Raw genomic sequence first — 72089 nt, forward strand, 5'->3', positions numbered from 1 at the left:
TAGACTGAAGTATTGGTAACATAGCATAAAATATCCATTCATATATCTTGCACACTTTTAGTAATACAACTCGAGAGTAGTTCATTAAGGTGTCTCCAAATGTAACATTCCTTACGATGGAATGACCCAATAGCAGACACATTTTTACTAAAACTCCCACAAAACCCAAGGTGTGAGGGCACTATCCCTCCAGCTCACCTCGTTTCCCAGCTCCCCCTTAGCAGCTCTTTCATTTGGTTGACATGACATAGGAATGGAAAACATTGCTAAATCTAACCTAACCTAACCTAACCTAACCCGAATAGTAACCTAACCTAGCTAGCATAGCCTAACCACGCTAAAGGTCAAAAGGGTTCTGAGGAGGATGCATCAGCAGTGTGTGTCACTTCAACTAAGTTATGTTAGCTAGGTTAGATTTAAGTTAGTGTTAGGTTAGGTTAGTTTTGGTTATCATATTTTCATTCCCACGTCAAGTCAACCAAGTGAAAGAGCTGAAAAGGGAATTGGCAAACGAGGTGAGCTGGAGGGATCACTATATTAGTACAGTGCCAGTGTGAAATAGTTTGTAGTGGTGTTGCAAAAACAGTCAATAAATGTGTTGCAGCTGACAAGAACATATCAGGAAAGTGAGAAAGAAAAGGTTGTATTGTCAAAGAAGAAAGCAGAAAGCTCAGGAAAAACAATATTTTCCCTTGTTTTCTCTATCATAACTTCAAAATTATGTCCAACAGAAATCTTGTCAATCAATTCACTACATCTCACCAAAAAAAAAAAGCCAAATCTGAAAATCATTGGTTGGGTGAAACTTTAAACTAACTATCCATCTCTGATAATGCCTTTTAAGGTCACCTCCATATTCTCCAGTTTACCTTATGCGGTGGGATGAGGAGAAGAATTGAGGCACTCTGAATAGGTAATAAAATATTAAGTCAGGTTAATTTACCTTACTGTGAGGTCCACTAAGTTAGTTGGGATCAAAGGAGAGAGTATTAGTTAAAATTGCAAATTTACTGCAGTCGCAAATGATATTTTACCAATAGAATAGCATAGCCAAGAAATAAATAGAATAACTGGATTCCAAAGCATTTATTGGTGACACAAACAGAAAAATCACATACACAATCAAGAAAAAATGAATACAATTTCGGGCACTGTCCTAATGTACATAGACATCCCTCAAGCTGTCCTCATTTCCCAGTCCCCCATTTGCAGCTCTTTCAATCAGCTGACGGGATGTGTGAATGAAAATTTCATAACCATGACGGTCAATTTTCAGTTTCACCCAACCAATGATTTTCTGATGTGGTTTGTGTGTTTCTGGTGAGATATAAATAGTGAACTGATTGATGTTTTACATCACTTCTGTCACAAATGCATAGTTTTCAAGTTATGACTTTTCAACCTATGCCTACCTCTCCTCCCTAATGATCTTGGGGGACCTGGGGAAGCATTAAATTGAGTAATGCATTGCAAAACAGGTCTAAAAACCCAAAAAATCTATGAAAATACTTAAACTACACCTTTGACGGAGGCAGTGGTGGTAGCTAAGGTGAGCATTGCTGTGTTACTCTTGAGCAGCATTGTCAACGATTCACTCTAGACTAGCAGGGCGGGCTGTGCCCCCCAGACCTGCCCCCTTACCAAGATTTCTTACCAAGATGAAGGTCTTGATCCCTCATCAGTCTCATCTGCATCTTCCAACCAAAAATATTAGTGTACCGCTGGAGGACTGCAGGATGGTTGGCTAATTTTAGATGCAGAACATAACTCACAAAAAGACCTAGCTAACAATACTCATAAAGACAATGACCCAGGAATTGTTCAAGCAAATGTTTGAAGGACTGGAAAGATTGAGCTGACACAACTATTTCAGGTAGAGAATTCCAGATGTTGATGACCCATAATGAGAAGAAAAGACTTCTAACGTCAGTGGAGTGATGAGGCATTAAGATCTTCAAACTGTGGCCCCTTGTTCTACTCAAAGTGGCTCTAGAAAATAGACCATTTAGTTGAGGACTCAAACCATTCAATCTTCCACATTTGAATCAAATCATCTCTCAGCAATCTACCCTTAATAGAAAACAATTTCAGTCTAGATAATCTTTCTGAGTTTGGTAGGTCACCAAAACCTTCAACTTTTTTAGTCCACCTTTTCTGAACAGATTCCAGTATGTGAACATCACCCAGGAAGCCAGTATTCCAAACAACACTACCAAAGTCATTAATTGGCCAAACATGTGTGACAAAAATCTGATACATGAAAGAAGGTGATCTGCATAAGGTGCCTCTAAGAATGTTGCTGGCAACACCATTAGCTTTGCAGCAAATTTCACGGATGTTAAGGTGGAATTTCAGTATTGGGTCGACTAGAATGCCAAGGTCTCGAACAGAATCTTTGTGAGGAATAGGGTGATTTCCTAGGAGGTAGACATGGTGAGAAGCTGGAATGTGTCTTGAGAAATATATACAAGCACATTTGTTGATGGAAAAAGAAAGACCCCAAGATAGACTTCTTTGGTATAGCAATGAGACATCATTTTGTAAGGGCATAATAGCATCACAAGCACTTGATTTCTTTGACAGAACGGCAAGATCGAGTTTGAGATCATCAGCAAACAAAACTGATTTGTAATTAAGATGAGCGGTGACATGGTTAATATAGATTAAAAACAATATGGGACCAAGGACTGAGCCCTGAGGAACACCACTACGAACATCAGATACATGACTAGAGGAGTGATGAACAACTTTCATTTTCTGACTAGTAAGAAAATCACAGATCCAGCCAAGCAGTAGATTTCTGATACCAATTTGAAATAATTTTGATAATAAGATTTGGTGGTTCACAACCTCAAAGGCCTTACTGTAGTCAAAAAGTAGAACATCCACATCCAAGCCTTGGTCAAGATGAAAACTAACTTTATCATAGGTAAGGAGAAGTTGATCAGAAACAGAAAATCCAGAACGGAAACCTAATTGAGATACAGAGAACAAGTTATTACTGTCCAGGTAACCATAAAGTTGAGAGGTAATGAGCCTTTCAAGAGTTTTAGAATAGACAGAGGTTAGACTTATAGGCCTGTTGTTTGAAGGACTGGAATGTGAGCCCCCTTTAACACACTAACCGCGTATCGGGCCACCCATGTACCAAGCAGACGTTTCAGTTGTTGCATATTGGTACATCTGAGGCCTGAATATCACTTTCCACAAACAATTACAAACATGACTATGTAAATAAATTGTGTACAAATTTGTATTTATTATGACTGCAGATGCATTGCTATGGCACTGGAAAATAAGATAAAAATGATAAGACAATAATTTTATTTGTTGAAAGAAAAAAATAGACTTCTGAAATACAAGTAATGTTTGGTGACATATTACTTCAAAAATATAATCAATGTAAGAAAATAATGGAATATTAGATCATCATAATGTTGATCACTAATTACACGAGTCATATTTTTCGTTGAAACATGAAATGCAAAGGTGTGGTTGACCCTCACATTCATTGCAATAGGTGGATATATCATCCTATGCCATAGCCTATGCCTGGCGCACTGGTGTACCAATATGCGATAAAAGGGAAAAAAAACTACTGGTCCGCGATTCGGTATATATTTGTACCATGGATTTTTACGCACTATACTACAGGGTACGCTCTCACAATGATAAATACCTCTTCTCTATGCAAAAGTCCAACGGACACTGGAGTGGTCGGGTAATGAAGGTTACATGGTGCGAGCAAGTGTGCTGAGTTGCCAAACGCGGTTAACATGTTAAAAGAGGCATAACACCAAATTTTCAGACAGAGGGAACCTTCATAGAAGAAACACTTTTGCAAAAGATTAGATACAAAGGATAGCATAAGGCAGGGGCACACTTTCTGAACACAATACAGGGGAGGCCATCAGGACCACAACTAGGAGATAATTTAATCTTATTTAAAGCCACCATAACATCACTGTGAATTCCTTGAAAACAAAAAGAGTCGGCTACTTGATCGGGGTGAGGATCTGGCAGTGAACCTCAGACAAACACCGATGAGAAACACCGTACCAAGCAATCTGTCATACTATTACAGTCCTCTATCCAAGACCCATCAACCAGGAGAGGGTTCACTGTACGGGGATTGATCTTCTTCCTTAACCCGTCAAGCCCCGCCAAAGTTGTGGGATGAGGTAACACCCAGACCCGCCAAATTTTTTGAAAAATAAAAAAATTCCGGAAATCTATTGGAAACCCAAAGTTATAACACCTGAAGTACATGAAACCACTCACTATAGCCATTTAGCACTCAGTAGAGAGGGTTATGCTCCGCGAGTCATCCAGCCCGTGGCAGGGAGGGAGGTGCAGCGTTGCCCGTCCTTCAGTATCACACATCAGGCAGTGGTTTACGCATATTATATATTATTGCTTTGTTAGAATGTTCCTGAATAGAGCATCAGTTGTTTTAGCAACATGTAGTTATGTTGATTCATGAAGGAAGTCATGATGTGTCATTTCTTGACTATAGAGACGGCGTCTAATCAATGTTGATACGGGCTTAGCTGCATACTATATCTCTTCATCATTACCATTTTCCTGCGAAGCTCTTTGTTCTTGGTAGATTTTGAAAGTGTTTTTCAAAGGAGAGACGGGAGGTAATGTTGGAGAAGGCAATCGAGGCATCGGCAATGTCTTAGCCTCATCACCACACACTTCACTGTCAAGTCCTCTCTTCTTCCCTCATTTCTGCAGCCCCAACAAATAAAGGAAGCTCATCATCTTCGTCATCGCCATCAGCCATCAGCATCATCATCTGAGGGTAGTTGTAATGATGGTGGAGGTGGTGATCAAGGGTATGAGCGTGCACTCACACCGGAACCACGTCGGGATGATGGTAAAATTGGAGGCTCAATTTCTTCTAGATCCTCTACTGTAGGGACATATTCCTCCCCAGAAGAGTCATCTGAGTTACTGTCGATGTACTCATCTGACTCTAACACCATAGCTATTGCCTCAGCAAGAGAAAGAATTCTCTTCTCCTGCCTCAGGCGGCGCGGGAAGTCAGCCATGTCTATTCGCATCCAATACAAAGCCTGAACAGTCAGCGCGCGAATATTTCCTGCTGTGAGTGACAAGTGAGGACTTGTAGGTAACTTGCCAAGAAGTGTAAACTTGCCCCGTATGTTGACTCATAACGTGTGTGAAGATTACAAACCTAAGACGATTATGTACAAAGATACAGGGTAGAGAACTTGCGACGGCTGAGAGCCGTCAATGGGACTGAGCGTTACACACATACGCGACAGCTCTCAGCCGTCAGCGGGGCTGGACGGGTTAAGTAACCGTGAAACCTCCGGGTATCACCAGAGGCAGCTAAGGAACGCTCATAATTAATAATTGCAAGGTTAACATCATTTTTATGTTGAATATTCAGATTCCTAAAAAGAAACCAGCTTTTCACAGTTAAAGGGAATGTCGACCATGAGAGCTTCTTAAAAGCTTGTAGTTGTGCCAAGCTACTCCCCGTCTCCTCTGGAGGTCTTTAGATATAGAACTGGCCCAAGGTGGTCTTCTAGATCTATCAAAATTTGACTGGACTGGAACAAACACAGTGAAGGCATTCATTAGAATCTCAGTAAACTTTGTGTAACACTGTTCTACATTGTGACCACTAAATAAGGAATCCCAGTCAATACCAGACAAATAATATTGCAACTGGGGAAAATTGCAGTGAAACCAGTCAAAACGATCAGAAGGGATAACAGAAGAGGAGGTAGATGAAAATGTTAGTGTAAAAAGAATACCTACATGGCCACAGCCTGGAGGCGGAGCGATGCTGTCAAGTCTAGATACACGATCATGCTCAGAAGTAAGAACAAAGTCAAGAATGTTACCAGAACTAAGAAAAGTAGGAAATTTAACCCATCGTGTGAGGCCAAGGGAAACAAAAAGTTTGACAAATAAATGACTTTTTAAGGAGCTAACTGGAACAGGACCAGACCAATTAATTGATTGTAAATTGAAGTCACCCATCAGCACCACATTTTTATCAGCACAAAAGGAGGATAAATAAGATACTAGTTCAAATGGGGGGTCTATAAACCACAATAACATAAGTAGAAACAAGTGGAAGAAAAACTGCTATGGTATTAGGATGGTCTTTAAAAACTTTACCCACTTTAATGTTGTCCCCATGCTTGGAGATTCCTGAGGGTGAATCATTTCTAAAAAAGTAATACCATGATATATTTACAACAAAAGACTGGTTACTAACTAAACCTAATTTTAAGCTATATACAATATGCAGCAAATTGTTGGCAACGCTGCTCAATAATAACAGTAACATTTGCCTCAGCTGCCACTAAAGGTGTAATTTATGTATTTTCATAAATTCTCTGTGATTTTCTACCTGTTTTGCAACACACGTTGCTTAGTTTTAATTTAATGATCCCTCCCCCAAAAACTCCGATTTCCCAGAGGTCCCCCAAGATCACTGGGGAAGAGATGTAGGCATCATAAGTTCAAAAATTATTACTTGAAAAGTATGCATTTACGACGGAGATGATGTAAACCATCAATCAGTACACTACATATCTCAACAGAAACACATAAGCCACATCAGAAACTCATTGGTTGGGTAAATCAGAAACTTGTTGGTTAGGTGAAACTGCAAATTGTCCACCAAGACTAACCAGCACTGTCCCCGAGAAACGGTCCTGCACACTCGCCTCGATTCCCGGCTCCCCTTTCGCAGCTCTTCCACCCAGCTGATTTAACGTCACATAAAATGAGAAATATATGATATCATTTTGTTTTTTATGCAGGGGTTCCTTAAGACGTCATGTATTTTAAGGGTTACGCAAGGGTAAAAGGTTGAGAAACACTGCCTTATTCATTACCATATTTCTCTCTTTCTCTCCTTATTTGTTATCTTATTCTCTCTCTCTCTCCTTATTAGTTTTCATATTCTCTCTCCTTATTCGGTTTTCATATTCTCTCTCTCTCCTTATTCGGTTTTCATATTTTCTCTCTCTCCTTGACCAATAGCGTGGCGTCATATATATTTGACGTCAAATCAGCTGGGTGGAGGAGCTGTGAAGTAGAAGCCGGGAATAAAGGCGAGCGCGCGGGACGGTTTCTTGGGGACAGTGCCGACTAACCTAACCATAACTTTAACCTAACTTAGTTGAGGCGACACGCACCGCTGATGCGTCTTCCTCTGAGTCCTTCTGACCAATAGCGTGTTTAGATTATGCTAGCTAGGTTAGGTAGTCAAAGTTAGGGTTGTCATATTTTCATTCCCAACATCGCAATTGCTGAGTGAAAGAGCTGCGAAGTAGGAGCCGGGAATCGAGGACAGCTGGAAGGACGTCTGTATTAGGACAGTGCCCAATTTTGATCAAATAAACGTCTCAACCAAGGAAATCTATAACATAATAAAAACGTTTTTACCAAAACGTTTATTGATGAAGAAAAAATCACTGAAGATCTATGACTATATATACCACAACAGTCATCCAGGTGGCATTATACGTTCTCCGTACCTTGATTACGTTCGGCAATAGGTCCTGCAGCCATGGTGCCTCAATGCTAGAAAAATACAGCCTATTAGTCCACCTCACGCCGCCAGCCGCCACAGGTCCATCACGCCGCTGTGTAAACACAACCCGGGCACCCGACCAACTGAGTTCTTGGTTCCTTATCATCATTACACTGTATCCTTCAAATAAATGTTGATATCGTCACTTCAACTCAAAAACATTACCAGAATTAAGAATGTAATACTAGTTTAACTAGCAGTGAAAGGAAACTTTCCAATAAAAGATGAAAGAAAAGTTATTAGTACATAGCAAGGAGATTTAATTGATTGAAGAAAACGGCAAGCGCCCTCTCCCGTGTTAAGCAATGGGAAATTGCCACTTTCTTTTTCATTACTAGAGGAAAACTAAGAAAGAATTGATGGCTTAACTAATGCAAGCCACATTATAGTTTCCTCAATATGTCATGTATATCTATTATTAATGGTGTTAATACGAAATAACTACAATATTGAAAGAAATACAGCAGGATGTTTCCTGGAGATATGGCAAAAAAGATGGCTTTTTCTCGTTTATTGGATGACAAGGAAGAAACAGTGAAGTAGAATTCCAGTGATTGATGCTTTTCCAACGCACAGTGACACGAAATCACTCATCATGCTAAATAAAACAGAGAGAGAGAGAGAGAGAGAGAGAGAGAGAGAGAGAGAGAGGAGAGTTTACTCACCTGCCAGTTTACTATGGCATAGTAAGGCAATATGAGGTAGGGTTCAACCAGAGATAGGGAAATACCACAAACCTGCTGGCACGCCAATTAATGTATATGAAATAGCAATTGAATACAGCAATTTGAAGAACTGATTTATGTGCCACTGCAAGATTTGAAATAATAACCTTGTTACAAAATCCGCCGCCCAAGCAGCAGGGACACCACTCCCAAGGTCCTTACGCAAAGCTTCCACAACCGCGATCGTAACTCACTCTATTGTTGGTGGCAGAATGAATATTACACTAGGTTTGATTCAACATTTCTCATGAAAAATTTTCCAACATTTCAGCAAATCTGCTATGAGAACTCTTCCTTTTACTGAATATAAGTCAAGAGATTTTAAATCAACATTATGCAGATCTAAAAAGTTTATGAAATCCCTTTTGGTGTGTCATCTTCGCCCTCTTCTTGAATTTGCTTCTCCTGTGTGGAACACCGGTTATATTGGGGATTTGCGTTCACTAGAATCTGTCCAAAGGAGATGGACTAAGCGGATTGATGGGCTGGCCGATGTTCCGTACTCACAGCGCTTAAGATGGTTGGAAGAGAGAGCTGCTGCTTTGTTCACTATCTGTCGATTGTGAATATGGAATTTAAAAGAGGTGTCAACCACCACACCCAGATCTTTATGACTGTTAACAAATTTGATAGGTTCCCCACTAATGTTGTACACACTAAAATGTCTAGCATCGTTCCAATCAACAGATACACGTTGAAACCTAAGGATGACACACTTGTCAGCATTAAGCTTCAGTCCCCATGAGGCAGCAATTGAACTGATCTTATTGATGTTATTTTGGCAAGATAATAAACTCCTGATCAAGTATGGCGAATTATCAGATGTTAACCTGAGATAAATCTTTAAGTCATCAGCAAATAATTTACAATTGTTAAGGATCGACACAGGTAAGTAATTTCCACAAATGAGAAACAACAAAGAACCCAAAACAGAACCCTGAGGTACCCCACTCAAAACAGGTCTAGCGGTACTGCGCTCACCTCCCACTGTAACCCACATGGTACTCTTGGCTAGAAAGTCAGAAATCCAGCCAATTACTCTGCCACCCAAACCAAATAGCCCATGCTTAGTAATAAGAATTTTATGGCATACTGTATAGAAAGCTATAGCAAAATCGAAAAGAACATCACCAACATTATTAGTATCTAGCCATGAGGTCACACTGTTGTAGATGAGCAGCAACTGATCGCCTACAGTACGCCCTTGTCTAAATCCAAATTGGTCTGGTGTCAGCAAATTGTTAGTTTCAAGGTAATGGAAAAGACTTATAATATAATCCGTTCTAAGGTTTTACAACATACTGAGGTAAGACTAACTGGTCTGTAATTTAGTGGAGTATAGAGTGATCCCTTTTTGAAAATTGGAACAATAGAGGAGTTTTTCCAAGTCTTGGGAAGAACACCTTTAGACAAGGAGAGGGTAAACAATATAAAGAAAGGTTCAGCAAGAGATGGACAAGAACGAAGTAGTAGTGGATGGACGTTGTCTGGGCCCATGCTTAAGTCCACCTTGAGATCTGAAAAATGTTTAACAACATTAGATAAGGATAGAGGAACATCATTAAAAGAACAATGAAATATTTGATGAGGTGCTGGTGATGCTGGATCTGTGTCAACGTAGACTGAAAAGTTAGCCAAAAGTTCAGACATAATGCTCTTGTCACACGTCACTGTACCATCAGTTTGTGTAAGTGGACCAATTGAAGGAGAAACTACTTTCTTTTGTCTAATATAAGAGTGAAAAACTTTGGGTGAATCTTTCATTGCATTTTACCAAAGACAACTCGTAATTTATTTGTGAAGTTATAAAGAAGTTTTTATATTCATGACTGATTGTATCAAATCCAGTGAGAGCCTCTCCAGCTAAGGGAGATCTTCTCCCATGTAAAGAGCGGAGGTCGATCTTTATATTGTTTCAAAGCCCTTGATCTTGCACACTTTAAACCAATTAGAAAACATCATCCCTCGCTTGACCTGGGAAATCCTCAGATGTAAACAAACACACGCCGCAGCGCAAGGTTTTAAACATGGCTTCTGTTGAAAAGTTCATTGTGTGGCCACAAGAGGCCATATATTATAGTCTCCTAGAGAAGCCATCTTGAGGTCTGATACGCTTTGTTTAGATCGGCGCACCAAGTATCAAGATCAAGAGCGCCCAGGACTGGGGCTGGGTTGTGTGTAACCACTACCTTGTAAACCCAGGCATAAGGCTGGCCTCCGTCCCAGGCCAGGCTGGGTCCAGGGGTAGCAGTGGCTAGTGTAACCGTAGCTTTACACCCAAAACAATGCCGACCACCTATTGAATATACATGGGAGCGCCCGAGTTACGCTCCTTATTTTCTGTCTCATGTCCATGTTTCGAGGCTACCTACCATATATATGACCTTAAAAGACTCTTAATAGCTATGGCATACTGTGGCACGAAGATTTAGACGATAAATCATACATACAAATGAGATAATACAGTGTTTTCCAGCTTTGGTGAACTTGGGTGAGAGGTGGGAAGCTGTTTTTGCGGCAAACGTATGAGTGCACAAGATCATGTAGGCTACACATGTAAACATACATGTGCATGTAGATATAAAACATGTACGTATACATGTGCATATAAATAAATTGTGTATCAGGTAAGAGTTGACTTGGAGGTTGATTTTTCTTGGTATAGCATTTTTTTTAATTAACACGTCCAATGCTCTCTCTCTCTCTCTCTCTCTCTCTCTCTCTCTCTTATTTAGAATGATGCGTGATTTCGTGTCACTGCATTGGAAGAACATCAATCACTGAAATTTTGCTTCACTATTTGTTCCTTGTCATGCAATAAACGAGAAAAAAGCACATTTTTTTGCCATAATTTCTCCCGGAAACGTCCTGCTGAATTTCTTTCAATACTGTAGTTATTTCTTATTGACACTGTTAATAATAGGTTTACATGTAGTTTACATAAGTTAAACCATTAGGTCTTTTTTAGTTTTCCTCCAGTAATGACAAAGAAAGTGGCAATTTCCCATTGCTTAACACAGGAGGGAGGGCAATGTTTTGGGTGCAAGTTGTGATCGTAAGCTCCGCCCACTGGCTTAATTTTTCTTTAGTACAGCGGAATAGGCACTTGCTGTCTTCATTCTAACCTCCTTGGTACTGTACATACCTTTTATGTACCTACCTAACAAGGGAAAGCACGAGCATGAAATAGATAACTATATGAATCCTTTCCCCACTTTTTACTCTGCGCCACTGTAAATGCACTCACTGACTATTATTAGCTATACGTAGGTAAACATTCAACAACGCTTCCAGTGCCACTTTGGCACTTTCTCTCTCTCTCTCTCTCTCTCTCTCTCTCTCTCTCTCTCTCTATATATATATATATATATATATATATATATATATATATGTGTATATATTGTTACGTAATCCCCCACCCCCTTCTTTTCCATACTGGCCCAGCTCCAAGGCACCTCCACAGTCCACACCAGAGGCCCTCACAGCACAGCTGGCGCCAGACACGGGGCTGTGCGTGTACCTCACTTACCAAGTGTGGGTTCGGTGGTTATACTTGATGTGCGGGAGGCAGGAGATTCAATGGGCATACTGAAAATACGGCAGTATAGACAGACACAGGCACACTGGCTGCAAAGGGACTTTATTAAGTCTAGACACGCACACGCAGGTGCCTCATGCACGCAGTCACCGGCGCCCAAGATAGCTACTTCACCCCACTACACCTGCACACGACGGCGGTAATACACTGTACACTACACTTACGAGTTTTCCACATCACTACTGGGACAGATAGGGCACTTTCTGGGCACGTATAGTACACCACACTGGTAAGGTGGGGACGAGTAACACTAACAGGACAGAATGGAGCATCTACCAGGCCTTCTCCAGAGCTCACACAGGTATCCAGAGCTCACTGCAGTCTTCTCAAAACTCAGTGGAGGCCTCCTTGCGGAATCCAGGCTTCTCAGCTCACTGCAGTCCTCTCAGAGCTCACCCATGCCTTCTCCAGAGTTCACTGCTTGCTGCCTCAGCTCACTACAGGCCTTCTCCGCCGCAGCCAGGCCTCCCTGCGAAGCTCACGTTCCTCTCTGTCCGGCTGTCTCTCCTTGTCTCATTGCTTGGCAGCTGCCGTGCAAACACCCCCGCGCGTCCCACTATCTTCGTGGCAAAATCTTTTGCCTACCAGTGGCGTCGCTTTAGGCCCGTACCCCCACTAACCTACGTCTCTCACTGAACCCCACCTTCTTCATAACACAGCCCCACACTCTCAAGACTAGACATCCCGTCAGTCTTACCCAAGGAATATACAAGAATCCTTGGTCTTACCCCTTATCAACATCTAAAATCCAAACTGAAAGGTGGCACGTTTTTCAGGAGCGTCATACGTCAGGCCCCAGCTGCTCTCCATTGGCCAACAGGACATGCGTCCTATGTCCCACTCGCCCTGACTGACCATGTCCACATACTGGCACAGCAGACGCCACATTGCCTTCATCTGGTCCTCCGTCAGCCTGCCCGCACTCCGGCACGCCAGATCCTCCAGGTGTAGGAGCAGCACCTCCCTAGACATCCTCCTGGCTACTGCTTGGCCGCGTCCCTCCGTCTTCACCGCTAGTCGTGCTTTATCGGGCACAAATGGGGCATCATCGTACTTGGAGCGTCCTCTCGTGGACTAGTGCAGCAACAAGCCATGACTCCACATAGGACACCTGCTCAGCGTCACCGCCTGGGAACAAAGTCACTTCTTCACCCTACACTCTCGGGGTCTGCCTACCGAGATCAAGGCTCGCCTCACACTGCATCAGGTACTAGTCCACCTCAAGCGGGCATGCTTCTAACTGTGGGTGACAAACACAAGCAACATCTTTGTATTTCCCACGCCGTCACCGGCCCACACCGGTCCCGTGAGAGGAAAACAGTGGCCCACCACATCACACAGTCGCTGGTCTGGTGTCTGAACTTTTGAAGTCCCGCTGCGTCTACGTAGTCACTCCCGGCAAATGTCTGTTCCACTTCCGCGTCCACCAAGAGACGGCAAGTTCCCATCTACCCTACCATCAAACTCGGACGGCTTCCTCTTCTTTATCACCATTATCACCACCACCTCACTCAGTGGCTGCCAGTTGCAGTTGAACTGCCCTAATGCCTCCCGCATGTCTTCACGTGCCTTTCGTGCGTCTTCAAGCATCACATATGCCTCTTCACGTGTCTTCCACATCTCTTCAAGTGTCTTCCGTGCGTCTTCACGTGACTCAAGCATTTCCTGCGCATGCCTGTCCATTTTCTCCATTATGTCTATCAAAAACGACCTGACGTCTGGCTGCCCATGTCCATGCTCACTCACATCCATCTTACCTGTATGACCACCACCATCTGCCCCTGCCATTCTGCCTTCAGTGACAAGCTAGCCACTATACCAGTCTTCTAACACCTGGCCACGATCCCACTCCTGACACCAATTGTTATATAACCCTTCCAACCCCCCCCCCTCTTCTTTCACACCGGTCCAGGTCCAAGGCACCTCCACCAGGCCCTCACAGCACAGCTGGCGCCAGACACGGGGCTGCACGACTCACAAAGAGGTAAAGGAGGTTGATGACAAGATGAATATCATAAGTGACAGAGTGAGGACCCTTGAAAACTTTTTTATTGAAAACAAGCAGCCAATCACTATACAAGAAAATTGTCCTCCAATCAAGTGTGTTAAGCATGCTGGGAGTAATTTGTGTCCAAATGCACCAGAGTTTAGCCTTACTGAAAGTGCCATCAGTGCCAGTGCCTGTGCCGTGGGGCATGTCGGATGGATGGATGGATTTTAGCTTACTGGCGCCGCAACATCAAAAGGTCATTTGGCGCCGCTACAATGCTTTAAAAAGACAGAATAGTAAAAAAAAAAAAAAGAACTAAAAGCAGTTAAAATACAATAGGTAAAAAAAAAATACAGTAAAACTAAATAAAACAAAAAAAACATCATAAAATAAAATTCACAGCTTTGGGAGAAGGCCAGCTTTTCCCAAAAAACGAAAAACATCATGGCCTTGGGCCAGGCACTCTGGTCCAAGGACCTTTGAGATATAATAGACACCGCTATCTCTACCGCGACAGCAGTAGAGATAGCGGTGTCTTAAGTCAGTCAAACTGGGGCACTCCACTAGTAGGTGCCGCACCATAAGCGCCACCAGGCAGTCATCACAGTAAGGTTGAGGGTCCCTGGTCAACAGGTACCTTTGTGTAAGGTACGTGTGGCCTATACGCAGTCGCGCCAATAAAGTCTGTAAACAGCGATCCCGGACATGGGTGTATGTCCATTGAGGGATAGAGGAAGTAGTGATCTCTCCCATTTTGTAGGTTGCGACCCCAGTTAGCCATCTCCTCTGGCAAATTGCTGCAACCGCCACACGAATTAGATGAAATACATCTCGAAACGGAACAGGGGCAGGAGATGGAGCGCGACTTGCTGCCTCTTTAGCGAGGCGGTCTGCGTGTTCATTCCCAGGAACACCAACGTGAACAGGGACCCAACAGAACCCAACACGATATCCTCTTCTGGTAAGTAGATATAGCCACTCTAGGGCTGATAAAACCAATGGGTGAAGGGAGATAGTGGAAGAGAGAGCAATAAAAGAACTGCAACAATCACTAAAAATTGTAAAAGACGAAACCGGAGGAGTAAAAATAATCTGTAAAGCTAGGACTATGGCAGACAGCTTCGCAGTAAAGACGGATGCCACTGAAGGAAGGCTGCCAGACTGATAAAAAGAAGGGAAAACCACGCTAAACCCAACGCCTGAGTCGGATTTGGAACCATCAGTAAAAAGAAGAAGCAGCAGTGTCCCTCTCTGCACCCCAAGTAATGTGACTTAAAACCCGAAGAAGGGATAGTGCCGTCCTGCAAGACGCTATAAGAGAACGGAGATGGGGAACCCAAGTAAGACGGTTGTCAAACAATAGGCCAAGATATCGAGTTGCCTCCACACATGAGAGGTGTCTATTGGCTAAATATAAATCAGGGTCTTGATGTACACCATGCTTGCGACAAAAATGTACGGCTACGGTCTTCGAAGTGGAAAACTAAAAACCGTTCATGTTGGCCCAACCCGACACCCTATTGATTGCCAGTTGGAGTTTGCACTCAATCAGAGACATCCTAGCAGCAGCAAAAGAGATGCACAAGTCGTCCACATATAAGGAACTGTGAACACCATCTGGGAGAGTATCAATAACACCATTTATGGCGACTGTGAATAAGGTAACACTAAGAATACTTCCCTGTGGGATGTCATCATTTAGAGCAGTAGCCTTGGAGAGAACTCCCCACTCGAACCCGTAAAAGACGTCTGGATAAAAACTTCTGAATAAAAATAGGAAGGTGGCCACGAAGGCCAAAATTAAACAAGGACTGTAAAATGCCATGACACCAAGCCATGTCGTAGGCCTTCTCCAGGTCAAAAAAGACTGTTACTTGATGGTGGTGATTAGCAAAGGCCTCACAAATAGAAGACTCTAGGGATAAAAGAGCACCAGTAGTAGACCTCATCTTTCGGAAGCCGTACTGTACCGATGACAAGTACTTCCCCCTCTCCAAGTACCACATGAGTCTTACATTTACCATCTTTTCTAACACTTTACAAATGCAGGATATCAAAGATATAGGACGCTAGTTCGTAGCTTGAAGATTATCTTTCCCAGGCTTCGGAAATGGAAGAACCACTGCCCAAGAAGATGGAAAGTCACCGGTATGCCAAATCATATTATAAAGATTTAATAAAAAGTTAAAAGCACTGTCAGACATGTGGTGCAAGAAGGCATAAGGAATATCATCTATGCCAGGAGAAGAGTCATGACACTGGGACAAAGCAGTCCGCAACTCGGAGGCAGAGAAGGGGACATTATAAGACTCCCCTCCAGTGGAAGAAAAATTTATGCCGAGAGATTCCATTCTCTGGCGGTGACGTGCGCCCGGGGCTGCAGGATGCCTCTGGGAAACACTGGCAAAGTGCTCCGCGAAGAGGTCGGCGACAGTCCTAGGGTCTGCCACCGTTCGCCCAGCAGACAACAAAACTGGTGGGGAAGGAGCAGAATACTTCCCAGCAATTCGGCGGACTTTGTTGAAGACATCCGTAAGAGGGGTGCGGGCATTAATGGAAGAGACATAGGCTTTCCAAGAGGCTCTTTGTGCCTCTTTCAAAACGCGGCGGGCCCGAGCTCGGCAGCGCCGAAAAGCTTCCAGGCACTGCGGGTCCCCACGATGTCGCCGGAGACGAGAAAGCTGCCCGTTTCTCTTTCACAGCGTTTGTGCATGCTGCGTTCCACCAAGGAACGGGACGCTTAGTAAAGCGACCGGACGTCCTAGGGATTGTCTGAAGCGCTACTGAATGTAAAAATCGGTAAAATAATCAACAGCCTCAGCACAAGTAGAAAAGTCAGCCAGCGGACGGATAAAAGAGCTAAGGTCTGTGAATCGAGGCCAATCTGCCTTGTCTAAAACCCAGCGTGGGGCCGGGACTGTGGCTCAGAGTTCACAGATTGTAATAAAATCGGAAAGTGGTCACTACCGTGTAAATCCGGTAGGACCCGCCAATTAAAATCAAGGAAAGAATTAGATGTACACAGAGAAAGATCGATAGCTGTAAAAGTCCCAGTAGGACTGTGGAAATGTGTAACATCCCAGAATTTAAAACCTCCAATCCCTCATCCTCAATAAAAGAACCGATTAAAACCCCACGAGGATTACTAGCACCTTCATCCCACAATGGGTGACGGCCGTTAAAATCTCCCAACAAGAGGAAAGGCGGAGTCAGCTGACGCACCAGGCCGTCAAGCTCACCCCTGGAGACAGGAACCCGAGGAAGGAGATATAAACTGCAAATAGTGTAGGATCGTCCCATAAAGACCTTAACAGCAACCACCTGAAGGGAGAGTTGAGTTGCAAGGGGACAACAGGTATGTCTTGACGGACTAGGATAGCTGTGCCACCGTGGTGGCCCTGGTCAGGGAAAGGAGTGCTAAAAAGGCACGATAGCCAGGAGGACTAGAATAAGTACTATCACCTAGCATAGTCTCTTGTAGAGCTACACAGGCTGGAGAGAACTCCGACAGTAAAGCTCGGAGTTCCCCACGAGGCGCGAAGGCCTCTACAGTTCCACTGTAGAAGCTTGAAGATGACTATTTAGGTGCAGTGGACGGGCGAGCCTTTTGAAGGCTGCCCGTGACTCACCTGACTAGAAATAATCAACGACGAGAAGACATTGGGAGTTGTGATGTGCCGGGTCGTTGGACCGCTGCCTTTCTGCCTACCGGTGAGTGATGCAAACCATCATCACTCCTACCGGTCATCAGAGGACGAGGGTCAGGCTGGACTGCACTTTTTGACAAAGTGGGTCCACGAGGGATGGCTGTGACAATATCATCGGACATCTCCATGCTAAGACTATCCTCGTCACAAGAAGCCCCTATCTGAGACGGAGGGCGTCACAGAAGACTGGACAGAAACTACTGGAGCTACCCTAGCAGAGCGGTCCCTGGAGGATTCACAATTATGTGCACCGGGAGAAACCTTAGACTGCTTAGGCTGAGCTAAATCTAACGACTCCGCAGAGCCGCGGTGCTGTTTGGTCATGCCCTTCAAAGGCTTAGGAGATGCAGGAGGCAAATGGACATCCACTACATGGGTTACTTTGGTCAAGTCCGTATTATTCTCGTCACTTCTAAGAGATGACTCAACCGAGTCATCGGACAAAAGGGTAAACCTATTGGCCAAATGAACAGGACCACCCGCCCCAACAGAGCGAGAGGTAGCAGAAGTTGTTGTCTTCGGTCCGGCAGACTCAGCTGAAGAGCGAGCAGCCAATGAAGAATATGATGTCGCACCAGTACCATTCTTCTGGCGGTACAGGAGTTCACGGCGGGCACTACCAAGGCTGATGAATTGACTGTTAGCAAGCTATAAAATGTCCTGCTCTAGGCGATACCTAGGGCATTGCCTGGAATGCACCTGGTGAGCATCACAACAATGGAAACAGTAAGCAGCAGCATTGCAATGCTCCTCAGAATGTGAGTCTAGTGCAGAGCAATTACCACATCGAGAGCTTCCTTACAGGAGCTTTTACCGTGACCGTACCCATAGCATGAGAAACACTGAAGAGGGCGAGAAACAAAACGCCTCACCCTAAGATTGATAGGACCGATATGAACACGGTCAGGAAGGGTGGAACCAAAAAGGTGAGAAGGACCATGTTGGAGGAATTCCTCATCTTAGTCACCTTTTGGACTGAGCTAGGACACATAGCCAGTATTTCCTCCTCAGGAAATTCATGAGATCCTGACTGTACACACAACCTTTACTATAATTAAAGGTGGGATGAGCCTTCACAGTCTCAAACATGCTGTCAGTAGGGCATGGGAGATGTTGTAACATCCTCGCCTGCGTAATATCTTTAGCTTGCATGAGCACCTCCTTCCCGTACTTCTTCAGATTCCCTTCAGGAATCGTGCCGATCTCTTTGGACAAGTACCGGGAGGCATGGATGAAATTCCACGCCCATTTCTATAGTACGCCACAAACCAACGTGGAGGCGGGATCTGGCGGACTTCAGGAACTGAATTCTCTGAATGGTGGTCAAAAGATTTGGGATGTAGTCCGTGTCACTGTCCGAAATATTGCGAGTGGAGAAGTTCTGTTTAAAGCCAGAGCCAGCAAGGGGCAGGGATGCTACATGTTCTACAGCCAAACGGGCTTCATCGCATGACAGAAACATTACATAGCAGCGATTAGATGGAAAGTCCTTATCATAAACAAGTCGAATACGGAAAACCGTGCCATACACCTTGAGAAGGGAGTACAAGGCGTGATAAGAAAATGATGGATTAACATTTACCATCAAAAGGAGTCATATGCAGCAGAGATATGTCCTCAGAAGAACTCCCAGAACAGGAAACTGCTGTGGGAGGCACTTGTGGAGGGGAATCCTCCTACCTACTCAGACCTGAAGATGATGTCTCGCGGGCCAGGTCAGTCACCTCACGAGAACCTGATATTTTTTGTGTTTAACCATATGTATAAAGTTACACAAAAAATTAGCTCCAGGGGCAAGGGAAACCACCTACTGGGACTACAATGGGAGCGAGCGCTGGCTGTCGTGGACGTGGTACCTCGTCCCCATGCAGACCAGTCGTTTTAAAAAAGGCCCCACATGATACAAATGTTTGCCCATGACAGAGCTGAGACCCCCCTCCCAAAGCATCCCAGTCTGGACACCCAACCATCCAGCACAGGACGGCCCCTATTGAGCAATCTCTCCAGCGGGTGGCTCTGCTGGTCCACTGGCAGCCTACGTAGGAACCATTTAGTTTGGCCCCTCACTGGCGACCTTACTAGCATGGGTAGCCCTCTCCCCCTCTAAAGGGCAGAGTAGGGGCCTAAGCCCCCTCTAGCCTAGCTCACCAGGTCACAGGGGCATGCAAGCCACGACAAGGCGGTTCCCATCTGGGGGGATGGGGCATGTCGGGATTAGGAGGAAGACCCAGGTGTTTGATGATAAGCTTTCCTGAGAAACTGATAGAGCATAGTTTGAGATGTTGGCAAGATGGAATGGATGGGATGACGAAGAGTGTAGTTCACTAGGTAAGCAATTTTAAGGGTGCAGCATTGGAGGTTCTCATGCAGCTTGACAGTACTACAGGATGGCACAAGCATTGGAGAAGTTGGCTCAGGATCTGGAAGGCAGGGTACACAAGGCATGAAAGGGCACAGTTTGTGAGACATATTAATTCAAAGGGGCATGCTGATACTGCAAGATAGTGGGACACGAGAAGAATGACTGTGACCAGAGGAAGAGGGAACAAGAGGATTATACAAGAAAGAAGTCCAGAGTGCTGGAACTGTGAGAAGAAGGGGCAGTTGCCAAAGTTACAGAGCCCTTGTGAAGGACATTATACTGTGGCATAAGGCCTCTCAGATGTGAACTACAGAATTAGGAAAAGTTGGGGAGCAGCAACTGAAGCAGCAGTGGGAGATGCCATGACCAATCAAGTTGAGAGCAACAGCAATGACCAGGACATCTCTGCCAAGGATGACACAGAAGGCAATGATTCAGTGCCGGCAAATGTTATGGGACCACAAATGATGAAGAGGCAACAATTAACAGGTGCAGCAATCCTGGATGGAGGAAGTGCAGACAACCAGGGAATTTCTAAGACTATTATGTTTTTAAGAAGTTTTATCTTTGTACATAACTGTATGAAGGGGGAGATAAATGCTGGAAGGATCTCAAAAACTCTCAAGAAAACTTGATGGGAATTGCATCACCCAGGAGGAGGGGTGCGGGCAAAGTGTGTCCTGTCTTGCTCCCTGCAACAGGTGGGCAGAGCCTAGTATAACATTGTTCTGTATGGTTTAATCTTATATGTATTTTGTATTGTAGTACTGTGACTCTTATGTGATGTGATCAAGAATGATGAATGGGTTCTGTAATGTAGTATAATTATCTAGATGTAACAGATATTGTATAAAAGGAAGTACAGTGGAGACTCAATACTCGAACATCTTAATACTTTTCAATACTTGAATGCAAAAAGTTCAATCTAATATTAAAAAAAAATGCTTGATGTTGAACTGGTAGTTACTTGTGGAGTGAGGTGGTATTGTTGAGAGACAGGAAGTGGGGACCGGAAGTGATGGCCATTGCAGGTGGATAAAGCAGCAGTGATTGGCTCTGAACCGAGCCAATGGCAGTATTGCAAGGGGGGGGTGCGGCTGTATTTAAGCCGTCCATCTCTGTTCCCGCGAGCTGTCTCGCCCGCTCTGCTCTAGGTCTGGTTGCTTGCTGGTGCATGGCTGGTCCCTGCTCTCGGCATCTACCAAGTTTTCCTGTGTGAGGCCAGTCTGTCCTCCAGCTGTTGTCTCTGTCCCACTTTGATCCCTGGTCTCATTCTCCGTCTCCACACTTGCCCTGTGTAATACCCTGTATTGCTTGTTTGTACTGTGTTGCTACCCAAGTAAACGTAAGAAGCTCTACCAAGTGTTTCCTGCCAGTCCTGCCTGTCTGTGTCAGTCTGCCTGAGTCTTGTGAGTTATGTGCCTCGCTTCCCTCGCTAGTCATGAACCCTATCCCTGTGCCACCCCCATCCTGAATGCTGTCCTGGTCTCTGTCGCTGAGAGTGAGTTACGGTTGCAGTGTTGGAAGCTGAAGTAAGGACCTTGGGTGCCCTGCCTTGCCCCGTGGTTGCTGGGTGTGGGTGGCCCTGCGGTGTGGGCGATGGTTCGTAATAGTACAAATCAAAATAAAAAATAATTACATTAAAAGTTTGAGGTTTTGCTGAAATTAGAATGAATTACCTGATTTATGGGTAATGTTAGTTGAACTTTTTGATTCTCAAACAGGCATTTAGAACTAATTAAATTCAAGTATTGAGTCTCCACTATACAGAGCCAACACGAGTCTGTCAGTAATATTAAGTAGTAGTCAGTATTAAGCAGGAACAATATTAAGTTGGAAGAGGTAAAGTAAGCAGTAAGAAGAGGAACAATGAATACCAGTCTGTAAGAACAGTGAGTTAATGAGAAAAGTGATTAGTGCAGAGACAATATTGAACTAGCTGTTGTTGTATTTACTTGCACAAGGAATTAAACTTCACTAGTTCTGCCCAGTGTATCCTTCTCCACGGATTGTTACAAGTTTCTTGGTGATGATACTGCTGCATACGAACCTTCTTTATGAGGAAGACTCACACAGATGTGTCCAACATAACAATACAGTATGAATGTGAACTATATCATAAATGAGGCACATCATAAGAATTACATTGACATGTTATAGGTCTGTCGCTTATATTGAGTCTATACATATACTATATATGGAGTGTGGATCAAGTCTGATACAGAAATATGGCAATGTGTCCTGTGTGGCAGCAGGAAAGTTTACTAGTCAGAAAATCAGCAAAATGATATTTGATAGTCCAACATCAAATAAAATAGTGGGACCTCAGTTTCTAACTTTGGCCAGGGTTTAGTACTTCAGCTAGATGCGCATGAAATTGTAATACCAACCAACCCATTCTCCTTCATTTGCCATACTTCAATTCAAGTATGTTAATGAGTTAGTATTGTTTTGCCCTGAAACTCTACCACATTCAGCCTGACTTACATTTTCCAGTTCCTTATGCATGCAATAGCAATTGAATTACCTCAAGCATATTTTTTTGTGATATATATATTTTTTATTTCCAATTTGTTTTGGCATGAATACATTACTGAAAATAAAACAAGGATAAAACTGTCAATCTTATAATGTATAGGCATCTTTTACATATGGCTTCAGATGGCACAATGTGATTTCACAGAAAATCTCTGCAATATCTAATCTAAAGAATGACTGTAGAATACAAATCTACATTATCTTTGGGTATTTAACCTCAAATCACAATATTGAGAATTATATAAAAAAGGAATAATTAAGATATGAATTTTGAAAATATTCAGTTATCATATAATGAACAATTTATGAAAATGCACCACCTCAAAGCATTCTGTACATTATGTTTACATTAAGACATTGATATGATATTACAGGAAAGTCATAGTCATCATATGAATTTACAATTAATCTACTTCATACTACCTTTGAATCACAGCATATAATAATAATAATAATAATAATAATAATAATAATAATAATAATAATAATAATAATAATAATATACTCTTGATCATACTCAATACATACAATATCTTAGCACATTTCATTGCTCTCACACTTATCCTCCCTCTTCCAAATACATAGAGAACATCCATCACTAATCCAGCATTTATTTTGGCTAACATAACTTCAAACCATTACTGCTACTCTTTGTTGGTGCTTCTGCACTTGATGCATAATTAGCTACCATTACTTCTATACACAAGGAAGCCAACTTCAATTTATTCTCTCCTTTTATTTTCAAACTTACTCAGTTCCACCTATAGCCATGGATCTTATTGTGTAAAGCACATATTACCCATAAATGATACGGTCGAACTTTGGAAAAACTCAACAGCAATGTGTATAATGAAAAATTTGAATTACAGTATCAACTGTAGCGGTATTATCTTTATTGGGCAGAAATTAAACAAACAGAACTAGTATCAATATACGTATCAGCAGGAAAAGTGGTAATGGTACAATCCCACTTATCTTTCAACTTGAACTGATTTACGAGGTACTCCAAGGGTTAAATGAAGTTATTACTATTAGGTTAAGTGTGTTCTAATCTAACCTTCATAATCTGGCACACTAAAGGTCACAATGGTGCTGGATTAGAGAAAGTCAACCTGTACTTGAATAAAGGTTTCCACACTTACTTGAAATACATCACTTATATACACTGCTGTCACCTCACTGCAACTGATATAGAGATGGATGACAATGATTAAAAAGGCGAGAAACTTATCATGAAGATGAAGGCAGCAATATCTTAATTTGATTAAGTTGAAAGGAGAAAGGACAATCTGTGGTATTTTCTAAATAACATTATCAAAATATAGTAAATAATATGAACTTGTGTAAATATTTCAAGTTTATTTGATTTAGTGTGTTAAAAACACTCTGTAGGTTGGCAGGCCCTTCACAGCTTCCTTTTTCTTTCCACACAAACAGACCAACTGCAGAAGCTGGATGTAACTATCACCACATATTTACAATTTATTCCTTCTCCTTTACTATTTATAAACTCATCTCTTTTGCCCTCCATTTTGTTAACACAGACCAAAGTACTGTAATATACATATAGTACCACAATAACTTAAAAGGACTAGATATTTTTAGGAATGATGTACTTCACAGTTATCCATTTGAGCAAGAACATGACAAAGAATATTTCAGTAATGTTCATGTATTTCTTACAATGAACAAAAGAAGCAATATTAAATTGTATGTGTAAGAAAAAATAGATGACACTAAATCTAAATAAAATAGAATAAATAATTAAAATAATAATTGAAGAAAATAACAGTCCTAACATTACATATTGTGTTGTAAACCAGTTTCATTCCTCGAACCATCTGCGGTATATAGAGATATTTTGAGTTACAAAAGATGTAAGGCATAAATTGTATGGCTAGAAAAGATTTCAATTTATCTCTACCACAGACACTAAATGACTTAATAAGTGAATAAATCTTAGTGTTTTATAAAAATACAAAACATGTACTAAGTTGTATGTTACATCAATTGCTTATTTATGTAAGGATTCCATACTCCAATACATGGATTAAAATACTTAGGTAAAAGACAAACCCTTACTGCACATACTTGGTGTCTGCTGGTACTTATTTATACAAGAACTACTTAACAAAATAAATATGTACAGTAATCACTCATTATATAAAAGCCTTACGTATGAATGCAGAAATGTTACAATAATAACTACACATATATGAAGTTATGAGAAATAACCTTCAAATGTTTTTAATTCTGTGCCACACACAACACTGTCAGGTGAGTGATAAGAAAACAACAGATCAACATTTCAAGTGCCTGTTCTCTGGTATTAAATAAAGAAATAAAAATAAATAGATAAATAGAAAAAAAAATCCAAATGTCTATCCATATAAGAAGAAAACAGGATTTGGTTTAATGCAGAAATACACAATGATGGCAATGCCCTTAGAGAGAGTAAAAAAAATTCTCTCTCTCTCTCTCTCTCTCTCTCTCTCTCTCTCTATATATATATATATATATATATATATATATATATATATATATATATATATATATATATATATATATATATATATATATATATTGGCCAAGTAATGTAAGATCATTGATTTATTTGTTTTTGTTTTGTTTTCTTTCTCGTTTCCAGAACTCCCCCCGCTACATCTGCAGCATGATAGGTTGCCCTCCCATCAAGAACACAATCCTGACAACTCCACAGCATCATCAGTCAATACTAAACAGTACATAGTTAATAATGTATGCATGTTTACAGCCCAAGTATGGTAAAAATCAATATTATGTACATACCAGTATATAAAGGTAGTAATGAACAGTATTGTAAAAGAATACAATGTATAATATATATGACAAATTTGAGTTGAGGGACATTCTTGAATGGATTTTTTTAATTGTATTTAAATATAGAAAAAAAAAAATCATCATAAAAAGATTTAAGACACAAAAGATCTTTTCAGTCCCCATCCCTTAGTATAATGAGGGATTACTATACATGGTGATCCTAAAACTATACAAATATCAACATCCAAAAGATACATCTTCTATAACATTTACAACCCAAGGAACTTTTAAACAGGAATGATTTGTACTCCAAATCATAGTACTATTTTTAAAGGCTGTGCATCTGTAATGACATATATGTTTCATTGCTGCATAAATAAGATAATTTACTATCCTAAGTAACAAAAATGACAAAGTACATCATTACATTATTTCTAGTAATATGCAATGGAGTATCATCTAAAAAGCAAAATATGGATTTGTCTAGTATACTAGCAGCAAAGCAACTGTGCAGGTACCATACAACATAGAAAAGGCACTAATATATCTTCAACAAGCCTTGTTCTGTTTCTTACACTACTTTGTAGGATGAGAAAATCTTTAATGTTAATCCTTTTTTACTCAAGGCTATGGTTTATTCCTTAGTTAATATCTTCTTTTATGATTTATATGATGTCCTGATCAATTTTCCTACTTAGTAGTCTAGTATAATGATATAGTTCAAGTACTGAAATCCACTTGCTTCCTTCACTAACGCCTTAAATAACCACCATTCACCATTTTTACACTTCTGTATTTCGTCTACACAATCAACAAAACTGATAACTCCACATTTTCTTCAGCAAATATTTATTTATTTGTTTTTTGCTACAATGCTGAACAAAATTATAAGTTTTAGCATACATATTTATATAATTCTATATCAATAATATAGTTTCAGCCACAGGTAGACCAGTATTCAACTTCCATTTTGCATCATATACTTGTATCTCCATTCCACAATATCAACATTCTTGTTAACCTGTTTTTCTACTCTCTGCAATGGAACTGAAAAAACAAGATAATTCATCCTTGCCTATTAAAAACACTACATTCAGAATGATTCCCTGTTTTCTTTCTTTTATTTTGACACATCTCTTAACATTTATGTTAATTTTTTTTTTGCATCTGTTAATAACATTCTCTACACTCATAGATCCAAAAACATCCTCCATTGCCTCTCAGCCTACACTAGCATCTTTCACCAAGCTAAAATATTGCCTCCCTCTAATATTAATAGGATGCAAGATAAATTCTTCATTTGTAACAACTGGCAGCAAAATTAATGTTACTGTACAAAGTTGGTGATTTTGACTATAAGCACTGGCATGGCAACTGAGAAAGAGAGAAGTGTATAATATATAGGGGCCGCCGTGGTACAGTGGAACCATGCGTGCTTTGGGATCCGAGTGGTCTCCAAGCGCACGGGTTCGAATCCTGTCCACGGTCCGAGTGTAGGTTGGGTTTCCTCACTTGGGGCAACGGTTTCCTAGCGGGTGGGCTTTGAGATAGGGGGTACCCAAAAAAGTATCCCCTTTAGCCCATAAATTCCCGTGAAAAGCCCACATGGTATAAAAAAAAAATATATATATAACTGATGAACAACAAGAAACACACTTTTCACACTTCAGAAGTCCACTACATAGATTATGACACCTAGAAAAGATGATTTGCATGGGACTGTATGGTGATAATGTGAGCACTGTTTATTTTGCAACTACACAATTGTTGATATTGTGGTCTAGTGTTGTTTCTTTATTCGCCAGTCAAAACTGCATTTCAGGTACTCATGCATGCTACTGTTACATGTGAACCAGCTTCAAACCAAGAGATAAAAAAAAATAATAATAAATAAATGAAAAATAAATAAATAATAACAATAATAATAATAAAAATAAATAAATCAAATAAATTAAATAATTAATCAATTAATAAATAAAAAAATAATATATATATATATATATATATATATATATATATATATATATATATATATATATATATATATATATATATATATACACACATATATACAGTAATACTCCGCTTAATGAACATGATAGGGGGTGTCAAAGCTGTTCGTAGAGCGAAAATTCGTTAAGTGGACGTAATTTTCCCATAGGAAATAATGGAAATAGGGGGGATGCATTCTGGACTGGTCCCCAACATACCACATGGGTAAAAAAAAAGAATTATATATATGTTTGGCAGCATATTGGGCCACCGATGTACCACTACTTTTATGATGTCATATGAGTCATTGGAAGTTAGAGGAGCTACGTACAAATTCTCTCACATTCTCGCATTTATGTTCACAAAACAACATTTCTATTACCTTTTTACAAACCTTGCCCCCAAGAAAGGATTGTTTTGTAATGCATAAAGTGAAATCCTACATGGAATACCAAAAAATAAAGCAGAGATGAGATGAGCCAGACGAAGCGGGAGACTTGTGGTGACTCGGCCGCTTCTTCTTCTTGTGACCCTTTTAGCCTCCATGTTGTCTTTCCCCATGATGTTTGTTTCCACTCCTCTATTGCCTCCTATAATGGATATCATATCTTAGTATTCATACACGCTCATGCCACTAGGATAACCTCAACTCCGTGGCAGTGAGTGATAGTGAATTACTAATGAAATACCGCGGTATTACATTAGTAATTCACTATCATTCAGTGCCACGGAGTCAAGGTTATCCTAGTGGCTAAGAGAGTGTCACCTCCTCGCGGTCCCGCTGGAAAGTCTCTGACCTGGGTCTCCCCGCCACCCCAGGCTGTTTCCAGTCGGCCAGAGAACCAAGTACACTCTCTCCCTCTGTGTGGGCACACAGAGGTAGCGCAGTAGTTGTCAAAAGGCCTTATTGATTTTCCCTATCTAATTACGATGGGGGAAGCTGCTGCACCCAACCAGGCACAAGGTTCGCCCACCTGCCCCGTCTGCCATGTTCAGTATGCCTCCTTCGGGGGGCGGAGAGTTCATGAGCGTGCCGCACACCCAGAAAGTTTCCACGGTGCTGAGGCTGCTCGGTTGCGAGCTTGCACCAAGGCCTGGTGGGACCCGGAAGAGGTCCGTCTGATGGTGACCTTTGAAAGGCTCCACTTGGACGAGCGAGGTATGAACGAGCAAATTCAAGAGCTGGTCTTGCCTCATTGAACACTCAAGGCAATAAAAAGCAAAAGGAGACAGGCGGGGTACAAGTCTCTGCTCGTAGCAGAGGCTGTCACCGCTGCTGATCCTGCGCCGATTCCAGCTCCAGAGGCGGATTCTGGACCGACCTCTCAACCTCAGCAACCACTCTCTCCTCTGGCGTCCCAATCGCTGAGTCGAAGGGAGAGAGCAACATCGGTTGTGGAACTACCTCCACCCGAGGAGGATCTTCGTCTTGTACTACAACGTGAGATGGAGACCCTCAGTACCATTCTTGGGTTGGAGGTTCCACGAGACACCACAGATGTTCAGAGACAACTGGATGACTGGTCTCTGTCCCCCCCTCGGTTCGCCCAAGACCCGAGAAGAGCCTAAGGGTTCCGAGGGATACTAGGGGGAGGAGACAGATGGAGTATGCCCGATTTCAGGAAGCCTGGAAGAGGGACAGAGGCCGTGCAACCACGAGGGTGCTCGACGGTCAAAGCTGGCTAGTGGATGAGGGGCCAAAGCCTGTTGGTAATAACGACTTTTGGCCATCCCTCTTCACTAGACCTAGTCCACCCCAAGTACCGGGGGACATCCCCCCATGCCGGGAGTCGGTGGAAGGAGAAATCTGGAAGCCGATCTCTGAGGAGGATGTGAAGATGGCGCTCTGGGCCACCAAAGCCTAAACAGCCAGAGGTATCGACGGTCGGTCGAAGGCCACCGTCGAGGCTCTTGGTCTGATTAAGCTGCGGTGGCTTTTAAACGCGGTCTTGTGCCTGGGTCAATCCCCAACCAGCTGGACCACGGGTCGGTCCGTGCTCATTCCGAAGGTTGACAAACCTTCCAGTCCATCTGACTATAGGCCACTCACCATCACTCCGATTCTGACGAGAATCCTCCATCGGGTGTTGGCAAAGACAGTGGCAACCCACGCTCCCCTACCTCGGAATCAAAGAGGTTTCAAGGCGGAGGAAGGCTGCGCGGCCAACATCCTGTTGATCCGTGAGGCCATCCGGAGGGCGAAGACGGGTCCTAAACCTCTGTACATGGCTTTCTTGGACTTCAAGAAGGCCTTTGACTCTGGGACATCCCGCCATCAGGACGGCCTGCCTTAGATGAGGGCTAGGGGAGAACTTCTCTGCCTTCATGGGTAAAAATTTGGAGCAGGCCACAACCGATCTAGACGGCACAAAAGTGCAAATAAGCAGAGGTGTCATGCAGGGGGACCCCCTATCCCCCATGCTATTTAACTTGACCTTGGATTGGGCCCTGTCTGCAGTCCCCAAGGAGATCGGCGTCGAGCTTGGCAGGACCATGTTCCGATACTTTGCCTTCGCCATCGATGTGGTATTGCTGGCGACTAGCCCAGTTGGGCTGAAGGCCAGTGTCAATGCCGTGATGGCTAAGGCACTGGAGCTAGGCCTGGAGGTAGGTCCCAGCAAATGCGCATCCCTTGGGATAGCCGCGGACGGAAAGGAGAAGAAATGGGTCCAGTCCAACATTCAGCTCCGCATTGCTGGCCAGCCGATTCGGGCCTTGGCCCCTGGTAAGTTTTACCGCTATCTGGGGGTACAGGTTGGGACCACTCACTGGGCGGAGGGTCCCTCTATCCTGTTGGCCCGTTTGGTCAAAGGGCTGGGCTACCTGCAAAGATGCCCAGCTGAGGGCGAACCTGCTATCAAGGCTGGCGAAGTCTGGGGACGAGTCGGTCCGAAGCATAGCTAGGGAGCAGTGCCCCTCCAACCCCGAGTCTTCCCTGACCTCTCGGAGGAAGGAGGAGAGGATTCCAAGGCAAAACCGTTTGGTCAAATCCCACGATGGAAAGGGATTGGAAGTTGCCTCGTGTACCCCCATCTCCTCCTCGTGGGTAGGTGATGGATCCCAGCTCATGCGTGGAAGGGCCTACGTGTCCTGCTGACGAAGGTCCGCAGCACACGAGGCCGCCAAATGACCGCTGTAGGATGCGACCTTTGCTATGGCAACAGGCACGAAAGCCTGGGACACATTCTCCAGCAGTGTCTGGCTGTGGCAGGTCAGTGTCTTGCGAGACATAACGGTATCTTGGCGCGATACATTACCACCCTCCAGTGGGCTGGGTATCACACCCTCCGTGAGCCTGCCATCCCAACTGACGCTGGCGTGCAGTACCCAGACATAGTCTGTTGGAAGGGGAATCAATCGCATGTGATAGATGACCAGGTCGTGGCTGACGCAGCGGCGGGCAATCTGTTTGATGCACACATGCGCAAAGTGGCATATTATAACACGCTAAGAATGCGGGCATTCGTTGAAGATCTCACTGGGAGCTCCCCGATCTTCTCATCGTTTACGATGAGTTGGAGAGGGGTGCTTTCGGTCCCCTCCTACAATACTTGGGTGAGCCTGGGGCTCCCCCGTGGGGCTCTTAAGTTGCTCATAGTCCATGGGATGGAGGAGGGGGTACGAATTGCCCAGTGCTTTAAAAGGACTTCTGGGGCTTGGGTGAGACGGGTGGATGGAGCCCGGCCGGTGTGATATGGGCCGCGCCCATGCAGGAGCTTAGAGAAGCCCCCGTGACAGTTCATTCTGCACGCTAATAGGGAATCCCATGTTCCCCGTGGGCCTCCTTCCACGCAACTATGCGTATCTTTATCTTAAAGATAATGTAGAAGCTCAAAGTGTTTATGTAGTTGCAAAGCAACTAGAGCTCGATGAAGAAAAGTTCCAGTTTTTGTACCGAATGTGGAAAGAAATTTTTGCTATCTGGTATTCTATGTTAAATAGTTAATTGTCTGGAAGAGGCATATTCTTAGTTGTGCACGAGAGCACGCACGAAAGACAACTGACAACAAAAAGACAACTGTTTCCTACAAGGCTACGTGACCCTCTCACAGGCAGTGTTGTCACATGTGCTCACTCAAATTTGTCTAGTCTCTTGAAAACTAATCAACATGTGCCATACATCCAAAAGTAATCTTATTATTGTATATTTTGTTATTAAAATAAAAAAAAGTAATAGTACATCGTCTAATAATAAGTTTTGAAGTGAAAGTTCCATTAAAATTTGGCATCACAGTCCGAGGTGGCAAGTCACACATTAAAAAATAACGGGCAAGTCCTATTCCCGAGTGGCGTGGCACGTCGCAAGTGGTACGTGGGACGTGCCATGCCACTTTGGTGTGAAAGGTTTCATGTTTCCAGATGTTCGTTTTCACGTGACACGCCATGTGGCTTGCCACTTGCCACATGCTACTTGCCACCTTGGTGTGACAGCGGCCTAAATCTCATGCTTACAAATTTTTATAGGTTTTGAAATACTACAAAGGGGTGGGAAGTGAAGGCCCTGTTAGAGTCAGGATATCGGCTTCTATTTTACTACTTTAGTAAATAATGTGTATTTTAAATAATCACCATATGATTACAAATATAATACAAAAGAGTCCCATTTACTTATTTAATGAATGAAATGGAAAAGCACTAATTGCTTCACAATTTTCAAAACATAAATTATACTAGACTGACTAGGTAAATAGCTACCAGACAATGTAGTGATGGTACAGTTAAGATTGGCTTGGCCCTGGCCTGATACTAAAAAGTTGGAACTCATGCTTCCCATAAGTGTCCAACTAAAGGTTTGGTCTGCTGTCATACATCTCTTCTTGGAGAATATGCTCAGGCAGGCCATGACAATGGTAAAGCGGTAAAGATTCCATTAATAACACATTATGGTGTAATAGTTTAAACTATATATAAGTTACATACTGTATATCAAAATAAGATAGCATATATATAGAAAAAGATAAACATGACTCTGGATATATGATCACCTCATATGCTCAGGCAGGCCATGACAATGGTAAAGCGGTAAAGATTCCATTAATAACACATTATGGTGTAATAGTTTAAACTATATATAAGTTACATACTGTATATCAAAATAAGATAGCATATATATAGAAAAAGATAAACATGACTCTGGATATATGATCACCTCATATTCTCTACATAGTAGTTTGATCTTAATAGAAAACATATCAGTCATTTATAACAAAGGAGAAACTAAAAAACCAAAAACTCATCTGAATGGAGAGAGAAATCTGTGTAGCAAAAGAACAGCCAAAGTTGACCAAAGTTCACTTAGACCTACGATGACCTTGGCTTCATTAGTATGCGTTTGAGCTTGTGCTTAATGTCATGCTATAAGTTAGAATCTTATCGGATATGTATCAATGGCCAAATCAATTCTGCATTCTGACAAATTTTTCCAGTGTTTCTGTGAAATAACCAAATGGGAAATGAAAAGTAGTGCATTAGGAAGTTTCACTAGTGATGAAGTATGCAAACAGCAATGCACAAGATTTAATATTTTAGATTTAATTCACTTATATTATTTCAGCATACTAACTAAATTTGGTTGAACAAATATAATTACTGGATTTACCACTAGATAAGGGGCATTTTTTACAAAAAGTATGCCAATGAACAAAACCTATGTTCATTCTTCTATCAATAGTAACTTATGATACTATTATACAAGAAAAATCATCACAAACTAAAGTCTTAAAAATATCAGAGGATTATTTTTTTAGACCCTGAGGCAATTTTCCAATTTGGCTGAAATGTGCAGTCATGTCAAGATTCTCTTATAATGAAGCATTGCCACACATACTTATATATATATATATATATATATATATATATATATATATATATATATATATATATATATATATATATATATATATATGAAGGATAATTTTTCCCAATGACATGAATTGTACAGATTATAAACAAATATATAGAAAAAAAGGGGCCTTTCATTAGAATATCAGAGCTAAATCTGGAACCATCTCATGTGAATGCATGTCTGACATGGTGTTAAATATATTATGTCATTACATATTCAATATTCTGTTAAACAGGATTCTATTGTAAAAAAAAAAAAAATTCAAATTACATAGTTTTCTCCAATAAGATATATTTCCATCTATTGCTTCTCAATATATCTGTTTGTCCTTAAACTCAATTGCCCAACATTTTCAAACTTTTATTCATATTCTATTATCAATACACATATATACATGTGTCTTTTCTCAAATATCCTCTATCCTTTTTTGCTCCTCCCCCATTGTAGTTTACTCAAGCAATATGGTATTTTCATCCTTATTTTTTAGTTGAAACTTCTAAACATGACCCATTCTACAAGTAACAAAAATGAGCATCATATTAGTTTATACAGCAAGATTTAACTATAATTCTCATGAAACATACCATGAAATTATCCTAAAATATACAATGAATAAAAAAAATAATAAATAAATAAACAAATAAATAAAAAAATTACTGAATTAAAATTTAATAACTTCCAAAGAATTCATTCAGCCACCAAATTACTTTATACACTATGCTAACTCAATGATAAAATAACAATTTATTCCAGATCAAAAAATATCAAGAAAGTATTACACAATAATTCATGAATGTTAATCTTTTACTAAGTATCTCCTTAGATAATGAACTAAAATTATGATACAAACTTGATGACTCATTAACTTTTTTTGATTACTAAATTAGCTAAACAAAACAGATCACAATCATAGTATGAATACTTGGCATCAATGACAATGAAACAGTAATCTTGCTATCTGAGAACACAAGAACATATTACCAATGCTCTCATTTACTGATTAATTTATGCATTCTTTCCAATCTTCCTTTAAAACACTGTAGTTGAGAGGTAGTATTCAATGTTATTCCTTAAATTGACATCTCATGGGTGCATCTCAATGCACTGGTTGTAAAGTGGTACAGTGGAACCATGTGTGCTTTGGGGTCCGCGGGGTCTCCAAGCGCACGTGTTCGAATCCTGTCCACGGTCAGAGTGTAGGTTAGGCTTCCTCACTCGAGGCAACGGCTTCCTAGCGGGTGGGCTTTGAGATAGGAGGTACCCCCAAAAGTACCCTCTTTAGCCCATAAATTCCCATGAAAAGCCTTCATGGTATTAAAAAAAAAAAATGCTTGTTTGTGGGCATTTCATGAAGTAACAGTGTGAGATGTTTATCAAAATATTCTTTGCCTTCATTAAAGAAACTCACTATGAATTACTGACACATAAGATGAAGGTACAGAATCCCTTACCGGAAGACCCACTACTTATGCTAATATTCAGAGCAGCTTCAATATTTTCTATTGTACAGTTTCATACCCTATGTTTGTGCATTCTGAGATACAAAATTACCAGGCAAGAATTGATAATAATGACTATGGAGATGTCCATGGGGAGGAATCCAATTAGGTAAATGTGTTTCTTCTGCCATGGTGTTTTAAACTACTACAGCATGGTAATGCTCAACCCCATCCATGACCTGCAATGCAAATCCCTAGCATGGCCCCCAAAGTCAAGTGGATCAAGTTGGAAGAACTATCATCCTGTAGTGGATTCACTGTAGTTCATGATGATAATGAAGAAATTAGTTAACTGTATGTAAGTATAGTGACAATTCTATCATTATACCAAAGAATGGAATGTAATAAATCATGTTTTTTGAAGTTCAATGTTGCAGAATACAGAGCTTGAACTTCCACATTTGGATGATGTGCATAGCAAAAGAAAGCAGTGTCTGCCATTCTAGCTTGGCTGCCATCACTAATGGATGTGCAATAAACAAGGCAAGTCCACTCCAATTAAGTCTTTCATCCCTCTCCAAATATACTTAATATGATTGTGGCAACATATAAGTTGTGAAGAAGGATTAATGTTTTTATGTTTGCTAAGTATGTATAGTGGCATGGTATTTCATGGAGACAGAGGCTAAAACAACAAGAGGGGGAAGGGAATAGAGTGAGTTTTGGATGCTCTCTTAGCTAAGGAGCAATGTCCTATTCCTATATTTTACTATTTTCCAAAATCATTTCAGCTTTTATTTAATCTTCAAAACTACAACAAAACATGTTAATTCATATTAAAAATGTATAAATATTACTGAATCTCATGGCAATATTTTGAGTATATGTCAGTCAACCAATTTTCTTTATCAGTTTATTCTGATCATGATGCCGTTTTCATTCATTAAAAGAGTCGGTCAGATAAAACATTAGGTACTAACATCTGTGGAAACATCTATGCATTTCCAATTTCCATCTCAATACACTGAATATATATTTGCTATAAGCTATCAGGTGAGAATATTTTAATGGCTTCCAGTAAATACTTAGCAATACTCAATCTCAATAAATCTTATTTAAAACACTAATGTAATGAGAAAAATAAATAATTTCCACATAATTCCTAGGAGATACACCAGGATTTCATTATACCTATCCACATCACTAGTCCTATGGAGATTATCATATCACTCCATGCAAGATTCTTTAAGAGATTATCATATCACTCCATGCAGGATTCTTTAATACTGCATTATGAAATAAATCAATCACAAAGAATTGCCTTTTCTGTACAAGCAACATTGCTTGATTAGTTATGTACATCTCTTCTTTTCTAAAAATATTTCAGATACCACTATACTACTATTGTTTCAGCTAAGTTCACTGCTTTCATAAATCTTTGAGATGGCATCTTACACTAAACTCTTCTTTAAACCAAACCCCAAACCAAGTAATGTCTCATGAGATCTGAGAAGAATACACACTATATGAAATATAAATATAACATTATCATTTTCGTACTGCTTTAGTGCAATTCATTATTGAAAAAGAGATAAAAATTTACATTTATGAGGATTAAATAATAAAATATAAACTATATAGGAGGTAATATGTGGATAATGTAAAGATGGTTTCCATATATGTGAATCCTTTTTAAGTGATGTTTTCACAGCATACGACTCTCATATAATGACATCCTGGTACATTATTCTTAAAGGTGAATTTCAATACAACAACAAATGACTAGATATCAATGGCATTTTATAATCCAGAGATTTAAAGAATTTCAATCATTCCAAATATTAGACACACATCTATGAACAGCATTTCAATGTTGCTTTCTCAAACAGGAGAGTATCTCCTCTGAATTAGCATTAAGCAAGAACATTTTTTATGCTTGTCCAATGTCTCTTGATTTAATTCATTCATATGAATCATAAAAAATCCCTTTACAATCTTTCTTCAAACTTAAGTAACATAGAGATAATTCTTTTTTTTTTTTTAAATGTGACTAAAGTAAAGAATATCCATTACTCACTTCAAACATCCTTCCATCTTGATGATCTTTTCCTTTGCATTGAATTATACTTACATTGCTTTGATAAAACATATCAAACATACAGTGCAAATAACACTTTTGAATAATATAGCAGTTTCATAACTTAAAATATATATATATATCTCCAAGTATGAAAACCACTGAAATATATGGTGCAAATTAAACTTAAGTAATATATCAGTTTCATAATTCAAAACATAAATTTCCAAGTACACTACTAAAAGCAATGTCATTTAAGTTAGGAACTGAGGCCAACTTCTGAGATTATAATGAATAACAAACCTTGACCTCTGTAGCAGCATAAGGCATCATGAATTGCCCTGAGAAGCAGTCACTTGTTCTTCTTAGCTTCTGCAGATGATTTTACTGAATGACTAGATTTTTCTCTGTATGAGCTGCCTTGTCTTGCTGCTCTGGCCTCCAGTTCAGCTTTCTTCCATGTCACCATCATGCTGCTGCTCAACCACAACCAGTTCATCTAAAAACAAAGTACATAAAAAAAGTCAAGCAATATCAATGCTGTGAATTGGCCTATATAATGATTTTGAAAAAAGGGTTCTTATGCATGGAGCACAGCAATGATTTTACTTACACACATACACACACACACACACACACACACACACACACACACACACACACACACACACACACACACACGGCCCGGTAGCTCAGTGGTTAGAGCGCTGGCTTCACAAGCCAGAGGACTGGGGTTCGATTCCCTGGCCGGGTGGAGATATTTGGGTGTGTCTCCTTTCACGTGTAGCCCCTGTTCACCTAGCAGTGAATAGGTACGGGATGTAAATCGAGGAGTTGTGACCTTGTTGTCCTGGTGTGTGGTGTGTGCCTGGTCTCAGACCTATCCGAAGATCAGAAATAATGAGCTCTGAGCTCGTTCCGTAGGGTAACGTCTGGCTGTCTCGTCAGAGACTGCAGCAGATCAAACAGTGAATTACACATGGTCGAGACAAGATCAAGGTCGGACGGGCGGACCAACGTTCCCCGCGATCAGCTGATCTCAATACCAAAGGTTGTGTGTTTACAGAGGCCTGGGCAAATGCATGACTTGTGTGGCAATAGTCTCCAGAAACTACATTGAAAGGCACCATGAGTAGGAAAGAACTTACACCCATAAGCAGGTATGAGAATAGGGAAGGAGTACAAGAAAAGGATGATGATGACGATGAGGAAGAGGCTAGATTCGGAGGATTTGATGAGGCAAGTACTGCCCTCCATAGGCAAGTTCTAACTTTGGAGAAAAAATTAGACAACTGGATAAGAGAAAGTATGAGAAGTAAAGAGAACGATGAACAGGAGAAAAAGTTTCTGAACTTGAAAGACCGGATAAAAAAGTGGAAGAAAGTGAAGGTAAGTTAAGAGTATAGAATGCAGAACTGAGAAAAGAACTAGCCAAATATAAGAAACAGATGGATGAAGGACTTGGTAAAGTAGAGAAAGAAAAAGGGGACCTGAAAGATCTAGTTAGCAAAGAAGAGGAAGGAGTACATGACGTGATTAAAAAAGAAGTACAGGCATGGAGAGTACAAGATAAGAAAGACAAAGATAACTTACAGGAGGTGATTCAAGAACAACTAAAAGAAAGAGACAAGAACATGGCAAACAAAATTATTGGAGTCCTTAAGGAAAAGGAAAACCTAGTAAAGGAAATTGTAGAAAAAAAAAGTGTAATTATCTTTGGACTAAAAGAAAAAATGTAAAATATAGACCAAGAAGGGAAAAGGAGGAAATGAAGTCAGTTAAAGACCTACTAAAAAATCTAAATGACGAAGATAGGCAGAACCTAGAGGAGGAAGTGGAGGAAATTCACAGAATGGGACCTTATCAAGATGGAACAACAAGACCAATTAAGATACTACTAAAATCACAAGCAGCAACAGAAGAGATATTATATAGAACAACAAAACTCAGAGAAACAGAAGGATATATATATATATATATATATATATATATATATATATATATATATATATATATATATATATATATATATATATAAGAAAAAATAAGAATGAGGAAGAAAGGAAGAGATACAACGAATTGGCGGCAGCAGTAAGGAAAAAATAATGAAAGGTCAGAGGAGGAAAAAGGCATTTTTTTGGAGAATTCTAGGAGACAGGATAAGAAAATGGTATATAAGAGAGAAGGAAGAGGCAACAGTGGACCAAGTGTAACTAAAAGTGATAAGGGCAAGAAACTAAAAATGATGTATACGAACATAGATGGGGTTCTATCAAGTAAATTAGAACTAAAAGATTACATAAGGAAAGAAAAACCGGATATTGTATGCCTGGCTGAAACAAAACTAAATGAGACAATCAAAATAGGCATAGATAATAGATATAATGTATGGAGGAAAGACAGAGGGGTAAAGGAGGAGGAGGAGTCATGATAATGACAAGGAAAGAGATGGTGGTAAACCATGTGGAATATGGGGAAGGAAAAGCAGAAGTACTGTATATTAAGATGCATATTAATAAAAAAGACTTAACAATCATTGTAACATATGTGCCACCAAAAACGAATGCATGGACCAACCGAGAATATAAAGATATGATAGATGACACTATAAGGAGTCTAACGAGAGTCATTAAAGAAAGGAGAAAAGTGTTATTAGTAGGAGACTTCAACTGTAAAGAAGTGGACTGGGAAAATTATGAAAGTGGTATGGGGGAAGAAGCTTGGGGAGAAAGATTCCTAAACCTAATGATAGATAATATGATGGATCAAAAAGTAAAGGAAAACACAAGATTCAGAGGAAACGATGAGCCAGCAAGATTAGACCTGGTTTTTACAAGGGCTATACAAATGAATGATGATATAAGATATAAGTGCCCATTGGGAAAGAGTGATCATGTAATATTAGAAATGGATATAGAAGAGGGAAAAGAAGATAGAGATGAATCATACAAAGGAGACCGATTAAATTACAGAAAGGCTGATATTGAGAATCTCAAGAACTATTTCAAATACGCTAACTGGGAGGAGATGGAAAACTCTGAGGGGTGCAAGAGAAATATAACTTATTTTTGGAAATATACAAAACAGGAGTCAGGGAATATGTCCCAAAATATAGACCTAAGGAAGAAGGAAAGAAAGATTGGTTTAACGCAAAGTGTGCCAGGGCAAAGGAGAAAAGAGATGGAGCATGGAAAAGGTGGAGGAGAAATAGAAATGCAGTAAATAAGGTAAACTTCAAGATAGCAAGAAATGAATATGTTAAAGTGAGGAAGGAAGAGGAGAGGATCTATGAAAAGGACATAGTCGAAAAATGCAAGGAGCAACCAAAATTGTTTTACAGATTCATAAATGGAAAAATAAGACAAAAAGAAACAATAGAAAGGTTAAAAGGAGAAAATGGGATGGTGGAAGACCCAAAAGTATGGCAGAACTGTTAAATAATAAGTTCCAGGAGGTCTTTACTAAGGAATCCAAATTTGAAAGACCACAGGGTAATAGAGAGACCATCTATATGGAAGAGATTAAAGTAACCAAGCTTGAAATAAAAGAGTTAATGAAGGAACTGGATGAAGAAAAGGCAATGGGACCGGATGAAGTCTCAGGCAGAATACTGAAAGAATGTAGGGAAGAACTAGCAAGACCTATATACAACATCATAAAATGCTCAATAGAAAATGGAACAGTACCAGTAGAATGGAAAAGAGCTGAGGTGGTTCCCATATATAAGAGCGGAAGGAAGGAAGAACCTCTAAATTACAGACCGGTATCATTAACTAGTGTAATATGTAAGATGTGTGAAAGAGTAATAAAGAAACAATGGATCGAGTTCCTTGAAGACAACAAATTATTATCAAATAGCCAATTTGGCTTTAGAAAAGGTCGGTCGTGTGTAACAAATTTACTGAGTTTCTACTCTAGAATAGTTGACAGGGTACAAGAGAGAGAGGGATGGGTTGATTGTATTTACTTGGATTTAAAAAAGGCGTTTGATAAAGTGCCACATGCAAGGTTACTGTGGAAATTAGAGGAGAAGGGTGGTTTAAAAGGAAGCACATTGAGATGGATGGAAAATTATTTGAGGGGGAGAGAAATAAGGACGGTAGTCAAAGATATGAAGTCCAAGTGGAGAGCAGTAGAAAGCGGAGTGCCGCAGGGGTCAGTATTGGCGCCAATACTTTTCTCATTTATATAAACGACATGCCAGAAGGAGTGAACAGCTACATAAATCTGTTTGTGGACGATGCGAAACTGTGCAGAGTTATAAAGCAAAAAGAGGATTGTGAAATACTGCAAGAAGACCTAAATAAGATCTGGGAATGGAGTAAAAAGTGGGAGATGGAATTCAATGTGGACAAAAGCCATGTCATGGAAATGGGAAAGAGTGAAAGACGACCAGTGGGAATCTATAAGATGGGAGATGGAGTAGAACTGGAGAAAGTAAAAAAGGAAAAGGATTTGGGAGTGACGATGGAAGAAAATAATCAACCAGCAAGCCATATTGATAGAATTTTCAGAGAGACATATAATTTGCTAAGGAATATTGGAATAGCATTTCATTACATGGACAAAGAAATTGTGAAGAAACTGATAAGTACTATAATAAGACCCAGATTGGAATATGCAGGAGTAGTGTGGACCCCTCACAAAAAGAAACACATAAGGAAGCTGGAGAGACTACAAAAAATGGTTACAAGAATATTCGGTCCCAGAACTTGAAGGGATGACATACGAGGAGAGACTAAAGGCTATGGATCTTCCAACATTGGAACAGAGAAGGGAGAGAGGGGATCTCATACAAGTTTATACATTAAAACCTCAGCTCACAACCATAATTCGTTCCTAAATCCTGTTTGTCACCCGATTTGTTCGTCCCCTGAATAAATTTTTCCCATAAGAATGTATTGAAATACCATTAATTCGTTCCAGACCAAAAAAAAATCATACTTTTGTCTATAAAACCCATTCAAAATAGACCTTTAATGTATGCATGACATGAACGAAATAATTATAGAAAGACTAAATTGTTTTACTTAACTAAATGCTATCAAAATGATAATAAAATGAATAAAAAAGAAAAGGTTATTTACTTGAGAGACTGGACGTTGATGGCATGATGGAATGGAGGAGAGGAGAATGGGGAGGAAGGGAAGACAGACAAGATCTGAGAAGACAGTCATGAGAGGACTTTGGATGTGCGCAGCGTGCCAGAGCTACACAACAGCTGTGTAGCGTCACAAGTCAGTGCCGCTATGTGGGGCCCCGTTATAGTGAACATCGGCATGGGAAACATGGAAAGATTGCCAGTCTTCGTCTCTGCCTTTGGAAGACCCTTGCCTGCTGGGGATTGACTTCCTCACGCGTGTGGGAGCAAGTTTGGACTTCCAAGAAGGGAAGTTAAAGGTACGTGGCCAGGAAGTTCCTTTGATCCTCGGAGGTGATGGATGCTCAGTGTGAGAGGAGCAGGTAGTAGGGCGGTGTTCCTTGCCAGGCGAGCGAGGAAACAGCTGCGATGGATGTGCCACAATCTGCAGTACCTGGACATGGCCAGGATGATGATGACAGCAACGCTGAGAGCCACCAGAGCAGCGAGGATAACGCCGAGGAAGCTACAGTAGAGCGCGCCGGTAACATCACCATGCCCAGGAAAAACAGGAGAAAATCGTGATGGCACGGAGATTATGTTATGTAATATTTTTCGTATGTTCCTGTTTCTATTTTCTTTTGTGCTCATGTTTTGTTTTGTTGTTGTATGATAGCCGGATTGGCTATCACACAGACAGCTCGCCTGCCGGCGAGCCGTTTAACCACATTCGTCCCCTGGGTCGCTATATTGACAAATTTTTTGGCCGTCTCCTGAATTGTTCGTCCCTAGAGACGTTCGTCAAGCGAGGTTTTACTGTAAATTGAACAACGGAATGGACCAAGTGGAAAATGATTATCTGATCCTGAGAGAAGAATATGCCAGTCAAAGCACAAGATCGTATAGTAAGAAACTGAGGAAGGGGAGTTGTCTAAGAGATATTAAAAAGTATAGTTTCCCGCAAAGATGTGTTGGGACGTGGAACAGTTTGAAGGAAGAAGTAGTGTCTGCAACGAGTGTACACAATTTTAAGGAAAGATTGGACAAGTGTAGATATGGAGACGGGGCCACACAAGCATAAAGCCCAGGCCCTGTAAAACTACAACTAGGTAAATACGCACACACACACACAAACACATATGTATGATAAAAAAGATATCAACCACTATGATAAGACCTAGACTAGAATATGCAGCAGTAGTATGGTTGCCATATAGGCAGAAAGATATCAAGAAACTAGAAAGGATACAAAGGGTTGCTACAAAGATGGTCCCTGAAATAAAAAGATCTTCCCTATGAAGAAAGACTGAAGGAGATGGAGCTACCAACTTTGAAGGATAGACTTAATAACGATGTATAAGTTAGTAAACCGTATGGAGAAGATAGATAGACAAGACCTGGTAACACTGATAGAGCAGGGAGACAGACAAACAAGAGGACATTCCAAGAAAATCATGAAAAGTCAGTCATAGGAATATCAAGAAGTTTAGTTTTCCACATAGGACAGTAGACATCTGGAATGAATAAGTGAAGAGATTGTAACAGCAGAAAGTGTGCGCAAATTTAAGAAGTTAGATAAATGTAGATATGGAGACAGGTCACTATGAGCCCTGGTCGAACCCTGTAACATACAACTGGGTAAACACACACACACACACACACACACACACACACACACACACACACACACACACACACACACACACACATACACACACACACACTAAACTGATGGTCACAATTTAGGAAAATACGTAGGTCACCTGCCTAACCAAAGTGATACAATTAGCATAAATACATAGTTTTCAAAAGTATTAAGCTTAAAATATTTGTAATGAAGGACTATCATACAATATCAGAATCATCATCCTATCTATAAAGTTATTGTGAATACTGAATTCACTAGCTTAGTTGTCTTACATCAATAATGTAGATAAAAACTTACCACCATCATCATGCAGTTGAAAAGGACAGGCATGGAGAAAACTACACTTATGAACAGTCCCTGGGAGTCAAAATATTGCTGCCGACTGAATGACTGCCAGTTCTTTGCAGCATACTGGTTGATAGTTTCAGAAGAACGCACTGTGAGCAACAGCAAGAAGAAGAGAACAGCCTGAGTGGTGTGGTGGTTACGTGTCATCACGGTAACAGTGGTGAGGAGAATGTGGAACACCACAAGTGCAACCAGCCATCCTTCACTCCAATCAATCTGAGAATATGAATATAGGTTGTTTATGATGATTTCAGAAAGAAACTTAATCTAGTAAACCAAATGGAAGAACAGTGAGAGCAAATAAAATATTTGCTTATATTAAGAGAATCCATCTACAAAAATCAAGACATGAAACAACCAAATTTTCATCTGCACATAATTTGAAATACCAAAATAACCTGAAGATTATATTATTCTGCATATGGATGCTTTGAAGGAAAAAAAGATTAACAAAGAAACAAAGTTAACTTTTGGAAGTGGAAAGGCACACCAAATGCACTCTAATTTTGAGGTACATTTGTCTGCTAAAATTTGCAAATCAGTTTTTCAAACCATTATTTCAAAATTAGTTATCAATCTTACTACAATGGATGGTGTTAGCTGCTGTATTGTTTCTTCACAACTCTGCCAGCATGTACAGTCACTGAAGCTATTGCATCTTCTATGTGTGCCCAATGGCCCACTTCAGTGTCTTGTTCTCAGCATCTTTCATTAATGTCTTATGCATTGCATAATGGTACTTCAAATAGATACCTGCACTGCTCCTGCCCATCACTGTCTTCTGCTACATTGTTCATACTGTACTCATAAAAATGTAATAACAAGACAGTCAAGAACAACTAAAATACATCTAAACCTTGGTGGTCATCTTGTCTTGATCAGTGAGATGTCATGAAAACATAAGAAAATGAGTAAAGATGCAAGAGTCCAAAAGCCTCTTGCAACCAATTTATCCTACCTTTAGACTTTTGTGTTCTCATAATGTTTCAAGACATTACACTGATTACAAGAGAACTATTCTCTGTAAAAGAAGATGGTACATGAAAGATTAAATATTTATGATAATTAAAAGAAATCATGGTACATATGATGCACTTCTGACTTTGCTAAATAATGTTCAAGTTTCTTTTGGATTCAGGATCAGAAACTAGAGTAATTTCTTTGGATTTCTCTTCTGCTTTTCATGTAGTCTATCATAAAGCTCTACTTTTTAAACTTATGTCTGTAGTTATTAAAGGTTAATTATATATCATATCTGAATTTTTATCAGACAGGCATCAATGTGTTGCAATTGATGGTTATTTTAGTAGTTTTAATTGTGTCAAGTCTGGAGTTCCCCAGGGCAGTGTTCTTTACTTCTTGGGCCTCTTCTTTTCATCTTTTATACTAGTAGTATGTAGCATGAGATTTCTTCCTATCTGATGTCTTATGCTGATGACACTTCCTTATTCTGCCATATCCCTGATCCTCAGAGTAGATCTATAATTGCTGTTCAGTTGAACGTAGATGTGGATTTGGTCGTCTCTTGGTGTCAGCTTTGGGATAATTACTTAAATCCTGCCAAGATCAATAGTATAATTTTTAGTCGTTCAAGGACATTTAATCCTCCACATCCTGATACCATAATTAATAATCAAGTAAGCAATTCTTGTAAGTACTGAAAACTTTTTGGGTTAATTTTAGATTCCAAATTGACTTTTGAGAATCATATTAAGATAACCTCATCTCTGATTTCCCAGAAGGCTGGATTATTGAGAAAATGTCAAGCCATTTTTAATGATGATAAAATTTTTTTAAATTCCTGTTTCTCCTTCATTTTACCTTTCTTTGAGTATTGCAGTTCAGTCTGGAAGTCAGCTGCTCCATCTCATCTAAAGCTTTTGGACCATTCTTTTAACTTGATAAAGGTTTTATTGCCTAATCTCAATATGCAACTTATTCATTGTCAAATGGTTGGTCCTCTAACTATTTTTTTCAAAATTGGTAACAATAATGAATATCCTCTTCATAGCACACTGCAGGGTCAATTTCTGCCTGTTCGCCGTACACGTTATAGTTTGCGATTCAATGTGCATGCCTATCAGCCTGTTTTTCACTAAATCAACCAGATTTCCTATACTTTTATCTCTAATCTGACTGAAGTGTGGAATGTACTTCCAGACGAGGTTGTTTCTGAAGTTGCTACTGATAAATTCAAAAGTTAATAGCTTCCTGTTATCTTGTCAAGTATTTGTCTTATTTCTTCTCTCTCTCTCTCTCTCTCTCTCTCTCTCTCTCTCTCTCTTTTTAATCCTTTTTATTTTTCATATCCAATTTGGCTCATTGGGGGAACCCTGCTTGGGTCTTAATTATTTCTTTGATTTTCCCCTAATGCCCTTTCATGGATTCTCATAATAATAATAATAACAATATTAATAATAATAATAATAATAGTAATAATAATAATAATAATAATAATAATAATAATAATAATAATAATAATAATAATAAAATAATAATAATAATTAAAGCATTTCATACAGTAGGAACTAAGGAAAGAGCATATTAGTAGCATCATTATTAACTGTCAATCATGAGCAAATAATATAAGTATTTTCATCTGAGGCTTTGGTTTGATTATGTTGAGTTCAATCGCAGTAGTTCTTAAATTTCACTACAGATTGTTTCACAGTTTAAATCACAATAAGAAGTTACCGTATTTGATGGCTCATTAGATACACCTTTTCTACAAAAAAAAAGTCTCTTGAAATCAGCCTACGTCCTATGAGACCAAGGTTCAGTATTGAGGCAGTGGTCGGTGGTCAGTCTATGGCAAAAGAGGCTATTAAATCAAACTCTAGACATATTCACATATGCAAAAAAAGTGATGATTGGTACTACACCGCAAAACAACTCTTTCTTTAAAGGTAACAATATATGATAGGTCATACTTACTGGTAATTCACACAGAAGAATTTGCCATACTTCGCATGAAGCAAAACAAAACATACAATCGGTGATATTGATCTTGACATGGGCAAGACTCACTGAAATCTTTACAGTGTTACTCCTTGAGGTAAGACACACTTTCACACAATTAAAATTGCACCTATCATTTAACATTCTTACCTTACATACATGTATAAAAATAAAAAAAAAAAAAAAAAAGATTATTAGGCCTGAAGTCTCTCACAGTCAGTGCTGATGCCATATGCCAGGTACATGTTTACATCTCACAACAATACTGGTATATAGGCTACAAGCAAACATTAAAGTTTTCAGAATGCAAAATGCTGGGATCTAATAATGATCTAAATACATGCCAGTCTTCAAATGTCAGGTGAAATACTTCAATTCATATTCAGAGCTTAAATTAGCATAATTTACCTTTTATTTATTTCAATGTTTGCCAAACCTGAGTGCGTCTTATGAGCCCATGTGTCTTATGAGCCATTAAAAATGATACATCATATTTCAACCAGTAATAATCAGTCCTGATAATAATAAGCTGAGGATATTTCTAGAATGCCAATAATTATGATTGGCATTTCTTAATCCATTTGTCTTAATAACAGCTTCTTATGGGGCCAATCACCATGAGTATATGTGGTGACAACAGGAGTCAGCTAGGTATTGGCAAGGATATTCAAGTGTCACAATGGCAGGCAAGTGCAATGGATGCATATTCAAATACAAAGATTATTTAAGTGTACATTTCCCAATATTGCAGTTCTATGCCAAAATCATTTGAGTATTGAATATAATCAGTAGGGCCAGCATCCACTGAGGATGAGAAAGAGGAGGTTAGCCAACCACACCCAGGACCTTCCACGTTCTGTTAAGATATACAGTTACATTTGCCCATAAAGGGCAGGTAACACTTATGGTTGATGCAACATAGAAGGCAGGTGGCATCCATAGTTGATCTGTATTTCGAATGCTAAACAAAAAAATTTCTGCAAGATTTTTTTGGCTTGTGACCATCTTTCTCTCACAACAATGTCTCCCTCTGAACCTCTGTGTCTTACAAACCATAGTAATTACTACAAACCATAATAATTACTAAAGAGGAAAATTATCATTTATCCTCCTTTCAACTCTTTAACAAGGATAAGTGGCTAGTGACTTCCAATCCACATATGGGCAAATATAATAAAGTTAAAAGTTACTCTATCAAGTTTTGAAAATGGTTTCATCGGAGAAAATAAAATACATGGGATCCTTGCATTTTGACGGGGTTAGGGTGGTTTTTCATCGGTTGAATCATCATTAATTCGAATCGTGAAGCAATCTTTCTCATAAGATATTCAAGAATTAGGCGGGGATAGGGATCAACCTCCAGCCTAGACCCACCCAAAACATCACTATGACCTCTAAAAAACACTAACTTAGACTAAATCAGTACTATTGAAGGCTTCATTTATATTGCACAAGGTAGCATTGATATCACACTGGCCTATGATACACGGAACTCGGGCCATGGTTCTTGATGTAAAACCAGGAACATTATCACACACAAGCTGGCACCATTCTTGCTATGCTAGGCAAACGGTCCAGCAACCAAGACCAAGCCCAATCAAAACAAACCAGAAAAAAAACCATGCCGCTTACACCTCAACCTGTGCTTCATGCTGCCATTGCACTTGCACTTCCAGTTATTGAAGAAAAGGAAGAAAAGGAAACTAGGGAAGAACCGAGAGCTGCACGTTGGCAACTTTTGGAGGCGGGGAATGGTTACCATGAACCCAAATTATCGACATGATATAAATATACTGTATTTCATCTTTCTAGACTGACGAAATACTTAATATTCAGTTTATGAAGAATTCAGGCACGTTCTTTTTAGTTTGAATGATAGGGTTTTATTATATAATTATGTTTATTTTTTCGTTGGGATAGCATACGAAGAACCAGAATGGATATGAAGCCATCCCAAATTTGCTCTGCTAATCCCGGGAAAGTTCCAGCTATCTGGAGCGGATGTTCCTTGTTCCACGTATCACAGGCCCTTACACGAATTTACAGCGAATTTGACTGAGTGGGTGGCGCTCGAGATATGAATGTCGAATTGGTGATAATTTGAACTGTGAATGGTTGAATCACGAGGATCCCCTGTACTGAAAGACTGTGTTTAGTTCATGTACATCCTCCCAGCCATGACAATTATAATCTTTTCCTGCATGTTTTAAGTGACTGATAGCAATATCATTTCCTTTAGTGTGTCTGCAGAATGATAAATTTAGACATTCATATGACCGAGTGAGAGATACCAGTGAAGGAAGTAGATAGAGGAGGCTTGTGGACCTGCGTTGAGGCCTCAGCCAGGCCACTGAATGGCACACAACTATGCAAATGCAGGCTAAAAGTTATTTCAATTCATCTTTTCACCAGACACACCACATCACCTAAGGAGACTGAAGAGGCAGGATTGATAAGTGTGATGCAATTACGTTTTCATAAATTGGTCAAGGAAGAATTGAGAAAATTTTGACAGAAAAAGACAAATGATAAAACTAGTTAGGCTGGAAGGGATGTCTGTGACAAAAAATCCTTGTCCTTAAGGAGTTAAAGGGACTCCAGGAGAGACAAGGCCCTGCCAGATAGTTTAGGTTATTATCCTTAAAAGTGGTCTAGGTATCCCACTCTGTTAGGTTAGGGAAACCTTAGTGGTGTTCAGTACCTCAGAAACTTAATTCCTCCACCATCAACTCGACACAACCTTCCAGACAATCATCCCCTCTTCTTCAATGACACTCAACTGTCCCTCTCTTCTACACTGAACATCCTCTGTCTGACCTTTACTCATAATCTAAATTGGAAACTTTACATCTCATCTTTTGCTAAAACAGCTTCTATGAAGTTAGGCATTCTAAGGTGTCTCTGCAAGTTATTCTTGCCTCCCCAACTGCTAACTCTATACATGGGCTTTATCTGCCCATGTATTGAGTACTTTTCTTATGTTTGGGGGTGTTCCACTCATTCCACTCACACAATTTTATTAGATAGGGTGGAATGAAAAGCTTTTCGTCTCATCTCCCCTCCTCTGACTGACTGTCTTCACTTCAGCCTCTTTCTCATCACCGGAATATTACATCTCTTGCTATCTTCTACTGCAATTTTCATGCTAACTGCTCTTCTGATCTTGCTAACTGGATGCCTCCCCTCTTCCTGCAGCCTTGCTACACAAGGCTTTCTTCTCCCTCTCACCCCTATTTTGTCCAACTCTCTAATGCAAGAGTTAACCAGTCATTCATACCTTTCCCTGGTGAACTCTAAAATTCCCTGCCTGCTTCTCTATTTCTCACTCTTATGACTTGACTTAATTTAAGAGGGAACTTTCAAGACATTTATCCCTTTCTTTTGGCTAACTCTTTTGGACCTGGCAACAAATGTTTTTTTTTTTTTTTTTTTTTTAACCCTTGGCCAGCTTTCCCTTCTTACATATAAAAAGAATAAAAACAATGGGTTTAAGCTTGAGATATTCAGATTTAGGAAAGAAATGGGAAGTGGTTCTATAACAGTGTGGTTGATGAATAAAACAGACTAAGTAATCATATTGTTAGTGCTGAGTCAAAAGATTAGACAAATTTATGGATGGATAAGATAACTGGAATTAGATAGCTTTGTTCAACAGGGACTGCTATGTGTTGCTATGTGTGCTATGTGTTGCTATGTGTTGCTATGTGTTCTTGCAGCTTCCCTCATTTTCTATGTTCTTAGTATAAAACACCTTCAAAAGGAGTTCCACATTACAGCAGATACCCTCTCTAATGTCTATATATGGATGTTCTTTTGTTTGTTGTCAGATCTATGTGGGGTCCTTGCACTAAGAATTGGTTAACATTGTACAGGGACAATAAACTCTACCAGCCTGAGTGTGGCTTCAGTTTATTGATTCAGTATCTCAAGCAAGAGATCAAAAGGTATAAAGAATGGGTTTCAATGCCCTTATAGCTTGATTGCTTTATGGTAGGAAAGGAGTTTGGCTTAATCTTAGGTCATTTATCAATTACCTGAGTAAGTTGAAAAAGACAAAGAAGAGAATTACCATATTGTCAAAAATGGTGAGCTGTGGCAGTTGTGATTACACTTACCAAGACTGTTCATCTCTTAGTCGAAAATCAGAAAAATAATGTCTTACTGGTCACTAACAACCAATTCCAGCTGCTAAGCTCCACAATGTTCAATATAGCAGGTAGTTATTTTGCATTGGCATATTTGTAGGTTAAGTTAAATTATGTAAGACAAAGTAGGGATTTTTCCCAACATGGCATCAAATTAGGGATTTTACTGACATTACATGAAATTTTCCAGATTGTTTTTGTTATCATTATTGTAGAATATGTTTTCCTCGTGCATATGGGGGCGTTCTAATTGATTCTGGTCACATATTTGCTGCGTTTTAGGTGATTTTGATAATTTATCCCCCCGAAATCACTCCTTTTCATCTCACCCCAACCAAAAGCCACACAGGTCCCCAAGGTAAAGAGTTGGTGGCATTTTTCTGCCACTTTAAACTATCATATTATATGTATACAATAAGTTTTGTGAAGGTCTGGAAGAAAATAGGGTCAATTTTCAGTTTCACGCAACCAATGAATTTCTGATGTGGTTTATGTTTCTGGTGAGATATATGGTGATCTGACTGATGCTCTTCATCACTTGTCACAAATGCATAGTTTTCAAATTATGACTTTTGAACCTATGCATACCTCTCTTCCCCAACAATCTTTGGGGGACCTGTGGGAAATCTCGATTTTTGGGTGGGGGAGCATTAAATCGAGTAATATGCAATAACAGATATAAAATAAAAAACAAAATCATATAAAAATCTGCTGTGCTCCCCGGTCTTCCCTTCTAGATTGCCCCCTTTTGGTTACTAACCAAACCCTAAGGAAAGCCTAACCTAACCTAATTTTAACCCATATACAAAATGTAGCAAATCTGGTGATGCTGCTCAACAATAACAGCAATGCTTGCCTCAGCCACCACCAAAGGTGTAATATATGTATTTTCATAGATTTTTTGTGATTTTTTTATATTTTCAACCTGTTTTGAAATGCACGTTTCTTAATTTAATGATTTTCACCCAAAAATTCCAATTTCTCACAGGTCCCCACAGATTGTTGGGGAAGAGATGTAGGCATACGTTGAAAAATTATTGAAAAGTACGCATGTACGACAGAAATGATGTAGACCATCAATCAATACACTACACATTTTACCAGAAACACATACGCCACATCAGAAAATCATTGGTTGGGTGAAACTGAAAACTGTCCAAAAATAGTAAAATAAGATGACAGACGTGGAGTTATACTGACTCTTCAACCACCACCCACTCCCAACACTGCACTCCTCCACCTCTTACCCCTCTGGTAGATGTTAACATATAGAAGTACTATTCCAGTAGTCTTTATCAGTCTATTAAGGATTTGTAACTGATCGGAGGTGGAGGTCGGGGGAGGGAGAAGCCCCCAACTAAGTTAGGTTAGATTAAAGGTTTAGTTAATTTATTCTAAATTTCATTTGTTTTTTTCTAATTTAGCCAAATATGACTTTTTAGAAAGTTTTGGAATAGCAAATTTTGGTCCATTTGAGATTTTTACCCCCTTAAACACAATAAAAAAACAAAACCAGTCTTTGGTATTTGGGAAGAGGGTGATGGCGAAAGGGAGGAAGAAGGCCATTTATAGTTTTACCACTCCACTTCCTGCCACATAACATGTGAGAAATACTGCCTTACTAAATACGCACTTTCCTCCTCCCACCAAATACCAGAATGTCTCTCTGAACAACACATACCTAATCATATCTGTCACTACTTACTGTTTGTAGGAATGACCATAAATCAGTTATTTGGTCTGTCCGGACGAACCCCTCATCAATGAACTGGGATTCCATAACTGCACAACGAAAAAAGATGAAAATCACAGGCTGGCAATAACCACCACCAAAGAACAGCTGATACTTCCTCCTCTTCTTCTTCTTGTGACCTCAGCGTTCACTCCTACTCGGTCTTGGTCTTGGCTGTCTGTTAGCAGGAAACTTTGTTTTTATATCGGCACTTCCGTATTTCTATTTTCCGACGCTCTGAACTTTTATCAACTTCCTTACTTCAGTACGTTTTCTTTATCTCTCTCTCTCTCTCTCTCTCTCTCTCTCTTATTTATTTTTACCATCTGCATTGCCTCCTCCGTCAAGATATCGGAGCTGTCAACATTTGGTGGATTAACTAACTAGTCCCATCCAGACTCAAACCAATGGACTCAAAGGTAAGAAGACTCTCTCTCTCTCTCTCTCTCTCTCTCTCTCTCTCTCTCTTATCGCACGTCACAGCGATGAATACTGAATGAAAAGAATATAGAATAGATAAGATTTCGAAAAAAAGCTGATTTATATCAGAAAAGCGTGTTAGTACTCGTAAATGGGACATCTTTATCAATATACTGAAGTGCATCAACCTTTTAAGCACCTTAGAAGCAAGAAATAGGGCAAATATGATCCTGGGTTTTATAGATAGAAATGTTAGTTATAAAAGTAAGGAAGTGGTGCGTAGCTTATATAATTCCTATGTTAGGCTCCATTTAGAGTATTGCATACAGGCCTGGTCACTCCACTATAGGTGGGATATCAACATGTTAGAAGCAGTTCAGAGAAGAGCAACTAGGATGATACCAGCATTAAAGCGCCTGGAGTATAGAGATAGATTAAAGGAATTAAACATGTTTTCATTTGAGAGGAGATGTATAAGAGGGGATATGATAGAGTTATTTAAAATGTTCTCAGATACAAACTACATAGATGTGAGATCTTTCTTTACCTTAGAGGAGGGAAATAGGACTAGAAATCATGGCAGGAAGATTAGAAAGCAAGGCTGCAGGTTAGATATAAGAAAATATTTCTTTAGTCATAGGGTGGTAGACTTCTGGAATGCATTGCCAGAAACGGTTGTAAATAGCACTAGTTTGACAATGTTTAAAAACAGATTAGATAAGCACTTACATTTATTAGATTTATAATTATGTATAGCACTGCATGATAGTTTTTATAAGAAATTTACTATAGTTAAACGAGACATGATCCCCATGTATGGGGACCACAAATTGTAGAGGATTTCGCTACAGGACTTAGCTCTGTTAATGGGCTAAATATTTAGAATTAGTATATAATGTATTGTGTACTTGTAAGTGTATCTTTAAGTATTGATGACGAGGTCGCTGTGCGACTGATACAGGATAACCTAGATGGGCCCTGGTGGCCCTTTGTTATCCTATTATTTATGTTATGTTATATGTTAACTAGAAATTAAGTGAATGAAGAAAAGTGTACAAGGTGTATTCCGCAGCATTCTTTATTTTTTAGGTGTTGAATTTTTCATTAATTTTCAGAACATCCCTTCCCCAACAGACTGTATTTAGTATTGTTTATAGGAAAACTGCAAGACCTTTACAATTAGCCCTGTCTATGCTCACAGGCCACGAAAATCATTATATCGATCAGAATCACTTTACTAGGACGCGTTTCCATGCATGAACAATCAACTCTTCCTCAAAATGTTTTCAGTTTTGCGAGTGTGAACATTACACAACTTATCACGTCGTCACAGTAAATTCATATATATATATATATATATATATATATATATATATATATATATATATATATATATATATATATATATATATATATATATATATATATATATATATATATATATATATATATATATATATATATATATATATATATATATATATATATATATATATATATATATATATATATATATATATATATATATATATATATATATATATATATATATATATATATATATATATATATATATATATATATATATATATATATATATATATATATATATATATATATATATATATATATATATATATATATATATATATATATATATATATATATATATATATATATATATATATATATATATATATATATATATATATATATATATATATATATATATATATATATATATATATATATATATATATATATATATATATATATATATATATATATATATATATATATATATATATATATATATATATATATATATATATATATATATATATATATATATATATATATATATATATATATATATATATATATATATATATATATATATATATATATATATATATATATATATATATATATATATATATATATATATATATATATATATATATATATATATATATATATATATATATATATATATATATATATATATATATATATATATATATATATATATATATATATATATATATATATATATATATATATATATATATATATATATATATATATATATATATATATATATATATATATATATATATATATATATATATATATATATATATATATATATATATATATATATATATATATATATATATATATATATATATATATATATATATATATATATATATATATATATATATATATATATATATATATATATATATATATATATATATATATATATATATATATATATATATATATATATATATATATATATATATATATATATATATATATATATATATATATATATATATATATATATATATATATATATATATATATATATATATATATATATATATATATATATATATATATATATATATATATATATATATATATATATATATATATATATATATATATATATATATATATATATATATATATATATATATATATATATATATATATATATATATATATATATATATATATATATATATATATATATATATATATATATATATATATATAAATATGTATATATGTATATATATAACACACACACACACACACACACACACACACACGCAAACTGAAGCAAAGCCGTTCAGGTGCTGGTGAGTAGCAGGTGTAGCATGTGTGCATCTGTAGGGCTAAGTTTGTATATGATTAATTTTTGCTGACACTGCTAATCCGAGCAGAGTCACTTTCCTCATATGGTAATGCCTCCTCAGTCATTTCGTGTCAAGATGGCGAGCGAGCAGTGGTGCCGAACCAGCTATGGGCACAAATCCACTGGTTCTGCACTGTACTGGGGCTGGATCCTGCCACTTCATTTTTTTGGGTATGAAGCTTTAATTTATTTATAGTAAACACACACACACACACACACACACACACACACACACACACACACACACACACACACACACACACACACACACACACACACACACACACACACACTTTGATGTGATTCCATTACAAAGTACTGCATACTAATTCACGTGGATATGTATATATATATATATATATATATATATATATATATATATATATATATATATATATATATATATATATATATATATATATATATATATATATATATATATATATATATATATATATATATATATATATATATATAATATAAATATATAATATATATATATATATATATATATATATATATATATATATATATATATATATATATATATATATATATATATATTTTGTGGATACATTTCTTTATTTTCTCAAGGAAGATGCACACAAATGCGCTTATTATTTTGCATGCATGCATGGTCTTGGATTCGTGGAACAGAGGTACGTGGCGACTTGGATGTGGAGCTAAAGTGATGATTACGGCAGCCATCCTTATCCTCGGAGCTGGTCTCGTCTCCGTGTTGTCCACCACATCTCTCGAAACAGAGATTGTAAGTCAATCTAGAACTGAAAGTTGTAAGTACTCTCTCTCTCTCTCTCTCTCTCTCTCTCTGTTGTCGTTTTATCATTGGATAAGAAAGAAAAATTTGTTATGGAATGAAATACAAATATATATATATATATATATATATATATATATATATATATATATATATATATATATATATATATATATATATATATATATATTTACAAATAATAGACTAACATCTAAAATGAAAGTGCATGTACATTAGGGATTGTGTTTTTTTTTTTTATGATATTTATTGATATCATCAATGCTTCTGAAGGAGTGATAATGCTTCTGGCAGATGGAGATAATCGGGCAGCGGATGGTACAGCGCAGCGCAAGGGTGGAGAGGATGTGTCAGCGTTACAGCACTTCCCTTCTCCAGCAATACTCGTGAGTGGAGTTTGATCCACTACCAGACTGTACTACTATGCTCATTCCCTTCTCCATGATTTCCGTGAGTAATGCTATTACTTCTACCATGCAGGATGTGGGTGGGGACCCCTGCCAACTGGACATCAGTGAACCAAAGTCTATCTTATCTCGACCTGCTAGTACATCGTTACCACCGCCTTATCTGGTGCAAGGTGTGGATTTCTCTCTTTTTTTGTTCCACTCGTATGATTTTCTAATATATTATCATTCCTCATTTGCTTTCTAGTGATGGATGATGGAATAATGGGCAAAATGTCTTCAGCTGAATAATCTTGGAATAAACATCGTCAGATTTTACATGATTTTGCTGCAGACAAAGGTGTCAACAAGTATGTACGTACTTACAAGTACATGTTCTTCCTCATCAGCGATTTAGAATCAAATTGCAAGTCAGCAGCTACAAAAATTTACTGTCGAAGAGATAGAACGTATAACATATTTTAAAATAAAAACATTATTGCTTATTTTATTTCTTTTGTTGAGGATTGAAAAGAAAAATTCATTTTCACTTAAATTTGATCGGCATCCAATAGATCGCATAATAGCAATACATAGTAAGCATTGCTCTTCCACAGGTACCAAAGGTAGCATCCACTTCTCTGGTGCACGGCTTCTTGCGGGTGCTGGGAAGGGATGATCTCATACAATCTGTGCCTCGTGGTCAACTGCATTCTGTCATTCGTAACCTCATGCCACACCCTTCACCTCAAGAGGATCTCTCTTCCTTCACTGCCTTTCTGGTTGTCAGGCACCCTTTTCAAAGATTGCTCTCAGCTTACAGGTAAAATGTTGTCATCATCAAGCAGGGAGTTGACTGTATACACACACACACACACACACACACACACACACACACACACACACACACACACACCGCGCACTGATCGGTATCGACTTAGCGCGGTGCCCACTATTGTGCGAGCCTTAAATAAATAAGTAAATTAATAAGTGAATTCTAGGTTAAGTTATATCCATAGTTAGGTTAAGCATTTCAGTTCATTGTCTTAGTGTCCCCCCTGTACATTTTCAGCGTAATTTTTTACATTGCCAAAGTAACAAACCGTATATTATTATTATTATTATTATTATTATTATTATTATTACACACACACACACACACACACACACACACACACACACACACACACACACACACACACCGCGTAGTGTAGTGGTTAGCATGCTCGACTCACAATCGAGAGGGCCGGGTTCGAGTCCCGGTAAGCGGCGAGGCAAATGTGCAAGCCTCTTAATGTGTGGCCCCTGTTCAGCTAGAAGTAGAATAGGTAAGGGATGTAACTCGAGGGGTTGTGGCCTCGCTTTCCTGGTGTGTGGAGTGTGTTGTGGTCTCAGTCCTACCCGAAGATTGGTCTATGAGCTCTGAGCTCGCTCCGTAATGGGGAAGACTGGCTGGGTGACCAGCAGACGACCGTGGTGAATTACACATGCACACACACACACACACACACACACACACACACACACACACACACACACACACACACACACACACACACACACCAGATAACATCACGTACTACGTACAGCACCACCGCACCACATCACACCACCACCATCACTACCACACACCATACTATACGACAACACCACAACACACTACATCAAAGGTATCCTTAGCGCCCCGACCTACTCATTCCCGGTTAGCACTCGCCATACAAGCAAAGACACACACACACACACACACACACACACACACACACACACACACACGGTTTTACAATGATGTTAGGAAGAGCTTCACATAGAAAACTGATATAACTTTTTTGACTGTTTTTTTTTTACGAAATATCAATGATTACTATTTTAGTAATTCTACTTGCATTTTTGTTGACAGAGACAAGTTGCTGAATCGACTAGAGCATACTCAATTTTCGTGGTTTCGAGACCAGTATGGCTCTTCCATTATCCAGAATCACCGGCGGCATCCTAAACCACAGCGATATCAGGATGTGCCCACCTTCAGGGAGTTTGTAGAATACTTGATTGTCACTCCAGTGTGGGAATATAACGAGCACTGGCGCCCCTACTACATGACGTGTGCTCCTTGCCATCAACGGTACTCCATCATCATGAAGTTAGACTCAATTGAACTAGAGTCAAATTATCTTGTGCATATAACGGGTCTCCCTGAACTCTCCCCAAAGCACGTCCACGCCACCATTAACACCTCGTATGCTTATCCTTCACTTAGGAATAGAAACAAAAAATTTCAACTGAGTGACTTTCATATACAGCGTCTCCATCACAAGGATCGAACTGGTGCATCTGACTCAGACATAGAATCCAGCTTCTTTTCGGACCTTAACATGCAACTATTAATGAAGCTATACTCTGTTTATAAGATAGATTTTGAGATGTTTGACTTCAGTATTAGTCCTTATGATAAATATGTTCAGATGAATAAAAAATCTAAATTTTCATTTATTTATTTTTTGCCAAGTGGGTTTTTCATGAAAATTAATGAGCTAAAGGAGGTACTTTTTTGGTACCACTTATCTGAAAGGCCACCCGCTAGGGATCCGTTACCCCGAGTAAGGAAGCTCTTTCTGTACTCGGACCGTGACCAGGATTCGAACCCGTGCGCTTGAGGACCTCTTGGACCCCAAACCTGCATGGTTCCATTGTATGTATACACAAAAATAAAAGAAAGAAAAAGAAAAAGCAAACAAAAAGAAAAAAAAGGAAAACGACGGCAGCAACAAGAAAAAAACGATTATATATATATATATATATATATATATATATATATATATATATATATATATATATATATATATATATATATATATATATATATCATCGTTGAAATATTGTTTTTCTGGGCACGTGTGTTTTCCTTGTACACATCAATTGTCACGACACCCCGTGTGCACAACTTCTTCACCGTGCTTCGTACATAACACTGCCATGTCGTCACCACGACCTGATACCAGAGTTAAGCTGGCCTGCTTGTCATGTCTGTATATCTCACTTGGGCAGAAATTGTGGAGTTTATTTATTTAATTTTTTTTTTCAAGTGAATACAACAGCAGCAAGTCTAATACTGATTCTGCACTTATCACACTTCCCACTAACTCAACGTTCCTTTTTACTGCTTACTTCACTTCCAGCTTAATACTATTCCTGCTTAATACTGACCACCCATATTGGCTCGGTACCTCCTTTTATACAATATCTGTAACATCTACGTTACAATGCTACATTGCCGAACCTCCTCAATCATCTTGCTAACATCACATTAAGAGCCACAGTACTATAATACACAATAGAAGACTAAACCATACAGAATAGGAGTATACTAGGCTCCGCCCATCTGATACAAGGAGCAAGATGAGACACGCCTCGCCCTCAAGGTGACGTAACTCCCATCTAGTCTTTCCGAGACTAAGCTGCGTTAACACCAAGCACGTCGCGTCGCGTCACGTCATGTCATGATGATTTGACGTGACGTGACGCGACGCGACGCGCTTGGTGTAAACGCAGCCTTAGAAACCGGTACAGCATACCAATATCAAAACCAAGACCTGGTGATGACAACACAGGGTAATGAGAGGGCTGCTTTGTGTCTCAGCAGCTCCAGTGGCATGCCTTATTGCCACATCCAGAGTAAGTATAATGAAGTGTATTCTCCCTGACCTAATGTGAATTAAGCCTAAATGAAGGAATACTGTATTGCTACACTGCAGCTTTCATATCCTTTTTGCACACCGTATGTATAGATCCTGGCTGGGTATACCATGCTGGTGATTATGTTTAGTTGTAATTGTTCTGTGTGAATGTGGATCCTACATGACTAGATCAATTATGATGGGGAATGTATACACTATAGGACAATGAATGTTAGATTTTTTTCCACTGCTATCCACTGCTGCCGTCTGCTAGTCTTAATTCAAAGTTTTCTTAATGTGGATCTCGCAAGGCGAGATCCACATTCTCTGGTGGTATCGATATGTGAACATCAAGAAAGTTACATACTTTCTTGAAATTTCTTTTTCTGCCAGGTCTTGTAAGGCTCATTGAGGAGGAGGTGGAATGATAACAAAATGGGATTTCTATATAGTAGGTTTTGATATAATCACCATTCTTGAAAGATAAGTTCATGGAGAAATGTACTTTGATCACAGGCCCTATTACTTTTTTTTTTTTATACCATGTGGGCTTTTCACGTGAATTTATGGGCTAAAGGGGATACTTTTTATTGTACCTCCTATCTCAAAGCCCACCCGCTAGGAAACCGTTGCCCTGAGTGAGGAAGCCCATCCTGCACTCAGACCGTGGACAGGATTCGAACCCGTGCGCTTGGAGACTCCTCGGACCTCAAAGCACGCATGGTTCCACTGTACCACGGCGGCCCCAAAGAAAATACCTTATGTTTTTATTTGTATTATGGCAGACTTAAACTCCGGCATTTAGAAAAAAAAAAGTTTTGTTAACTTGCTTTTAACTGCAATTTTGCTAAGTTAAAAACGGCAATAAAAAGTGACAATCTTTTGTTTATGACAAGTTTCTTTGTCTGCAGCATGTAGGACATTATCCGTGATTAGTGACACCTGTTATTTACAACTATAGCATCAACAAAGAGATGGTGAGTGTTACGACGTGTTCTTGTTATGTTAGTGACTTACAAATGTAATGTACTTAAAAATGAGAACGTATGTCTTTATTGTTTCCGTGACCTTGTGATGTATTTATAGTTTTTGGTTTTAAGGTTTGAGTAAGAAAATTCCCAAAATAGGCAGATTTTCCCAGTGGCCAGGAACGTAACCCCCCCCCTACTATTGTTTTCTATGGGAAAATTATGTTTGAATAACGTGATTTTGAATAAAGCGAGGTCTCCAGGAACGTAACCCTCACGTTAATGGAGGGTTGATTTGTACGTTAATTTAAAAAATTCCCCCTCGAAAAAATGCCGCCAGGCTCAAATGCTTTACATATTCTGATTTGGTACATACTTTAACTAACACCAGCAATATGAAGATATTCCAGACCTCAATAATTAAGATTTTTCAAAAAGAAATATAAATACCTTGGCCCCTCTTTAAAAAGAGCGAAATGTCCGCCCAGTCTCACTTCAAAGGAACAAAACACGCTTAAAAAAAAAAAATATGAAGTATTTTCAATACGTTATAGTGAATTAGAGCTAGATATGAATAATTCACAGTGATAATAAAACTATTGTTAGAACGTTAAAACTATTCGTTAAAACAATTCTACTCTACACTAATTTCAATGACCAGGAAAGCAAAACACTTTAAAACATATGAACGATTTTTTTAAAATAAAAAGAAATTGATACTGGCTCAAACAAAAAAATCCTTTCGACGCTTCTGAACATTTGGAGCCCAAAAATACCATTATTTAACACAAAAAACAGCACCAACAACAACACCTGTAAGCCGCAAGCACAGAAAACACTTCAAACACAACAAAATAGTTGTAGAGACCATCAGATCTTACTATTCATCCCAAATAAAATAAAAAAGAAATGAAAATAATCCTGGAATCCAGACAGGAATATCCAAGATAGAGGCGGGGCCGTGGAGAGGTCGACTCCCCTTTGTACCTCCCTTAATCCTTCACCGAACTTAAACCTGGGCATGGTAGATGTATCTGAATAATTGATGTGAAAACTTGGTAACGCAGGGGCATGTTCTGGCAAGACAGGCCTATAATAGTAAGAGATAAGGTTGGAAATAGTTGATAAAAGCGAGATCCAATGGCGGCAGAGTCTGTGGGTAAGTCGACACCACCCCCACCTCATCTAAACCTTCGCCAAACTTAAACCTGGCCATGGTAGCTGTGTCTGAACAGCTGATATGATGAGAAGTTAGTGACGCGGCTGCAAGTTGAGGTAAGACAGGCTTATAATAGTGCGAGAGAGATAAGGCAGGTTATGTTAATAAATAGGGACAGGGCAGCCCCCACTTCAGACGTTTTGCATAAAAATAAGAAAAATGCTAAATAGGTAAATAACATAAAAAATAACCCCTTCCCCCGCCCCCCAAACAATAGAATAATTATAAAGCTTAACATTTTCGCTCAGACATTTAAAAGTGGAACAGAAGGCATTTGATGATTTATCCTGAGTTATCCCTTGGCTGTGACTTGCCTTAAATCAACAATGAGACACAATAAGGCCTTGGTCACCTTTGATAACGTAGTCCTGCCTCTGTGGTTCTGTTTTATGGCTTTAGTTCAGTAATGAGATGATTTGGAGTCATAGAAACACCAGTGCAGTCGTTTGATTCTGTCACTGGAACCTTGAAGACACTCGTGAAATTCTGAGTCACTTCCACCAAAGCCTTTTGAGTGTAGAAATGGTATTAATATGTCACTAGAATTGAGAGAGAGAGAGAGAGAGAGAGAGAGAGAGAGAGAGAGAGAGAGAGAGAGAGAGAGAGAGAGAGAGAGAGAGAGAGAGAGAGAGTTAGCGATCGTCTTTTAAGGAGCAAATCTTTCATCAACATTCCTCAACACGTGTTACAATTAGATAATGAAGTTGTAGTAACTCTGCCGGAACTCTGCTGAAACGTAATAATCGATTTGGAATGTCCTTCAACCTATAATCGCATCTCTCTCGAGCAGTAATTTAAAGGTGAGCAAGCATATGTAGCGAAGGAATATTCGAACTATCAATTTACAAACTGAACTGTTGTGACAAAAGGAACATAAGCAAAATTATAAGGAAGGTAGCCAGGAAAGAACCAGAAATATCAGGTTCATGCTTGAAAAATTTAGGCTCAAGAAAAGATGGGAAGGAATCTCCATACTTCTCTTCCTTTCCCCATCCACCTTCAGCTCTAATAAGCTATAATTATTAGACTTTCTTCTCTTCCTCCTATCTATCTATATCTTTTCGTCATCCTTCATAATTTCTCATCCATCTTTTCGTCTTCCGGTCTCCATCCCGTGCCCCTCTCTCCATCTTCCCCTTCGCGTCCCTTCCTCCTCCTCTAACCCCCAGCTGGTCAGCCTTAGTTCCTCCTTCGATACTGTCATTCTGTGCAATATTTACAATAGGAAGACAATATTTAGTTTAGTTTACTCCTTCATTACTTGTTTTCTGTCATATTTGCGAGGTGTCAGAACCAAGGCAATATTTAGTTTAGTTCACCCTTGAAAACATTAAGAGCGATGAAACTTAGTTTTAAGAGATGCAGTCTTATCTAAAATCAATACAATAAAAAAAATAAAGCTAATGATACACACACACACACACACACACACACACACACACACATATATATATATATATATATATATATATATATATATATATATATATATATATATATATATATATATATATATATATATATATATATATATATATATATATATATATATATATATATATATATATATATATATATATATATATATATATATATATGCAAAGAAGTTCGTCTTGTTTAAAATCAAGGAAAGCAGGGAAGCCAGTGGAAAATCCAGTACTTGTTTCATTAGTTCTCTCGCCTGTCCTCTTGAATCAACAGGTAGCTATATTTTAGTTGTTTCCATTTTTTTTTTTTTTTATATTTGTAAGTTGTTTTATTATTTTAGTTTTAATATGTATTCTTAATAATCTTAGTTCTCATGTTGTATTCTTAATTGTCATGCAATATTTTATAGCAAATTTTATTAATGACACCTTTTAATGTTTACTAAATATGTGTACTCCTTGTAGCTTGAAAATGCCCATTGAAGAGGGCGAAACGTCGCGGAATAAATGTTACTGACGATTACTGCATTTTCCACTGGCTTCCCTGCATTCCTTGATATATATATATATATATATATATATATATATATATATATATATATATATATAATGAATATCATTAATTAGTTGTAAGTGTTGAAAATAAAGGCTAGAGAAGAGAAGACTGAAAATTAATTCACATCATCATTTGAGAGAGAAGGAATGTAAAGTTTAAGTTGTAAACACGGTGGCGTCAGTGCGTCAGTGGCAGGCGCATGATGACCAGCGCTGTTCATCTGTGTCAGTGTGTTTGTCGTACGGGGGAAGCTAGAATTTCGCCATAGCAGTCAATCGTTCACCATAATGTGTTGTGAAGAGGAGGAAGAGGTAAGTAAGAATAACTGTGTGAAAAATTCTCTGCCTTTGTTTTGTATTTACTGAGTTATTTGTGATTTTATTGTGTAATGTGAAACGAAACTGTAATGGCTGGGTGAAGAGCAGAGGGATTAGGTCCTCGGAATAGATTGTGAACCATGTATTGTCTCAGCCTGCCGTGTTTTGAGAAGTAAGGGAAAGTAAGGCTACGTTTGTGTTTGTGAAATCATGCAAATATGTTATGTATTCATGGAGATATTTGTAAATGTTTTGAAACGACGACAGGACCGGTTCGGTTGATAAAGGAGGCTGCAGGTGTTCTGGAGTTTTTTTTAAAGTAGTTGTTTATTGTTTTTTTCTCGAAAGGATACTCCACTTTTTATTATTTTTTTCACACGTATTTTCTTGTATTTTAGTGTGTTTTGTGAGTGTTGGTTAGTGTTGTGATTTTGTCGTTAAGTCAAATTTTCTTCGTGATCTGCTTATCCCTCTGACTGCGGCGTCCAGTCCAGAGGCGGGATGATCAAATGCTCATAAGCCCACGTCTCACACAGCACGATGAGAGGCGAACGCCGTACGATTGAGCATGACTTGCACTTTTTACACGATAACCGACGAATCTCACGGCTCACGACACTGATGACAGCCATCAGACAGTAACATGACAGCTGTGAGATGGGCACATTGATATTACTAAGATAACAACGAGCATAGGACCACCATTTAGCGATATATCGTGTTGCTATCAATAATTTTTCACAATTCTAGTACGTCACTAGCACGATGGTTACACATGCCTGGCCACATGGGCCTTCCAGCAGCTCAACAGCAGGACTCTGATGAGTACTAAAATGTTTGAAATGAATAGTCTGGTGATCAGCAACCTCAAGATTCAGCTTTATTTAACCCACCTGCTCGATAATGACAAATAACCAAGGAAGAAACGAAGAAGGAAGGCCTGTAGGTGGTTTGTTAGGTCGTGCTTTGCGCAGAGTGAACTACCACCAACATCTGTCACACCTAAGAACATGACTGAATCCTACACCATCTAAGAACATGACTGAATCCTACAAATATTACTTGCTGGTAAATCACGCCATGTTCAACGAAATATTAAAACGACTTACCTCGAATAAGTACACAGGACACAAATTGTAGGAAGGCACTGGAACCAGGGCTACGTTTGGTCATTACACTGCATTTCATGACTACAGGAGAGGCCAACATAACCTTCATAGACTTATTATCGTGTTTATCGTGTTATTGTTTTCCAAGACTCGATTTGCAATTATGATAGACCGTGGTATATTGTGTTATTGTTATGGTAGGTTTGTTATATCATCGTTCCATCATCGTTTGGCTTTCGGTCAATTATCGTGCTGTCATCTGGATTGTCGTACAATTTTTGGGCAAGCACGAATACGACGACCATGCAACGAATACAATGAATGCCAAACGGCAATCACAAGAACGTACACCCGAAAGTGATGCGATAGGTTTTTCGATGATGAATCGCGGAAAAAAATAAAGCCCGTGCCCCACAGCCCACACAACATGACTTGCACTTTTTGCACGATAACTAACGAATCCCACAGCTCACGACAGCTGCCAGACAGTCATACGACAACTGTGGGATGATCACACCATATTACTAAGATTACAACGAACAGAGGACGACCATCTAACGATATATCATGTTGCTATCAATAATTTTTCACAATTCTGGTATGACACTAGCACGATGGTCACACGACCCTCACGATAAAGCTAAGATGTTACTCGAAGGTACATCGATAACAGTACGATGTTTGACGACAACAGACAACCACAGTATGACAACTGAACGACTCACACGAATGTTGCCCGACAAACACGAACCCAAGACAATTTTTTTTTTTTTTTCAGAATTCATTGATGTATAATTATAAACTGTGGGATCATATCTAGGCGTCACAGTTCTAAAGCAGCATCCACCGGCGTCACAACATCGCATCCCATGCAACATGGCCCTTCCCACGTCCCTCTTGCTGAACATGACTGGCCACATTGGCCTTCCTATTCCTCCTGAGCAGGATAGCGATGAGTACTATGTACACGGATGAACTTGAAATGAATAGTCTGCTGATCAACAACCTCAAGATTCGACTTTATTTAACCTATGCTGCGGAAAGTGGTATTATGAGAAATCCATTTTGTTTTTTATTTTGTTGTTTTAAATGCTCGAATAACATACAAGACAGTTGTGTATAAAGTAAAAGTAAGGTGTAACTAATCTAAATTCATGGATTTGAAAAAAAAGCTTTTTTGGGGAGTAGCAACTCGGTTGTAAATGGACTACGTAGTGTACTTGGCTCACTTTTGATTAGCCTGGATTCAAGTCCTAAGCTTGGTGGGTTTATGGTGTAGCCTCTGTTTAGCCACTAAGCCATAAGTAAGTAGAGGACGTAAGTTGAGAAGTTGTAACATCACCTCTGTGGCAAGATTGGAAGACTAGCAATTCTGCTCTCGCGTGCTTTTTGGGAGGGATTTGCTCCAATGCAGTGACCATCGTGAGGGATAAACTAAGCGAGGTAAAAAAAAAGTAGATTAACAAATGACGCTATGCAACGAAGCAAGACAAACGTCTGATACATCTCGAAAACACACACACACACACACACACACACACACACACACACACACACACACACACACAGCAATAAGCGGCTTACAGTATGTAGGTAATCTCTACTTTCCCAGAGCCCTGGGCATATAAAGAACCTCCATTAATGCCGTAACTCTCGTTTAAGCCTGAGAGAGAGAGAGAGAGAGAGAGAGAGAGAGAGAGAGAGAGAGAGAGAGAGAGAGAGAGAGAGAGAGAGAGAGAGCCTGCTTTCGTATATGACTCGCGTTTCTGTACTCAGTTACTGTGATTCTTTAATAGCACAAAAATTACACTAGAAAATTAAACTGTCACCAATGCTTTCGGTATTATTTGATACTGCTATCTCTCTCTCTCTCTCTCTCTCTCTCTCTCTCTCTCTCTCTCTCTCTCTCTCTCTCTCTCTCTCTCTCTCTCTCAGGCTTAAACGAGAGTTACGGCATTAATGGAGGTTCTTTATATGCCCAGGGCTCTGGGAAAGTAGAGATTACCTACATACTGTAAGCCGCTTATTGCTGTGTGTGTGTGTGTGTGTGTGTGATCAACAACCTCAACCTCTCTCTCTCTCTCTCTCTCTCTCTCTCTCTCTCTCTCTCTCTCTCTCTCTCTCTCTTGTGCATCATATTTCCCAGCTGTACCCTTTTATTTTTCGCTTTCAGGCGCCAGTGTGAGTTGCTGGTGTCTTTGTTGTGACCTCACATGCACTCGTACTACTGATGGGTATGTTTATTGATGCATTTCGACATTATCAAAATGCGCATGTGATAATAGTTTATTCTAAAATAATTTACAAACTAGGGCGTGTGCATGTAATAACAATTAGTTCTAAAATAGTATTAGAAACTAGTGTGTGCAATCGAAGCATTTCTAAGCTCCACTAGTGTATCCCGCAATTATTTTAGAAGTATATTAGCCTATATGTTGTTGCCAGAGAGGAGAGTAGTTTTGGTCCTTCATGCAGACAAAAAAGCACGAATTAAGGTCTGAGCGGGGTTCACCTTTGATAGAGGAGCACAAGGTCCGAGTGATTCCACGTTAATGAAATAGAGGATGGAAAAAAAAAACCACTATCGTTTTAGCGACGAATGCTTACTGTTGGTTGTTTGCTTGTGGCCTAGTATCTCAGCAGAATTAGAGCTGTCATATCTTGTTTCACTATAGGATCTGTTTGTTCCTCTGTGTTGGACTCTGTAGGGCGCTTTTTGCGTCTGCCACTAAAACAATTCTTGTACGACCAAAACTGTATATATGCTTTGCGGGGCTCATCGTCGTTGCAGTCGTTTATGGCATCCCTGTAGTGCCCTGCAGTCCTATGCTTGCGTGTATTTAAATGTTGTTGGTCTGCCTGGTATGTAGTGGACCAGCTGAATTGCCTAATGAAGCTGCTCTGGAAGTTTTAATCCCGGGTACATTCCAGCGCCAAAAGTGCCTTTAAAAACTGCCCGAACAATGCTGATTTTTTTTTTTTTTCAGACCGATATAATTTCATTCTTCCAGAACATTTATGACAAGTGTAAGGGCAAGCTTGGTCTACTTCAATGACTGTCCCCGCCATTCGAGTATCAAGAGTTTTGTGTTTCATTACAACCTCGTAACTTATGTGTAACTTTAATCATTCCTCAGTATTCTCCACCTTCTGTCTGAAAAAGAAAAGGAAATACGTTTTTATTCAATAGTCCTTGTCGAAAACCATAATGGAAATGTAGAGTAAAAGGAAAAAAAACTAGGGAGTGGCGAGCTTAATGCTCCAGAAATCATTGAGTCTTACATAGAGTGAGTATACGTTCTTATGTTCACAATAAGGCTTATTATTGTAACGAGAACGTGATGGGTACTTCTACTTTATGGACAGGGGAAGAAATGAAGGCGGTGGAAAAGAGTCAGGTTGCTGGGAACAAAATATTTTAACATAGTGAAGAATGTGAGAGAAAGGGAAGAGGAGGAGGAGGAGGAGGAGGAGGAGGAGGAGGAGAAGGAGGAGGAGAAGGAGGAGGAGGAGGAGGAGGAGGAGGATGAGGAGGAGGAGGAGGAGGAGGGGAAGAAGAAGAAGAAGAAGAAGAAGAAGAAGAAGAAGAAGAAGAAGAAGAAGAAGAAGAAGAAGAAGAAGAAGAAGAAGAGAGAAGAAGACGAAGGTTGCATAGAATTACATTGGACAACCGAACCGCAATTGGCTCGGGTTCTTTTCTGGCGTTTTGGGAAAGCAATTTTATCTTAAGTACTATATAGGAAGAGAAAACACTATAGTACAAAGCTTCTTCTTTCCAACATTTCTTTTACCTTACGCTGACACGGAAACAAAAAGAAAAAAAAGCGCAGTTCAGTATGGAAGAAAGAATCATAAGAAAAGATGAAAAAAAAAAAAAATCATCCTTTGGTGAACTCTATACGTCAGACAATCGGGAAATTATTCTATCTATGAGTAAAATCAAATAAATAGAAAAAGAAAAACAATATGAAAACATGTCACTTCTATGTCGAAGGATGAGGATGAGGATAGAGAGAGGGAGGAAAAGCAAGATGAAAAATAAATTGAAAAGAGAGTATGGGAAAAAGTAACATAGAGAGGTATGGGTGGAGGCAGCTAGGGGACGATTTGGTTTGTTTACAATGGCAAAAGCTTTCACTGTTTGTGTAACTCGTCACTGTAGTTTCCTTTCCTTTTTTTTTTTCTTTTCCTCTCAAACCACCCAACTCTCTCTCTCTCTCTCTCTCTCTCTCTCTCTCTCTCTCTCTCTCTCTCTCTCTCTCTCAAAATCCCGTTTATCTCTTATCCACACCGCGGCCAGCGACGGTTTGCATGAGGCCGGTGTTGTTCAGTCATGATCGTCGCCACGCCTCCGCCTCCTGCCCCTCGTAGGATGATGGGACATGACGGGCCTCGCTGTAGATACAAAAAGTGAAGGCGGAGGGAAAGATACTCATTCATGTATCTCGCGCCTGGGGTATCTTTGGGGGACGAACGAGAATAACAGATATAGTAGGTCGTGTGTGTGTGTGTGTGTGTGTGTGTGTGTGTGTGTGTGTGTGTGTGTGTGTGTGTGTGTGTGTGTGTGTGTGTGGACGTGGGGGGCGGGAATAGGGGTTAATGACTTAGTTGTTTAAGATTTATTGTGTAAGACATACAATATATACATAATTACGTTATATATACATGACTTAGTAAAAGATTAAATTGTTTTGCATATTTTTCTTTTATCTTTTTATTTCAATTCCTTTTCCGTCTTCCCTTTCTTTTATTTTTCCTTTCTTTTCTTTTTTTTTCTTTTTTCGTTTTATTTCTTACATTTAAGAGTAATGTGGTTAGCTTTTCTGAATCTAAATTGTCTTTACCTTACGATTGTCTAACGTTGAAAAGCATGGCAGTGTTATAGATTCATTTGGTGACATCGATCCTCATGGGTTTTCCTCTCCTGTATTCAACTGTTTGTGAGCGCTAGGCACCTGCGTTGTCTTTTTATTTATTTATTTATTTTTTTCACTCATTTTTTTCGTTGTTTTGTATGATTAAATTCGACGTGGTGGCTTCTCACTTTTCTTACGGCATAGCCTTAGCGAATCTTTAGCTTCTACATAAAGAATACAGACTAATGCAATATATTCACATTTTATCGAAAGTCTGTTACCATCCTGGCCAACACTGCATTTATTCCTTAACTAGTTTGGTTTAGGGAAAACATTACCTCATGGGATGTTGTATTGTGTTTCATTCATGACCATGACTTACAGGATACGATGGTTGGTGGAAACGAAACCTGATTTTTATCTCCGGAATTTCATTAAGTTTTTGACGTGGTGAATGAAATAATTGTTATTCAAGCGTTACCAAAATGTGAATAAAATTTCTACTACTATTGCTTTTGCTACTGCTACTGCTACTGCTACTGTTATTGGTACTGCTATTGGTAATTCAAGCGTTATCAGAACGTGATTAAAATTTCTACTGCTATTGCTGCTGTTACTGCTACTGCTACTGTTACGGTTACTGTTACTGGTATTGGTACTGGTACTGGTACTGCTACTGGTACTGGTACTGGTACTGCTAATGGTACTGCTACTGGTACTGCTACTGCTACTGCTCCTACTACTACTATTAGGAAAACAAATAAAACTAAACATAAAAGTGATTATTCATAACAATTTTAATAAAAAAAAAAAAAAAAAAAAAAAAGAAAGATAAACATAGAATATAGGAATCGTCAAAGCAAGAAAACCCAATTCTTATCTCTGTGTTTGGTAGCGTATTGCCAGTAATCAAGGAGTAGAATGGAGAGCTGCGTCCCTACATTAGTGAGTGGCAGGTTTGAGGGAGGGCAGTGATGAAGGCAACTAAGTTTTTGTTGATATAATCAAGGGCGTTTGTAGGGTGGCGTGTACATGTGCATCCTTCGTCCTTACTTGTCTGCTTTGTGTGAAGTGGAGGAG

General features: G+C 39.1%; 3 protein-coding genes across 4 annotated transcripts in view; 1 reads left to right on the forward strand and 2 right to left on the reverse strand.

The window, feature by feature from the left end:
• Positions 1 to 7689, reverse strand: part of LOC123505404 (splicing factor 3B subunit 4-like) — an 11707-nt gene extending 4018 nt beyond the window's left edge. Inside the window, exon 1 of the mRNA XM_045256637.1 lies at positions 7533 to 7689. Within this exon, the coding sequence (XP_045112572.1) occupies positions 7533 to 7566 (34 nt within the window). The 5' untranslated portion in view covers positions 7567 to 7689. The remainder of the gene's footprint in view (positions 1 to 7532) is intronic.
• Positions 7690 to 27688: 19999 nt separating this feature from the next.
• LOC123505406 (transmembrane protein 18-like) lies at positions 27689 to 52761 on the reverse strand. Of its 2 annotated transcripts, XM_045256640.1 has the most exons (4): positions 52545 to 52761; positions 43686 to 43952; positions 36964 to 37159; positions 27689 to 27889 (listed from the first exon to the last, which is right to left on the reverse strand). In XM_045256640.1, exons 1-3 carry the CDS (start codon positions 52617 to 52619, stop codon positions 37013 to 37015), a joined length of 489 nt encoding a protein of 162 aa, XP_045112575.1. In that variant the 5' UTR covers positions 52620 to 52761; the 3' UTR covers positions 27689 to 27889; positions 36964 to 37012. The 2 variants fall into 2 exon arrangements, with proteins under 2 accessions (XP_045112575.1, XP_045112574.1); XM_045256639.1 differs by lacking the exon at positions 27689 to 27889 and having other exon boundaries at positions 36629 to 37159; positions 52545 to 52744.
• Positions 52762 to 52848: 87 nt separating this feature from the next.
• On the forward strand, positions 52849 to 59603 carry LOC123505405 (carbohydrate sulfotransferase 10-like). The gene is made up of 7 exons (XM_045256638.1): positions 52849 to 52990; positions 55766 to 55875; positions 56362 to 56473; positions 56795 to 56886; positions 56981 to 57080; positions 57504 to 57709; positions 58784 to 59603. Exons 1-7 carry the CDS (start codon positions 52979 to 52981, stop codon positions 59535 to 59537), a joined length of 1386 nt encoding a protein of 461 aa, XP_045112573.1. The 5' UTR covers positions 52849 to 52978; the 3' UTR covers positions 59538 to 59603.
• Positions 59604 to 72089: the final 12486 nt, after the last annotated feature.

Source organism: Portunus trituberculatus, chromosome 18 (genome assembly GCF_017591435.1).
Source record: "Portunus trituberculatus isolate SZX2019 chromosome 18, ASM1759143v1, whole genome shotgun sequence".
Classification (NCBI taxonomy): domain Eukaryota; kingdom Metazoa; phylum Arthropoda; class Malacostraca; order Decapoda; family Portunidae; genus Portunus; species Portunus trituberculatus.

What these genes read in the sequence shown, in the direction of transcription:
- LOC123505406 (XM_045256640.1), bottom strand. Translation starts at nt 52,619, where the DNA reads ATGGAATCCCAGTTCATTGATGAGGGGTTCGTCCGGACAGACCAAATA. An exon ending in TATGGTCATTCCTACAAACA is followed by an intron (nt 43,953 to 52,544) that starts GTAAGTAGTGAC and finishes TCATATTCTCAG; the next exon opens with ATTGATTGGAGTGAAGGATG. An exon ending in TCAACTGCATGATGATGGTG is followed by an intron (nt 37,160 to 43,685) that starts GTAAGTTTTTAT and finishes CTTTGTTTTTAG; the next exon opens with ATGAACTGGTTGTGGTTGAG.
- LOC123505405 (XM_045256638.1), top strand. An exon ending in CATCTCTCGAAACAGAGATT is followed by an intron (nt 56,474 to 56,794) that starts GTAAGTCAATCT and finishes TGCTTCTGGCAG; the next exon opens with ATGGAGATAATCGGGCAGCG. An exon ending in TCCCTTCTCCAGCAATACTC is followed by an intron (nt 56,887 to 56,980) that starts GTGAGTGGAGTT and finishes TCTACCATGCAG; the next exon opens with GATGTGGGTGGGGACCCCTG.